Source organism: Apium graveolens, chromosome 8, assembly GCF_009905375.1.
Source record: "Apium graveolens cultivar Ventura chromosome 8, ASM990537v1, whole genome shotgun sequence".
Taxonomy (NCBI): domain Eukaryota; kingdom Viridiplantae; phylum Streptophyta; class Magnoliopsida; order Apiales; family Apiaceae; genus Apium; species Apium graveolens.
The window spans coordinates 245,955,457-246,027,545 of record NC_133654.1 but is presented as its reverse complement, the minus strand read 5'-3'; the positions used below and the strand labels follow the sequence as shown (position 1 = coordinate 246,027,545).

At 34.9% G+C, this 72,089-nt stretch overlaps 4 protein-coding genes and 2 long non-coding RNA genes across 8 annotated transcripts; 3 read left to right on the top strand and 3 right to left on the bottom strand.

The window, feature by feature from the left end:
* The first annotated feature begins 3,995 nt into the window (after positions 1-3,995).
* LOC141680546 (uncharacterized) lies at positions 3,996-4,556 on the top strand. Its single transcript, XM_074486742.1, has one exon. The coding sequence runs from the start codon at positions 3,996-3,998 to the stop codon at positions 4,554-4,556; it is 561 nt and encodes a 186-aa protein (XP_074342843.1).
* A 772-nt stretch (positions 4,557-5,328) lies between these two features.
* On the bottom strand, positions 5,329-7,670 carry LOC141678891 (putative pectinesterase/pectinesterase inhibitor 13). Its single transcript, XM_074485314.1, has 2 exons — positions 6,602-7,670; positions 5,329-6,170 (listed from the first exon to the last, which is right to left on the bottom strand). Exons 1-2 carry the CDS (start codon positions 7,590-7,592, stop codon positions 5,473-5,475), a joined length of 1,689 nt encoding a protein of 562 aa, XP_074341415.1. The 5' UTR covers positions 7,593-7,670; the 3' UTR covers positions 5,329-5,472.
* Positions 7,671-8,205: 535 nt separating this feature from the next.
* On the top strand, positions 8,206-10,279 carry LOC141679092 (pentatricopeptide repeat-containing protein At5g66520-like). The gene has a single exon (XM_074485577.1). It carries the CDS (start codon positions 8,252-8,254, stop codon positions 10,127-10,129), a length of 1,878 nt encoding a protein of 625 aa, XP_074341678.1. The 5' UTR covers positions 8,206-8,251; the 3' UTR covers positions 10,130-10,279.
* Positions 10,280-13,156: 2,877 nt separating this feature from the next.
* On the top strand, positions 13,157-14,989 carry LOC141678717 (uncharacterized). Its single transcript, XR_012557875.1, has 3 exons — positions 13,157-13,508; positions 13,963-14,015; positions 14,111-14,989. It is a non-coding gene; the product is annotated as an uncharacterized LOC141678717 (long non-coding RNA).
* Positions 14,990-22,629: 7,640 nt separating this feature from the next.
* LOC141676894 (uncharacterized) lies at positions 22,630-28,009 on the bottom strand. 3 transcript variants are annotated; one of them, XR_012557207.1, is made up of 7 exons: positions 26,472-28,009; positions 26,314-26,379; positions 25,262-25,360; positions 24,545-24,698; positions 24,379-24,447; positions 23,843-24,269; positions 22,634-22,956 (listed from the first exon to the last, which is right to left on the bottom strand). It is a non-coding gene; the product is annotated as an uncharacterized LOC141676894 (long non-coding RNA). The 3 variants fall into 3 exon arrangements; XR_012557205.1 differs by having other exon boundaries at positions 22,630-24,269; XR_012557206.1 differs by having other exon boundaries at positions 22,630-24,269; positions 24,390-24,447.
* A 6,631-nt stretch (positions 28,010-34,640) lies between these two features.
* Positions 34,641-35,490, bottom strand: LOC141680544 (uncharacterized). Its single transcript, XM_074486741.1, has 2 exons — positions 35,218-35,490; positions 34,641-35,069 (listed from the first exon to the last, which is right to left on the bottom strand). The coding sequence occupies exons 1-2, from the start codon at positions 35,488-35,490 to the stop codon at positions 34,641-34,643; spliced, it is 702 nt and encodes a 233-aa protein (XP_074342842.1).
* Positions 35,491-72,089: the final 36,599 nt, after the last annotated feature.

Sequence of the window (72,089 nt, the reverse complement as noted above, 5' to 3'; positions counted from 1 at the left end):
TAACACCTCAAAATAAGATCCATCTATCCCATAAGTCAATCAACCACTCAAATTCAACGCCTCAAAGACCTTCTATCTAAAACCATATCTCCCGAAGGTTTAAAAAACACAAATTTAGTGAAACTAGGTTATCTCAAGTTCTTCTCGATCTTCATTTCCTTCTCGCACCCGACAACACTAAACCTTTCACTCTCCATATTAGAGCCGATATACGTCTCCTCCGTACATGTCCGCGGTCTACCTTACTTTCTTTTATAATAAATACAACTCGTAATTGCCTTCTGAAAAATCCAATCGACAATCTATCTAACATGGTGGGGCTGCAAATACAATGCAACATCCTCATTTCCGCTACCTCTAGTCGTTGCCCTTGGGCCTTCTTCACCGCCCAACACACTCAGCCCTATACAACAAAGCTGGTCCAATCTTCATTCGATAAAATCTTCCTTCTAGTTTTGAAGGGAGCTTTTTATTACACGATACTCCTGAAACATCCCTCCACTTTAACCATCCAGATTGAATACGATAAGTAATATTGACATCTATCTTACCATCTTTATGTATCATAGATCCCAAATACTTGAAACTCTTCTTGGAAACTAATAAATGCTTCCTAATTCTAACATCAACCCCCTCTTCATATAATTCGTTACTAAAATTACACTACAAGTATTTAATTTTCAAATGGCTAACACGCAAGCCTGAAATCTCAAATGTGACTCTCTATTGTTCAAATTTCTCATTAATCACCAACTTTGTCTCTTTAATAATAATTGTGTCATTCGCAAAAAGCAGACACCACTGTACATCATCCTAGTTACCTTTAGTGAGACATCTATAAATATTACGAATAAAAATAGATTTAATAATGATCCTTGGTGAAATCCTATCTTCACCAAAAAATATTGAGTATCATCAACAAGAGTCTTGACACAAGTCATCGCTTGAAAATACATTTCTTGAATTAACCTTGAAAGAGATATGTCCTAAGTCCAATCATGTATGAGGATTTAGGAATAACTTTTATATAATCTGTTTTGATTTCATTGATATTAATAAAAGACTTGTTTTGTTTTTATTGCGGGCTCTATCTATTTAAATGTTTAAATAAGATATACCACAGTTTAGAGTAAAGCTTTTAATGGATTGTGATGAGATCATAATAATGAGACCTAAATGATGATAAATCTAAACTTAGATAGTTCCTGGTCATAGGATTACTAACTGGTAATTAATAATCCGCAAAGATCGGTACATACTATGTTTGCTTCATTATGAAGGATGTCTGTTCTCATAGACATTTGTGTGGTGACACTATAGCTAGTATGTAGGTGCTTATTATAGAATAAGTTCACTGAACATGACTCACAGAGCTGAACAACTGATGGAGTTCACTCACGTGTCAGCAGTTGTTCACATAGTGATAGTTGTACAAGTATCCTTAGACTTGAGGTCATCATAGTCATCTTGTGTACACTGAACTATGCTTTGGTTTAGTTCTTAGTCTCAAGGGATAATTATAAGGGCTCTACTGGGTATAGGAATTTATACACGAAGATAGTGTATGATCAATAAAGAATCTACCCCTTCCAGTGAAGGAAGAGAATGTTCAATGCTGATCCACTTATGCTAGTTCAGGAATCTCTGGCCAAAGTGAATGAAATTAGAAAGGAGTTTCTAATTTACATTAAATAGAACTAAGCATAGTGAATGGGAAAGCAAGTGATTAAATAAAATAGGCTTGACACAAGTTTCATGCCTTATATTTAATCGTAACATTGCAGGGTAGAATGAGTTGATTGTACGGTAACTACTCACTGGATAGGTTCTTGGTATTCTAAGCAGTGAATTCGTATTATCCGGATAGTCGCGATATGCTGAGAAGTATCTCTCACGATGTAGAATAAATATGATTAATTAATTAATCATATTTAATGAATTGGAGAATTTATATAAATAATGATAAAATAGTTTTATTATTATTTATTTCTACTACCGGCTTAATATTGAACCTACAGGGTCACACCATAAAAGAGAATGATTTAATGGTGGAGGAATTAATTAATAATGGCTGATAATTATTTATTTATGAAATAAATAATTAATTGGCAAATTTCATAATTGATTAAATGAGATTTAATTGATTATAAATTTATTAAGAAAAGGTTCTTAATATTATTAATTAAGAATTTAATTTTTGGAAATTAAATCAAGTGAGAGAATTATTTCTAAAGAGTTTAGAAAAAGGATTAATAATTAAAAGGTGTTTTAATTATTAGTGAGAATAATAAAGGGTTAATAATAATAATATTTTATGGGAAAATTTTTAGCTGAAAAATTTGCCTATAAATATACTATTATAGACCATATTTTTGCCTCAACCAAAAAGATTTACAAAACCCTAATTCTCTCCATCTCCTCCTCCTTCATTACATCGTTTTCTTGGTGGATACCGGTGGAGTGCTTCACACTTGAGGAGCAGCTGCTAAGGATCTCCGTTCATCGTTTTTGGATCGCCATTAAAGACTTCCATCTTTCCATTAACGTAAAGTTTCTTAAGGTAAACATACTGAAATACAAATTAAATATTATTTTTTGCATGGATCCTGCAAAGGGTTTCAGTTTTTTAAGATTTAAATTTACGTTTTCACTGCGGTCGCCCCTCCAACAAGAAAAGGTATAAATATGGAAACATGAATTGAGACGAAAGCTTTATAAAGCCTTTTTTTTGTACGCTCAATCGAAAGAAAGAGCAATCTACTAGATTCTTAACTCATGCCCCAGGAATCCCTAGACACAGGGGATACGAGCGAATCTTTTACTGGAGGAAAAGCTGGGGAAAAGCATAGAGCGTGCGGGCTCAGCTCTCGCCCTCCTCCCATCCGCGAAGCGTAGAATGTCAGAAAAATTCAAATGAAAAACGCGTGCCCAAATCTAATTTCCTAATCCGCCTTACACCGTTTATGTGCTAAAAACCCTTCAAACCTCACATTTATCTAGGACACACCTTTACTTTTCAAACTTATCCAAATTACGCTGCGCGGAACACTATTATAAGATTTTTCTAAATCTATAAACACCATATGCAGGTCCCTATTACGTTCCCTATATTTTTCCATTAAAAGTATAAGGCGATGTATCGCCTCTGTTGTCGACCTACCAGGCACGAAACTAAATTGATTTTCAGACAATGTAACTTGTCTTCTAAGCCTAATTTCAGTTGTTCCCACCCATAATTTCATATTATAACTTAAAAGTTCAATACCCCAGTAATTACTACAATTCTGAGCATCACATTTATCCTTATAAATTAGAATAACCATGCCTCCATTCATGTGGTACTTACCCGTCCGAAAAATGAGATTAAATAGTCGTAAAAATAAGATTGTAAATTTAAAACTATCTTTTATTTTAATATTTTGATGATGATATTTTTAATTGTAATATTATGTTACGAGGGTTGAAAATTCGACAAATTTGAAATTTAAATGACTATTGAAGCCATTTACTTAAATTTTAATATTTATCTAACGTTTAATTAACGAACCAATATGGTACACATGAAAATTTAAAGCACACAAAGATATCGCTCATAAATTATAAATAATAAAAGTAATATTTGAAAAAGTTAAAAGTAGAAAGATGATATTGAGATTTAGCAAAAAAATTAAACAAATATGCTATTGAAAATTTCCTAATTTTTAAATTTTGAATCACCATTTTATGGATAGTAACATTTTTGTAAATTTTATAAATATATTCATAATCTAAAAGATCATTTAATAATAACAATTTTCTAGACAATTATTATCCACTGAAAATATCTTAAATATGCTATAGAATTTAGATACTCTTTTTTTTCTCTCTTTTTGTACTCATTTGCCCCCAAAACAAATAAATAAGCATCCCCACTCTCCAATCCCAAATTCAAAATAAACCCTAATTTCACCCCCAAAATTTCCAATTGAACCTCTAATTTGACCTCACCGATCCCAATGCAACACCACCATTTCCCTCGCTGCACCAGCTGCCACGGCAGCGCGTCACCTCACTCGCCTTCAAACAATCTCTCCGCTGTCACTTTCTCCGTCCGTCACCGCGGCCAATTCCGGCGACTCTGCACCTCCTGTGTCCTCAAATACCATCCCGGTCACTTCTGTCCCATCTGTTTCGCCGTCTACGACGTCGATTCGCCGGCTCCGACGGTCAACCACCGCGTGATGTGCATATCGTGTCCGTCGGTTCTGCATTCCGACTGCGTTGTTCCGGCGATTAACTGTAAGTCGCCGCCGTACCAGTGTCCGCCGTGTCGGAACCCTAGATTTGAGTTTTTTAGGGCGGAGAGTGAGGGAGTTGATGAGAATTTGGCGAGGCAGTTTTTAGCGGCGGCGAAGATTGCGGTGGTGTCGGTGAAGGCGGCGGCGAAGGAAGCGAGAGCGGTTGCGGAAGGGAGAGCGAGAGAGGCGATTAGAGCGAGGAGGATTGCGATGGAAGCTGTGGAACAACATTATTTAGACGATCATGATCATAATAATGATTGTAATGGAATGAATTGAATTTAGTTAGATACAGATTGTGTATGTATGATTCGATTTTTCGATGTTTATATTGTAGCGGTATCTGTTGTAGTCCGTTGTGGATTCTGGAATTGAAATCTTTGGATGTTTCGCCATTTTTGGAGCTCTGTTTTGCATGTTGTTTTCGAGGTAATTTTATTGGCTGTGTTTCTCGAAGATTGTTTACTATATGTAAGTAAGATCGAATGTGGAAAGAATCTGGTTAGGCGTATGAATGACTATATCTAAGATCCAAGCTTGATAGGCCTATGAATGGCTAAGTTTGGAGTAAAGAAGGCTTGGAATAGAAATGTGAAGGTTTTAACATTTATATTTGGCGGAGTTTAGGCATTGTTGCTATAGATGATCGAAGCTGAGATTTGGAAGTACACTGCATTTTTGTTATAGTCTCTTACGAAATGCTGGTAAAACCTTAGCTAAGGCTACACTGATAAAAGCTTTAGCGTAAAAGGCCTTCTGGTTCTTGGTTTATCGGATATCAGAACCCTAATCCTATGTGATGACCTATGTGTTATGTTTCGGTCTACATGTTTAATTGGTTACAATGGAGAACTCATTTACATCATCAACATTATCTCATTTTTGGATTTTACATCGTTTTCATTCTGATTTCATTCTTATATTGTTCATTCCCATTCTCCATTTATGTGCAGCAGTTTAGATGACAATGCCTGTGATAACCTTCTTTCTTTTAGTTTTGTTTTTTTCAAGGTCTGTTGATCAAATAGTTGGTAAAATTGTTGCTGTGATCTATATAAACCACTTAAAAGGGTCAGCTGTATCATATATGACACCACCAATGCATATAAAGTATCAAAACATTTGCATGACTCTGCTTATACAACCTTTGGGATCCATTACCTAAATGGACACAATCAAAACAAATTGTAGAAATTTATCTGGTCAAACCAAGAACAAATGGGGCACCAGTTTTTGGAATCCACTGATCTCCTTGTAAAAAGGGTCCAGCAGTAAATGGAGTAGCTTCATTTCTGTTTGTCATAACTTTATAACCCCTCCACTTAACTCTCTGGGCAGTGTTTGCACCAGGTCCTCTGTTGTTGAACTCCCTGTAAAACAATGTGTCCAATGCAAAAGTACCCTGCCACGGCATCCATCCAACGGGCTGAATGAAGTCACCCATCATAGATTCCATAATAACTGTTGTAGAGAATTCCTTCCACGGTCGTCCCAGGAATGTTGGGGTCTGGAATCTGGTGGGGTATAGTTTCTGTTCAGGTACTATGCGGCAGTTTTGGATAACAATGCCCGTGGTTTCAAAACGGTTAGTTTTGCCTTGGGCGGTGATTGTGTTTTGTTGATTTGGCATTGGTTGTCTGACGATGATCAAGGAGTTTTGGATGACCACAGTGGCGTCACCAAAGATGAAGTCAACTGTACCAGAGATGACACAGTTGCGGTAGAATTGACGATGCGTTTGTGTGTACAAGGAGTCTTGGTATCCGTCAATCCTGACATTGTAAAATGCTGACATGTCCGACTGGCTTCGGAGTGCCACCGCTTGGTGTCCCTGTGGTCCAGCTGTGTTTTGGAATCCCATGGATTTTGCTATGAATCCGGTTCCAACGGCAGCTGCCAAGAGATATTCAAATTTAATAATTAAATTTAAACACTAGTTTTTTATTTCCAGGACAAAAGAAGAATGAAAAGACAAAACTGTTCCCTTCAGGGTAATTTGGTCAATTTATGTTTGTTTGCCCCAGAAATTAAAAAAAAAATCTCTTTGTAAATAACATTTCCCTTGCGCAATTTGTTAAGTTAGACTGTGAGAGCCTTGTTGGTTTCAAAGGCAGAACCACTGTCAAAATCTTTTATGCCTTTTAAATTTAAGGACATAAATAAAGTTTATAGTAACAAGATGATTAGCTTGTTGGAAAACTAGTAAAGATGAGAAATACTATTCCTAACAGTAATTTATGTAACACTATGAACTCATCTTTGTATTTAGTAAATTAAAATTCAAGTGAATTAACTAATTTAGAATAAAGGTTTTGTGCACATACCAAAGGATGCAGTTTGCATGGTTGGAACTCCCTGGGTATTGCACTTTCTGCCAGTCACAATGGTTTTTCTTGGTCCATCTCCGTACATGAAAACATTAACTTGATCTTTGGTAACAGTGATGTACTCATCATAAATCCCAGCTTTCACATATATGGTATATCTCCCTGGTTTGTTCTTAGGGTAAGCAGCAAGAGCAGCAGCAATAGTCTTAAACTGTCCGCTACCATCTTTAGCAACGACAGCATCGGGCCTAATTTGTGCATTCTTAGCAGCCAACAACTTCCTGTCACCATTGGAAAGCCACTCAGGGTAGCCATTATTAGTGTTGAGAAGGCGTCTAGAAGTCACATTCTTGTCTTCAGGAATGTCAAAAGACTTGAGAATGTCAGACATTGTGGAGACAATGGCAAGGGCATTGCTCGTTAGCTGAGTGGCATTCATAAGGTCATTCGACATAGATTCCTTAAGATCAGGATTAACTTCACAAGCATCCAAACAAGTGTCTTGGTATGAAACAACAGCGCTGAGCCAGTTCATGAGTTCAGCTTTTCTGTCAGACATGGTGTGCAGATCGCTATCTCCAACCGTGGATAAAGAAGCTTGGAGCTCATCAACAGCAAATTTCAACAAATCTTTGCACTCCTCAACAGCCAATTTTTGGCTCTTTTCGGTCACACTTTTGCCAATTGTTGCTGATTTCTCCAAAGCTGTTTTCACTTCTTGAAGAGTGCTTTGAAGGGCTGCTAGATAATAATCCTTAGGTGTGGCACTTTGATTATTAGCCAAGCTGTTAAGGCTGTTTACACATGCTTCCTTATAATCGGTGGGTCCACAAATGGTTGCGACGGGCTTGGTGGTTGTGGCCAAGGGATCCTTTTCGCCATCCTCCGGGTATAATTTGTGATGGACAACATCAGTACCGACTAGTCCAATGACGGCTGCCACTACGCAAATACCGGCAACGGCGAAAAGGATTAACTTGTTCTTCATGCTGGATCCTCTTCTCTGAGAATCTTATGTAATTCTCAAAGAAATGATCCTTGCATTTGCAAGAGAAAGGCAAATTGAAAGAACTATGGTTAAAATAATTTATAGACATGCATGCATGCATGATTGTATCTCCAATTATTTAGGAGGAAAGCTCTATATTTTATCAATTTGACCGCTAAATTCACTTAGAGTTCATTGATTTCCAGGGGTTAAGCTAAATTTGGATTATTAATCTTTACATTGCTAAATTTAAAATTACAGTTGAGTTCCTGAATACCTTATATATATTGGATACTATTTTATCATAATTTCTTAAGAGTTTTGTGCAGAAATACAACCTGCACTTCATAGTACTCTATTTAGTTCTTGCATAACCGATACAATAACAACATTTTTGTAATCGGTAAAATCAGAAATTTTGTATAAGTGGTCAACTTATAACCATACATTTCGTTTTTATTCAAATATATTTTCGACCTCTATAGTTGAATATACTAAATTTAGTCCAAAAAACCAAGAAAGAATAGAATGATCAAGATTTAAAAAAAAAAAAAAACAAATTGCAGGGGCATTCTTGTCATATTGACTACAAATTAACTAACTCAACTACCTAGTCTGTTTAATACACACCCGCCAAAAAAATAGATAATTGTCAAGAAATGACCACAATTCAACTCTTTCATGGGACCCCGCCACCTAAAACATCTACTCACAAAACCCATTTTACTACACATTACACTGTTGAATCATGTTCATCTATGTCTGAACTGAAGCAGTTTCATGCCCAATTCATTAAACTTGGTCTCTCCTATGACAATGATGCCATGGGTAGAGTAATTAAAATCAGTGCTATTTCACATTTTGGTGATTTTCATTATGCCCTTAAGGTGTTTGATTTAATTCCTCTACCAGATGCTTTTATTTATAATACTGTTATTAGAGGGTGTCTTCAATGTCATTATGTTAAAGATTGTATTTTGATGTACTGTGATATGTTGAATGAAGGGGTTTGGCCTAATAAGTTTACGTTTCCTCCGGTGATACGGGGTTGTTCGGTTGGGAATGGTGTGGAAGAGGGGAGGCAAATACATGGCCAGGTTTTGAAGTTTGGGTTTGGGGATGATGGGTTTTGTCAGAATAATTTGATTCATATGTATGTGAGTTTTTGTTGTTTGGAGGAAGCGAGGAGGGTTTTTGATACGATGGGTAGGCGGGATTCTGTGTCGATGACAACTTTGATTAGTGGGCTTGCCAAGTCGGGGTGTGTTGATGAAGCTCGTGAAGTATTTGAGTTGGTTACGGAGAAAAGTTCTGTTCTTTGGAATGCGATGATTGCTGGTTATGTTCAGAGTGATCGGTTTCATGAGGCGTTTGTGCTTTTTGATAGGATGAGAAAGCAGGAGGTGGAGTTGGATAAATATGTGGCTGCGAGTATGTTGTCAGCTTGTACAGGTTTAGGAGCTCTTGAACAAGGAGAGTGGATACATGAGTACATTAAGAGGAGTGGGATTGATGTTGATCCAAAACTTGCAACGACGATTATTGATATGTATTGTAAATGTGGTTGCTTGGATAAGGCTTTTGAAGTTTTTAATGGGCTTTCTGTAAAAGGAATCTCATCATGGAATTGCATGATTGGGGGCTTAGCTACGCATGGGAAAGGGGAAGCTGCTATTGAGCTTCTGAAGTTGATGGAAATAGAAAAAGTAGAACCTGATTACATCACATTTGTGAGTATATTGAGTGCATGTGCTCATTCTGGTCTGGTTGAAGAAGGCCAGTATTATTTTCGGTACATGACTGAATTTTATGGTATTGAGCCTGGAAAAGAGCATTTTGGATGCATGGTTGACCTGTTAGGTAGAGCTGGAAAGCTGGAGGAAGCAAAAAAGATTGTGAATGAAATGCCTGTGGCTCCAGATGTGGGTGTATTGGGAGCCCTTCTTGGAGCTTGTAGAATACATGGGAATATCGAGCTTGGAGAGGAAATAGGTAGGAAAGTGATTGAGCTAGAGCCTCAAAATAGTGGGCGTTATGTTCTGTTAGCTAATCTATATGCCAATGCTGGAAGATGGGAAGATGTTGCTAATGTAAGGAAGCTGATGAATGACAGGGGAGTGAAGAAGGCTCCTGGGTTTTCCTTGATTGAATTGGAAGGTGTTGTTAATGAGTTCATTGCAGGAGGAAGGGCTCATCCTGAAACTAGAGAGATATACGCTAAAGTTGATGAAATGTTGAACTGTATCAGAACTATAGGCTATGTTCCTGATACTGATGCAGTATTGCATGACATGAATGAAGAAGAGAAAGAGAACCCTTTGTTCTATCACAGTGAAAAACTCGCTATTGCATTTGGTTTGTTAAAGAGCAAACCCGGGGAAATAATTCGTATCACAAAAAATTTGAGAGTATGCAAGGACTGTCACCAAGCAAGTAAGCTGATCTCGAAGTTATTCGAACGGGAGATAATTGTAAGGGATCGAAGCAGGTTCCACCATTTCCAAGGGGGAGAATGTTCCTGTAATGACTACTGGTAATGTTAGATGCTGAGTACTAATAAATGTTTGGTTCTTTTGTATTTATTTGTACATCTTAACTGTCCATGTACTCTGATTCCCCGACTTGTACTAAATATTCTGCAGTAAATGGTTGAGATAAATTGGTCCTATATTTTTGCTTGTTCTTTATTTCCGGCATCCTTTCAAGATTTCAGCAGTAATAACTTTGTATTTTCAAAATTAATTATGTATTCAACTGTTTTCTTAAATAATTAAAATAAAAATAAAAATACCCGTTAGGGAAACCAGAACTTCGTAGATTGAGTTGATTGTGAAAAGGTAGTTAGTGGTGGAATCTACAGATTAAAGCAACATTTAGCTCGTGTTTTTAGAGAAGTTACATTTGCGATGAGGCACCAGAGGACGCACCCGAAAATGCGAGAAATTCATATGGTTCTTTGTTCAGTGAAAGAGAAAATAAAAATAAATATGATTAGGAGGGGGTGAAGGACAAATTTAGCCTATTTTTACATAAAATTGATAAAAATAACCAATTTCTGAAAAATTGGCCAACTTTGGCCAAAGGGATACCCAACTGTCAGTGGAGTATCCACTTTATATAAGATACCCAACTGGCAGTGGAGTATCCCATATATGAAATACCCAACTACCAGTGGAGTATCTTATACAAATTGGGATACCCAACTGACAGTTGAGTATTCAACCTGTCAAAATTGGTCACTTCAGAATGACTATTTTTGTTAAATTTTTTCAAAAATCGGCTATTTTTTGTCATTTTTTCTTAGGGGATGCATAAGTTTCCTCAATGATGATGCGTACAAGGATGAGCAAGAGCCTCTTACGGACAAGATTAGGCCGGGATTCAAGAAGTACTGAGGCACAGTTTTTATGATATTGAGGCTGAAGTGCTGAACAATAGTTACAAAATTGGCTAACTGCTAAAAATATAGCGAGGGCGTACCAGGGGTTTAGTTATAGAAATCGACCCGAAATTTCAGAAATCTCTAATAAATTATTAATAAATCTGTAAAAAATTCTGTAAATCATTGGTAAATTATTCACGTCAAATCACTTGATAAAATCACAAATGGCTATCTTAATCAAATAATTTCGATTTTTGAAATCTGTAACACGCTGCTGTAATATATTTAAGAAAAATAATTATTTATCAAAATAATTAAAAATTTAAATTTTATTTTAATGTAATGAAGCACTGTTCTATATAAAGACATTGATATCCCCTTCATCATCTAATAACTTCATATATATATATATATATATATATATATATTAATTTCCTTTAACTTTTCAAAATTTGTTTTTTATGATTTTCAAAGTGATCTTTTCACATCATTATTTTATAATTGGATATAATATGTATATAGGAATGTTAATAAATAAATTCATGAGTACATGGAATTAAATTTAGACTTGATTGCACTTTTTATACCTGAATAATAATATTTTGCAAGAATATGGCTAATTTTTTTTCATGTAAATTAGATGGCTAAATTTTTATTTTTTTTATAACGTAAAGGCTCCGCACTTTATCCGCTAAATTTTTAGTTAAATATTAATAAATCCAGGAGTATATTTGTCAAAAACCATTTATATAATTATAATATGTATATATATTCGTCTTTTAATGATTTTATTAAATTGAAAATATCTCAAATAAATCTCAAATTTTTACTAGTACTTTCCGGTACACAGGTCAAAAAATTAGTTTAAGCATAAAAATGATTTTTTTATTACGTAAGCTTTTTGTTTAATTTTAATAAATTAAATATTTCTTATATAAATCCAAAATACTTACTAGTGCTTACTAGGATGTTGAATAAAGTATTATAAAAATTCCAAATCAAGAAAAAATTGTTCATCATAAAAAATGAATTAAAGAATGATTTTATATATACATTTTTCTATTACATAAGCTATTCCGAAATATTTTTAATAAATTGAATTTTTTTTAAATAAATTCCAACTTTTTACTAGTGCTTAGCACGAGTCCGATTAAGCTACCATAAAAAATTTGAGTCTAAATAATATGTTTAGCATAAAAAAACAAAAAAAATACGAATATATGTGTACTTTATAATAATTTAAACATATTTTGACAATTTTACCCCTGCGTCTATTAATATTTAAAATTTTTAAAATTTAGCCATCGCATTGACATGGATAAAATTTTAACCATTTCCGTGTAAAAATTAACATTATTCGGGTATATAAAATATAATTAAGTCTTAAATTTAACCGACTTGAAATTTTAAGCTCAATTTATTTCTTTTTTGCATGTGCCCCACTAACTAATTGTTACCATTTTGTTAGTTGTCCAATTTATAACGATGATTAAATATTAGTAGCAGCAAAAATTAGTCTCCAATTTATAATGATTAATGTTAAATATTACTTCTTCTATTATTTAATATAAGACGACTTTTGGCACATGTTTTTTTCAAAAGAAAAATTTGTGAATAAAAGTTTTAATCTCATAATTTTATTCAAAAAAAAGAATTTTTAAAAAATAATAATTCTATGTGGTCAACCTCCTAAATATGTGTGTCAAAAAGTCATATATTAAAAAAAAAGGAGCAATAGCAGTTAAAATTAATCTCATCTTATTTTAGTAGATTTTTTGGCGTAGGTTTTAACAAATTTAAATTACGTAGTAGATTTTTTGGAATAGGTTTAACAAATTACGTGTTCGCTACCAATATTTTTTTTGTCAGGTCGCTGCCAATAATTTAAATTTGATGTAAACTTGTAGATTAAAGGTGGTAACTTGAATAATGACAACTAGTAATACAGCTGGGAATTCCATAATGTAGAAAATAATTACTAGTTAAATTTTATAATAAGTAGCTAAATGTTGTTAAATTAGCAAAGTGTGTGGGAGTGTGTGCATGCATGTTTATAGTAAAGAAAGAGAAAGCATGCATGTATGCATTTTTAGGGTACTCAAAGATGAACATGCCCGTCAATGTCATTTTCTACTAATGCCATGGTGCTCAACTTTGAGCAAAGAAGAGTTGGAGTGTCAAATACAGTTTAGATTAACTGCTCTCTTTTCAGATCACCTTTCCGATCAAAATCAGCATCGAGTTAAACTCTCTATAATACTGCAGAGGAAATTAAACGAAGTACTCCAGATACCCAGGACCTACTTCCCGATCGAAAGCAGCTAAAACGCTTGTCTTTCGACCCCCCCCCCCCCCCCAACTCTCTCTCTCTCGCTCTCTCCCTCCCTCCCCCGCCACCTCTCTCTCTCTCTCTCTCTCTCTCTCTCTCTCTCTCTCCCTCTCTCTCTCTCCCCCCTCCGATCCGTCCCTGGTATTCGAAGAACTCTTGCTACGTGCAGGCTACTACTAAATCCAGAGAGACACCAGGCTTAAAGGTAACTGTTAACTTGTTCAAACTTTATCAGTTGCTACTAGTCTTGCGCTTTAACGCTACACACGTATATACTACTACAATTTAGAATGGACAAACAAATTAATCTGGCACTGGAAGAAAAGATAAACTGAAAAAATGCCGATAAAGTAATTGCTACTTAAGATTCTACAATGTAATTAATTCCCTTTGCATATCTGAAAATATTACTGTATTGGTGGAATTATGTGTCCGTGTGGTTTTAGTCCAGCCAAGCTTACTGTATTGGTGTGTTCTGTCATGTTGCTACATAATGGTTATTTCAGAGATATGGTGGAATTTTGCAGAGAACTTTAGTTGCTTTGATCTTTGTTATTTTGGAATTTCTTTGAATCGTCTAATTATTGATCGCTCAAATTTAAGTTTAATATTGACTGTAACTAGATATCAGTTGAACTAATAGTTTGTTAAATTGTCAGATGTTGCCAGAGATGTGCGAGTTCCTTGCATATCTCATAGTCTACCTGTCCAGGTATTTGCAGTCATAATGTTTAATCGTTTGTAAGATTACATCTATACGTGCATTTCATTATTTTTGTTTCTAATTTTGTTATATTATTATGGCAGTATATTTGGACTGAGGACACTTAGTGCAGACCCTGCAGACGAGGTCCCTGCAGTGGAGATCACCCCCACTGCAGTAAACCAAGAAATTCGTCCTAATCAGCACCAACAGCGGGAAGAACAACCACCAAATGCTAGGAATAATGTAACTTCTGATCACATTTTCTTATCTCGACTGTTTCATTTGCTCCTTGCGCATATCATATTCCCACCTCTCTCCTTTACATATACACTCCTCACTGCTGTATTTTACTTTATTGCTAACCACCGCAAGGCGGTAGCAGTTATTTTTATTTCTTTTCTTGCATTGATTCCCAGTCTCGCGATATACCTTGCACTACATCACCATCATAAATCGAGTCCTGTAAAAACTCAACCGTCAGATTTTAGTATTTACAAATTTGATATTCGAGATGATAATCTGTCCTGTAATATCAGCTTGGCTCTCTATATATTCAACTCTTACGAAAGTAATCGAGTTGATATTAGATCGCATGTTAGCCTCTCATTCGCCAAAAACACAATCGATTCTATATACTTACCTCTTTTCTCTTTAAATATTTATGAATCCCAACATTTCCCCATTCGTATTTCAAAAAAATCCCGCTTCAACAAAAAAACGTTAATTTTAATAAAAACATATTTTTATATCTACTTATCGAGTCTAGTATCACAACCTATTCTATCCTGGATCCACAAAAAGTTGCTACTTATCAACTTCGGACAGGATGCAATATCCTAGCTTTCCGCACCTTAAGTGGATATACTTTGACACGAGATCGATGCAGGGATTTGTAGAGTTGTGGCATATGTAATAAAAAAAATATTGTAAATAGTGAATTTATAATTTGGTACATGTAATAAATGAAATTTCTTGTACAATATGTTTCCGTTATTGAATTCCAGTTATGTTGATTTCAGAAATCATTGGTCTGATTCTGCTGATTTGAAAGCAGTTGATATGTTCATTATTTGCAAAAGCTTTATATCATTTAACGTTCCTGTACTGCATATGTATATGTTTTAATATGATGGGTGAGTGTGTGCGCAAAACAGCAGTATGTGTGAGTAGGGGCGAGAGTGAATAATCTCAAAACTCTATATGATATTGACACGGCAGCTTGAATGATGAGATATGAATGAGGAAGTAAGTATGACATACCTCCATGATCAAGGTAACTCCGGGATTTGGTAATGAGAAACATCGAACATAAGCACTTCATTATTAGGTTCATTTTAACATGAGAAAATGTTAGTGTACCCTTGAAACAATTTGATCAAGAGGACTGAATGAAATGGAAGGAAATTAAAATAGAAAAAAAAAATAAGTGAACCGTCTTAAATCCAAAGACACACAAAAAACAATAAATTTGTTTATGTACTTATTAACAATATTTGTTCATCAAGTCCAGCTCATTCAAAACAATCTAGTCCAGGCAAACAATCCGGTCCAGGCAAACCAGTCCAGCAACATGATGATCAGGCCCATAGTTAATATGCAAGATCAGTCCATTAGCAGTAGTATAAGGCTTAATCTATTAGAGTTAGTCATATAAGTTATAGTTTATTGTCAGCTCAGCGTAACTAACTTTTCAGTTAGTTATTCTCAATGATGTATATAGACAAAATAGGCTAGCTGGACTTAGTACTGAAACTTCTTCTTCTTCTTTTTCTTCTTCATTCTTCTGCATTTTTTTTACTCTGTAAAAACAAGTTTGTTAGCTTAATGATAAAATGGAGATTACTCCACCAAACGAATGATTTTACTTTTCATTTCTGTAAGGTTAGCTGTGCAATTTACATAGTATCAGAGCTACGCTTGATATTTTAGACTTGCAATTTCTTCGTACAATCATCAGGTGATCTTGTTTCTTCTCCGAATCGATTCTTGATTGATTTCTTCAGAAACTGTACGTATCATACATTGTTATACGTATTGATTAATGCATTACTTCATGATGATTAGTTTTTTTTTGTATAAGATCGTGAATTTTTCTTCGTGATTCTATACAATTTGTGTTGTTCTTCATTCCGATCTTCATCTTCTTCGTTTGTGATTACTCCTTCGTTATTGTTAATTCATCAAACATTGTAATTTTTTTTTTGTCATTCGATTATGGCTAGTACAAACACTACTAATTCCACCATAACCACAAATCATGATCCGTCGAATGCTTATTACATACATCCGTCTGATTCGTCAAATTCTCAATTAGTTTCTGTTAAGTTCAATGGAAATGGCTTCACAAACTGGAAAAGATCTATGATGTTAGCATTATCTGCTAAAAATAAGTTCGGTTTTGTTAATGGAACAATAACGAAACCAGAAATTACATCTGTGGATTATGTTGCGTGGGAGAGATGCAACAACCTGGTGATTTCTTGATTATTGTTCAATATTGATGAGAATATTGCAAGGAGTGTTCTGTTTCTTGATACTACAAGTGCGATCTGGAATGATTTAGAGGAGCGTTTTGGTTTCACATCTATCACACAAGTATATACTCTTGAGCAGAAACTGATTGAGATCACTCAAGGAAATTAGAGTATTTCTGAATTTTACACACAGATTAAGTCAGTTTGGGATAATATTGATGAGGTGAATCCTATGGTATATTGTAATTGTGGCAGCTGTACTTGTCAAGTAAATGCTAAGTTGTTGCAGAAGCAACAAGAACAGAGACTACTTCAATTTCTCATGAAGTTGAATGATCAGTTTTCAATTGTTAGAGGGCACATTTTGTTGATGCATCCACTTCCATCTGTTTCTCAAGCTTTCAGAATTATTGTTCAAGAAGAGAATCACAAAGAGTTTTCTAACTCAGGACAATCTGATGCAATGGCTTTTGCTGCTATTAAAAGGTCATTTGGATCTGGTAACTCTGGAAATACTAATTTTCAGTACTCTAAACCTAATTCTGGGAGCAATGGAAATAACAATTTCTCTGGCAACTTCAACAAGAAGAAATCAGGTTCCAACTATTTTTGCACCAATTGCAAAATTTCAGGCCACAGTATTGACAGATGCTTTAAGATTCATGGTTTTCCTGCTGGATTTAAACAGAACAACAAGTATAAGAAAGTAGCTGATGTGTCACAATCTAATCCTGAAGGTGTTATCCCTGATTCTGCTGAGGTTTCAAATGCTAGTATCTCTAATTCTGTTAATTCTATTTCAGAGGAACAGTACAATCACCTTATTGAGTTGCTTAACAATCAAAAAATTCAAAGCCCTGCTACAGATTCTCATGCTGCTTTAGCAGGTAAAACTTGTTTAATGACAGCATCATTCAATTCTATTTGGTTGTTAGGTAGTGGGGCTACAGATCATATTTGTCCAAATCTTAATGATTTCTCTGAATATAAGGCCATCACTACCTCTGATAACAAAATCACCATCCCTGATGGAAAGCAAATAACAGCTTTGCATATTGGCAAAGTTCAACTGAATTCTGATTTTCATCTACAAGATGTCTTACATGTGCCTGACTTCCAGTTCAAACTTTTATCAGTTCACAAGTTGTGTGAAGATTTGCATTGCCAATTGATATTTTCTGATAATAAATATTTTGTACAGGGCCATTCTCAGAAAGGACAGCCAATTCTTCTTGGTAATCTGAGAAATGGGCTTTACATCATTGAACATAGTAATCTTGTTTCTGCTGCTGCAACTCATGCTAAATGCTGCTTTACTGCTGTTGAAGACACCAAGCTCTGGCATATTAGATTAGGGCACCTTCCAATTTCTCAAATGAAATATTTGTCAAAATTTATATCTGTCAAGGATACTTCAGATATTATCTGTCAAGTTTGTCCACTTGCTAAGCAAGCAAGAAATTCCTTTCCTCATAGCAGTATTAAGACAAAAGCTGTATTTGAATTGATTCATGTTAATATCTGGGGTCCTTATAGGACAAAAACTCATTATGGTTGTAATCAATTTGTCACTATTGTTAATGATTTTAGTAGATTTACTTGGATACATATGATCAAGTTTAAGTCTTAGGCTGCTGATGTTTTAACCAATTTCATCAAATATTCTGAAACTCAGTTCAATGCAAAAGTATTGTGTGTCAGGTCTGATAATGCCTTAGAATTCTGTGAAGGGAAGCTTAAATCTGTTTATGCACAAAAGGGAATTGTGCACCAGACAAGTTGTTCTCACACTCCCCAACATAATGGGGTAGTGGAGAGAAAACACAGGCACTTGCTAGATACTGCCAGGGCTTTGTTATTTCAGTCCAAGGTTCCAGATAAGTATTTGGGGGGAATGTATACTATGTGCATGTTATTTGATTAACAAGATGCCATTAGTTAGTATTAATAATGTTACTCCGTTCAGCATTTTGTATAAGGATTCCCCAGATTTACAGAATCTCAGGCCATTTGGATGCTTATGTTTTGCTGCTACTGTTAAGGTTCATAGGACAAAATTTCAACCAAGAGCTACAGCTTGTGTGTTTTTTAGGCTATCCTACATCACAAAAAGGATATAAGGTACTTGACTTGAACACTCACCAATTATTTGTTTCCAGAGATGTAAAGTTTCATGAAATGCACTTTCCTTTCCATCTTATTTCTGGAAATCAATCTGATTTCTACAACTCTGCTGTTTTTCTACCAAAATTCACTTCTTTATCTGATGATCCCTACATTGCACCAATTCATGCTCATTATGATGGTCATTCTGATGTTGATGATAATTCTCATTTTGAAAATACTGGATCTTTTGATAATACTGTAGACATTAGTATTCCTGTCAGATCATCCACTAGACATAAAACCACACCTCATTATCTCAAGGATTATATTTGTGCAACTGCTCAAAATAATCATTGGTGTAATGTGGTTTCTTCCTCATCATATTCTGCCCCTCATAAAGCTTTTCTCACACAAGTCAATACTATATCTGAGCCTGCAAACTATAATGAAGCTTCTAAACATACATTGTGGATAGAGGCAATGCAGAAAGAATTAAAAGCATTAGCAGACAATAATACTTGGAGTATTATAGATTTACCAGCTGGCAAGAAAGCAATAGGTTGTAAATGGGTTTACAAGGTTAAATTGAAATCTGATGGTAGTCTGGAAAGATGCAAAGCCAGGTTGGTTGCTAAAGGGTTCAATCAAAGATATGGTGTTGATTTTGAAGAGACTTATTCTCCTGTTATTAAAATGAATACTGTCAGGTGTATAATTGCTTTAGCAGCTAGTAAAAAATGGCATATTCATCAACTAGATGTGAATAATGCATTTTTACATGGGGATTTACATGAAGAGGTGTACATGAAGATTTCTGAAGGATTGTCTCATATCTATCCTTCTAATAAGGTCTGCAGGTTAATAAAGTCATTGTATGGTCTTAGACAATCCTCTAGAAATTGGTCAGAAAAATTGGTTGCAGAATTGATTGATCAGGGTTATAAGCAATCAAAAAATGATTATAGTCTTTTCATAAAGAAATCAGATCAGCATATGACTATCATAGCTGTTTATGTAGATGATATTATCATCACTGGTTCTGATGATCAGACCATTTCTAATTTGAAGACTCATCTTGACAATGCTTTTAGTATAAAGGATCTTGGTTACTTGAATTACTTTCTGGGAATAGAAGTTGGTTATGAACCTGGTGGCATTATTCTTAGTCAAAATAAGTTTACTAGAGATTTGATTGCTGCTTGTCAATTTGACCTATCTGTTAAGGCTGTTACTCCATTGCCAATGAGTTTGAAACTACAATCTGACAGTGGTGAGCTCATGTCTGATCCTGAATTATATAGATCATTGGTTGGCAAGCTCAATTACTTGACCAACACAAGACCAGATTTGTGTTATGCTGTACAAGTATTGAGTCAATATATGCAAAAACCCAGAGTGCCTCATCTTCAAGTTTTAATTCATACCTTGAGATATGTTTCACATACAGTTGGCCAAGGCATTATGTTACAGGCTACAGACCAGTTAACTCTTCAAGCCTATTCTGATTCAGACTGGGCTTCTTGTCCAGAATCTAGACGTTCTATTACTGGCTATGTATTGTTGTTTGGAAATTCTCCAGTTGCTTGGAAGTCAAAGAAACAAGGGACAGTTTCAAGGTCATCATCAGAGTCTGAATATAGAGCAATGGCTGCAGCAACATCTGAAATCACTTGGACAGTCCGTTTATTAGAAGAACTTGGTGTTACTAATCTAAACCTATCACACTGCATTGTGACAATCAGTCAGCATTGCACATAGCCAAGAATCCTGTTTTCCATGAGAGGACTAAACATATAGAAATAGACTGCCATTTTACTAGAGACAAAGTACTTGAAGGTCTTATCCAGCTTATTTATTTGCCAACTAAAAGTCAGGTAGCCGATGTTTTTACCAAGATCATTCCTTCAGCTCAGTTTAACAATTTGTTATCCAAGTTAGGAATGTACTCTGTCCATTCCACCTTGAGTGGGGATATTAACAATATTTGTTCATCAAGTCCAGCTCATTCAAAACAATCTAGTCCAGGCAAACAATCCAGTCCAGGCAAACCAGTCCAGCAACATGATGATCAGGCCCATAGTCAATATGCAAGATCAGTCCATTAGCAGTAGTATAAGGCTTAGTCTATTAGAGTTAGTGATATAAGTTATAGTTTATTGCCAGCTCAGCGTAACTAACTTTTCAGTTAGTTATTCTCAATGATGTATATAGACAAAATAGGCTAGCTGGACTTAGTACTGAAACTTCTTCTTCTTCTTCATTCTTCTGCGTTTTTTTTTACTCTATAAAAACAAGTTTGTTAGCTTAATGATAAAATGGAGATTACTCCACCAAACGAATGATTTTACTTTTCATTTCTGTAAGGTTAGCTGTGCAATTTACAGTACTTAAAATGTGAAAGGATACACTTGGCTTCTGATCATCAGAACTGAAGACATATATGAAGCTACAAAGGACAGATATGTCCATCACCAAGTCAAAGAACTAAAAGTTTAAACTACTGCTTTTACTTCTCTTTTGCACTCTAACTTCTATCTTTTTGAAGAAGTATCTTACAATTGCAGAGGAGAGGGAAAAACCATCATTGCTGCCACCATTTTTAGCCAGCAATCCATGCAATATCTTTATACCAGCTTGTCATGAAAACATCTTCGATCTGCGAAACATTTGAGAGGCTACAATGAATGAACCTACAACTTCATTTACCCCATTCTTTATGAATAAAGCATGAGAATGTAAGTAGAAGGCATAATATTAAAGATAGATGACAAAAATTACTTCTAAACAGATGGAAATATAGGCGTGACCAGTTAAGCCTGTGCTTAACACAACTTTTTTTTTTCAGGAAATTTTTCCTTCGATATTCCGCTGGAAGTAAGATCCAGTGCCAACATAAATACACTTTTGAGCACAAGTTATTGCAGGAGTAAAATCAATCTGTAAATATGCATAAGCACTTCGCAATAGTTCATAATTTTTTAAACATAGAGAGAATATATAAATCATAGCAGCAAGAAAGCCGTATAGCATTGTATTTAGTCATAAGGGAGTTACGTGGCTCAATATTCACGTGAACCCCATCTAAGAAAGGACAACAAAGGCAACACTAAGGGATACATTATTTACCTACCATAAGCCACAAGCTTTCAGCGTCTGAAACTGATATCCTTGTGAGAATGCATGTAAAGTGTTAGAAATAACTGTCATGCCAATTTTGCTTAGAGAAGCAAATTTTATTGTAATACACCTAATCGTATTGATAGCCGCGAATCCCATTAATGCATTGCATCTAAGAATTGACAGCTGCAAATCCCATTAACACACTGCATCTAAGAATTTTCTGCCCCCAAAGCCTTTCTGCTAGTTTCGCAGGTCTGTCAGATCTCTCCAGTTCCATTAGGAATGTTAAATGCTGGAAACGATTATTGCGCCCTTTTCTTTACTTTTCTTTAAGCAGGATCTTTTAAGACAGCCCGGTCTCTCAGCTTTTTTATATATACCGTTATGATGTGCAAGCCGGTGACAAATAAGCGGCTGCTTAGGGCCCAAAGTATCCAAGGCGTCAAAAATCTCAGTCGGACATATAGATTATTATGGATATTCATGTTTAGTATATTTATGTTTATAAAAAGAAAAAATTAGGAGACTATTTCTTTAAAATATGTATTAGAAAATTTTCACAAAAATAAATGACTTTTTACTTGAAATTGATAAGAAATTAGAACAATTAAATGATCTTTATATTTTCGATGTTATGCATGTAACATCTAGCACATTGGCCAGAATTAATATATTGTGTTTTTATTCTTGTTTCTTTACATTTTTATATTATTATGTGATACGAAATTCATGTTTTTTCCTGTTAAAGTTATTTTTTAAAAATTAACCTAATATAAATGTACCATTAAGAACAAATATTTTGTGGAATATTTAATAAAATACAAACTATTTATTAATGTTACCATATATACTGAACAAATATATAGTCATATTTCAACAATCTTTAAATATAAACTATTTAACCTGTATATAAAAATAAATTATTATAATTCTTCCGAAATTTAAATAATGTGTAAATATGTAGTATAATTATTTAATGAATAAAAAGTAAAGACCTATTGTTCGAGATTTGCTTATGGCCTCGAGTTTGGTTGAGAAGGTCCTAATGATGTGCAGATATATAGAATCTATACCATAAGCTAAAGCAGAGCTACCAATTTTTCCATCATGTTGAACGAATCGCATCCATCACAAATTTTGTATAATGTTTATAATTACATCAGGAAGCATGCTTTTGCAGCTTCTTCATAAATTTGGATTTCATTAAACATAAAGGCAGTCAGATGGTAAGTGCGCAAAAGGTATATCTGTGAGATGAACAAAGTAGCTATCGCGGTAAATAAAGCAAGTGCAGAAAAAATAAGATTAAGGGAGAAATTTCCTGAATTTTATTGTAAGTAAATCGTATTTCTGCGATGCACACTACACAAAAATGTAATCAGGGTCTCAATAGAGAATATTGCCAAAAGCTGTCTAAAAAGTAACATTCGGAAGTAACATTCAGGACATTTATATGTAAATGAGAGATCCTTGAGACCATGTCTCGTGCACGTCATAAAAGATGCACTCTAGTTTAATTTCTAATTCAGACTCTACAAAAGTGTTAACTCCCTTCTAAATCATACATAACTTATTTCAAGTATTTAGGGGCTATTACCATAATGCAGTTGTAGGATCAATACAGAATGCAGTTAATCTGTTCAAAACAACTCTCTATATAACATAGAGTATCTTGATCAACACACACACACACACACATATGTGTATGCACTGGTCATTAAAACATAAAAAGAAAAATATTAATTTAAAATCAGTTTTCCTTCTTATTCAGTGTACTTAATAGAATTTTTTTAGGTTTACTGTTAAAAACAATTAATTAGGGGGACATTTAGAACGCTAATGGCAGTTAATGTCGGTGAGGTCATGGAAAACAAAGTAGAGACTGATAATGAAAGTGGTTTAGAAAACCAGAAAGGGACTTATGCTTGTGTGCTGGAGATTGTCCATTAATGTTTAGTCCTAACCATCTAATGTGATCCTTAGAATTTCTTAAAGGGTTGTTATGGGTATATTGGTCATATAGAGAGGTGAAAATTAAACAGAACATTATAAATATATCAGTGACATTGAAATATTGTAAATTACAAAATCTGAAACTTTTTAGGAGAATATAGATTTTATGAATAACATTACTTTTGACAAAATAGACTTAGTAAGAAATACTAGCCATAACATTATTTTTTCTGCCACATTTGACCTTTTTCCAGAGGCCATAACTCGACACCTTGCCAATTACATCTGATAATAAATAGAATTAGGTAGAAAATTAAATTGGCAAAGTGAAATATAACGTATGTGTGCAGTACATTTCACCCAACAAACACAGGTCAACCAACTTCTTGACATTGCCAAACGACTGCATTTCAAACTAAATAAGTGGATAAGTTAATATGGCTTCAGGGAAATAGCAATAATTTTGGATAATGCTGCTGGTTAACATAATTATATCATACAAGGGAGCATGTATGAATAAAAAAAAACCTGTTACAGTTGCTCCACCATCTACGGTACCAAATCCATGATATTCGCTTGTGTTGGTTTCAATGTCATTAAAATAGACCTGATGGAGGACCCCCCCCCCCCGAAATTAAAGTAGAAGAAGCACAGAATAAAGCTTTAGAAAGATCCAAGTGGAAGATTAACAAGGTAAGCAAGGGAAAAGTATATACCTAGTTATTACCTCTTTGCTTGTTCAGGTGCTGAAGTATCGACTTCTTGGGACTTAATTAGGAGTATGTCTAGCAAAAAAGGCAATACATTTACTTTAGCGACAAAGGTAAATGCAGTACAAAGGACGAAATTAACTGGACATAAAATGCAAATTCATGCGAGTACCACTACGCTTCTTCTACAATCTATGTCTTTCCACAGCATCCTTCTTAATTGGCAAGGTATACCGTGGGATGGCCTCCTTTGTAGGGTGTCTGGTCCATTACACAAACTTCGTTGCGGAGATTCTGGACTGCTGTACCTTAATGAATTATTCTTCCTGAATGACCAGAAAAAGTAAATAAATATGCATCGCAAATAACCTGGTGAATTGAACATTGCAAGGAACACTAAAAATGACTTAGCTAAATACTGCAGTTAAAAGAGATAGGACAACACAATTCACTAACAGTCACAGAAGATGAGTATTGTTTTTAGAACACTAATGATTATCAAAATCCACATGGATACAAGTTTCAAAAGAAGAATAAATTTCGTACAGCAGCTACATGGCTCGTAACTCTTGTTTGTAAGAAAAACATAAGAATGCATGCAAGAAAGACGTTCTTACGAAGAGCACATGAACAATATACAAGATTAGAACCAAGCAATGTCAGCCTAAGCACTAAATGCCATAAATGGTATACAGATGTTTGGATCCTTAATAGCACTTATAACAAACCTAGTACCCGAAAAAAGGTTCACCTACCACATAATCTTGGCACCTAAAGTTTCAGTATATATATAATATAATCTCCTTATATCCTATTTCAGAAGTATTGCATCACTAATTCACCTATAGCTGTTGCAGGCTAAACTATGTCATATAAGATTTTAACTTACTTTAAAATGCTTGAAGGTTTACATTAAAAATATCTTCTAGACAAATAGACGTTAAACTTGTGCTCGCTTTGTCACATTCCGTCCCAATAAGTATATGTTCTGCAAAGGAAAGGGGAAAATATGTATTCTGAAATTAGAGGTAGAACTAACCTTTATGAGTAATTTCAACATCATGATTTTAATTCTCTACAAAATTCTGAAACTTTGGCAAACACATAATACTGCAACTGAAGCATGTCGAGCATACATTCACAAAATTGAGTTTTATAAGTTCGCAGATGCACATATTTACCACAGAAACTTAGATGAAGTAATGAAGATTATTAGCGGAGCTTTTAACCATTGGCTCATACAAATTAAGAAGAGACATCGAGAGGAAGGCACCTTACTTCAGCTTGTGTAAATAGCTTCTGTATGTCGAGTGTAGGGAAATGTATTGGTCCGAGATATTTTAGGTGCTGTAAAAAGCGTAAATTCATGAAAAACAGGGGTATTATAGGTAACTTCACAGGGGGTTTTCTTGGCTCAAAATGGCCTTGTGTTTGGGGTTTCCTATTATATATTGAAGAGCTAACTTCTCACAACTATTTTAGAAAATATATTATAATACTTTCGTTTCAAACTTTAAATTGTCACTTTCTTTTCCTTGAGATTTTCTGAATATTCTCGTACCCCCATCCTCCAAACCACAGTTACCTAACCAATAATATTTCAATATTTTTCTTAAATTAAGATTCTCTAAAAGTTTTTGAGTTTTAACCCTTTACAGCTACAATCTATTTTAGAGCTAAAATCTGTAGAGCACAAGCTTGTTTGTAATATTTTACAGATGGAAGGGGTCACCTATTCTGATAGAAAAGTGTAATAAAAAGAGAACATGTGCGAGGTAAGGTGCAAAGGCATGCCGAATAAGAAAGTAGGCCTGAAGGACGAGCTGCTAGGTAAACTCGAAAAAAATCAAAGATACAAGGACAAGCTGAGTATGTGCCTAGGTGTATGTGAAAGCCTAAAGCTACTTGATATATCTTCGACCAAGAATTGGTAAGCCTTACCATCAGCATTGTAAGCTAATAGAGTCCAATACGGCATATGCTACGTGTGGAATGTCGGGAAGAATCCTATAAATGATACACCGGAAAGGAAATTTAGGATATACAAAGGTTGCAACAATTGTTCTGTTACTAATCATTGATTAGAAAATTATTATTACCTTGCAACCTTTCCGCACACGCTAAAATAACTTATAACCAAATGCAAAGTGAGGCAACGATCATAGAACCCATAAAACCAACCATTGTGCATGAAAATCATTGAGAAACAATTCAAATTGTTGCTACAAAATTTATATGAAAGCTTAAAAAAAAGGGTAAAAATCGATCCAAAATATTATAACAAAATCCATTCACCCTTTTTTTAGTACAAAAACACATGTAAGATATTACAAAGACATGATATAAAAATCAGATAGATTTGAAAATTTGCAGCAACATTCATAAAATTCATATGTGCTGCACATTGCCTACAAGCATTTGTAAACTAATAAGAAATTAGTAAGCAGGAAACTTACACAATACAAATGGACAAATGCGAGGTGCACAAATGGTTGCTAATTTAAAACAACCCTTTACAGCTGATTCATAAGCTATTCTAAAACTATATAAGCTACATAATCAACGGTAATACTTTATACGGAGTATGTTTCATACTATTGAAGATATGACACATGAGGTTAAATGGAGGAGACATACAAAGGAAGTAGAAGACGAATAGCTCGCAAATCGCAGGTATACATAATACATGTACAGTATAACATGGCATTTTTGTCATTCTAAGCCAAATAGGGATAAATTGGTTATTTTACGGCTATTTTTTTTGGGCAAACTTCACAAAGGAGGGTCACTGTTGGTCGAGTTCTTATAAGGAGGGTCTGTCTCTAGTGTTAAACAGGTTATTGTTTCTTGGCGAGATTGTTGTCTTACGGAAGCAGAGGGGGATTTGAGTATTGGGGACTTGCGAGATTGGACTAGGCTACTTTTATTAATCATATTTGGAGAATTTTACAACCTGGGAGTCATCCTCTTTGGATTGCCTAATTAAATGCTACATTCATAAGAATAGACCGTTTCAGTCTATGAATGTCCCAAAGAATGCTTCCTGGTCTGTTCGCCAAATTCTCAATGTAAGACACGATGCAGTTTAGGACAGGACTCTATATCTTGGAATGGTCAAAATCACGTCTCTATCTCAACTATCTGGCAAGATATAAGGGTGACTGACAATGTTCCGGCCTAGACAAAAGCAGTTTGGCATTAACTTGCGGTTCCAAAGTGCTCTTTTACACTGTGGCTAGCCCTCAAATATAGACTCCCTACTCAGGTAAGAATGAACAGATTCAATATGAGTACAGACCTGAGATGTATGATGTGAATAATGCCACTGATTCAAATGATCATCTGTTTAGCTCATGTAATTTTTCTTTATAGGTTTTGACAGACACGGGATTCTCTTTTACTCGAAATTGGCAGAGTCCCACCATAGTCACTTGAAGATACTTCTCTCGTATTTATGTCTCTCAGCAGCTCTATGACCATCTACCAGTCCATCTAAAATTAACTAAGGATGATGATATGACCAAAGAATCAATAACAGCTTGCTAGAATTAAAAATAAAACAAAAGAGGAAAAATAGTTGATTTGAAATATGTAGGAAAAATACTATAAACAATAATGTATACTTCAATGTGTATAATTGATAGTTCGAGTACACAAAGTGCATCAAGAGCATAGTTTGAGTACACAAACTACAATTAACTCTTATTTACAACCAAGGTAAAATAATTTCTTATATAAAAATTGCAAAAAAAAAGACACAAGTTGAAAAATCATAGTACGTTGCAATCCACTTAAATCTTGACAACCAAAACCTTAAACTACAAAACTCCCAAAGCAAAATCAGTGCTAGCTCTATACAAACGAGACGACAATGATTCACAATTTAATAGTCTTGTAATAATTACATAAAATGCCATGATCACAAATGGATAAACTCACATAAAACAGAATTCTGGGTATGACTGCTCTTCTGGGCCTCATGAGCTGCTGCTGATGAGCTATGTAACCTATACATTCTGTGGAATAAAACAACCCAATTTGATTATTATGAAATAAAGTATATGACCGGAATATTTCAAGTACAACTAAAGCCCAATGGGCAGAGTCGGGACTCAACTAACTCAAAAACATACAAACACTTTGTTCCTTACCAAATTTCGATATGGGCTTGTTTAAGTAATTTGGGTTTGGTTTATTTTCTCAAGTGATCCCATCTAAAACATAAAAATTTGCTCCGTTAATTTAGCAAAAAAATTGAAAATTTGCGGGTGGTGGCTTTATTTATCACTTTGGTGTAAATAATGGTCCAAATTGTCATCTCTGAAAATTAAGGCTCTATATGTCACCTCATAACAGAAGTTCGTCTAGCGTTTTGATTTTTTTTTTAAACATAAAACGGAACTTCGTGAACCGTTAAGCGTACAATAAAAATTATAAAACGTGGGATCGTAAATCGTTTCACTTTTTTTAAAAAAATTATAAATACGTAAAACGACACTTAATAAACCGTTATGCTGATGATTTTATTAAAATAAAATAAAAAACATAAACGGCACATTTAAGTTAAAACGGAGGTTAATAAGTTGTTTTTCTGTTTTTTAAAAAGTAAAACGCTGTATAAAGAATCGTTTACAGGGTAAATGTTGATGATTATTTAAATAAAATAAACAAAATAAACGGCACATTATGAAACGTTTTTCTGTTTTTTAAAATAAACAAAAAAGTAAAATTGGGGTTAAAGAAACGTTTAGAGCCAAAACGTAAGATGAACTGTTGTTTTGTGCTAAACGCCATTTAAAGAGTAGTTTTGCACGATGAACATCAGTGGCTACTGTTCTTTTCACTACACACTGGAAATTTTTAATTTTCTGCTAAAATAAATAAAAACACTAAAAAAAATTTGCTATTTCACGGAATTAAAGTATACGATTATATTAACAATAACAAAACACACAAATACATCAAAATGATCAATAAAAAAACTCCCAATTCAATACATTTTTTTAGCAAACATTATTACTAAACAAATATCTAAAACAACTCATTTTTTCCCCTTGGGTGCTTCAGAATTTATCGCATTTTGATACCTCGTCGACTTCCTTCTTCCCTTCTTTTTCTCAACATCTTTGTCATGAAACACGTTTGGAAAGTTAATACCCGTCGGCCAACAAGAATCTCCTTTGCTCGGAATGGGTTCGGAAACACCATTGTAAACCATCGATACATTCTCTAACCTATAGATTTCATCAACCAACGATTCATGGCTCAATTTCAAATGCGCACAACATGCTATAACATGAGAACAAGGAATACGATACGTTTGTCATTTCCCACAAGAACACAAGTACTCGGGAATCTTAACGGTATGCATATCCCCCCCCCCCTTTTGGTCAACTTTCCTAGTGACTACTTCAAACAACAAAGAATTTCGATCATAAACTTTAACACTATGACCCCTAGTGTAACGACCGAGAAATTACGTTTGTATTATATGTTAATAAAGATGATGTATGTGTTTTATTATGCCATTAAGTGTATTGAGTCATAAAACCCTAGCTGTTATGTGCTGCGTGTACTCTGTTTTGGTCAGATTGTATTCTGGATAGTTATCGGGTGTTTTATTATGAGTCAAATGTTTTTATATCAAAAGTTGTAAGGCCCAAACAGTGTTGTAGTAGCCGATAATTCAAAAAAAATTATTGGCCTTATTTTGCCTAGTATGGCTTATACCATATCGATATTTTGAACATCCAGTCGTTTTACAAATTTTCTTGTTTCGCGAAAAACAACTTTTCCGGGCCCCTTTGGGTGTCAAAAGCCCCACAAAAATCATATTTTTATTTTTATAGGATCATGAAATTATCAAGTATTATTTTTCTTTGCATTTTTGTATAATTTGCAATTTTTGAGAATTTTTGACATATATTTTGTATTTATTAGATATTTAAAAATTTAAAGTTAATACCCAAAAATTATAAAATTAGGGGTCAATTAATTTTAATAGATATATAATTAGGGCCTTAATTTTAATTAGGGGTATTTTATTGCTACTATAAATAGCTAATTAATTATTAAAAAAGTAATTAAATCTGAAAAATAGGTTTAGGGTGAGGTTTATATTCTTACTTTTGCTTGAAAATCAAACTGTGATTGTGGGAGATTCACTGAACCACGGATTTTGCTCGAGTAACCAATTTAATCCTCTCAAAGAGACGGATCTTTTGACACCAACATCATTAATCGAGGTTGGATATTTGTTAAAATCAAATTTTTGTGTTCTTGACTTTGGTTTCGATTTTTGAGTTCAAGGAATCGTTTGGTTGTTTTGATGATTCATATAGCTATATCTTGATCTGAGAAATAATTTTATGTGTTTATATTGATTATATAACCCCTGGATTGTTATGACCATGTTCTTGGTTTTTCCGATTTTTGATTTCGTTTTTTTTATTCATAGATGTTTGTGATGGATTTTGCTTATAGGAGATGATTGTAGACACTTAGGGCTTTAATTTAGTACCAGAATCGTGTTGTTTGGTTTCGAATTAACCAAAAATGACTTCGCCGGACTTTGGTTTGAAGGTCGTCGGATTATTCACCGTTGTTGCCGGAAATCACGATCCAGGCATCGTGTAACACTGTTGTGGGATGATTTGAGGTGCTGGGATTAGGGGTGAGCGCGGTGCGGTTTTTTCCTCAAACCGCAAACCGAACTGCACATGCGGTTTGATCAAATTTCCAAACCGCACATGCACCGCATACCCTTAAAAACCGCATAAACCATACCACGAAAATGTGATGCGGTTTGGTGCGGTTCAATGCGGTTTACACTTTAAAAGTTCGAAAGATTTAAATAAAATACAAAACTTAAATTTAATCAAATTTTCGAATAATATAACATAAATTTGCTAATATTCTTCAATAATACAAGTTAGAAATTACACACCGGGCCCGCAAGGGTTGGCTTAGCTGGTTAAAGAGAGGATAACTCTCCTCTTGGTCACAGGTTCGAATCCCATGGGAGGAGAATTTATGATTATGCCTCCTGAGTCAGGGTTTGTCGCTTAAATGCGGTTTATCTTGGTTCACGTGGTTTACAGGCTATTGCGTGAGCCCGTAGGGTTTACCCAGTGCGCACCCGAAGGGTAGCGGCTGCGGGTTACCTACGATTTAAAAAAAGAAAAAGAAAAAGAAATTACACACCGGAAAGTTTAACTTTTTAGGAATTCTATTACAAAACAAAAATAACTTAAAAGTGCAAATCAAAAGGCATAAATAGCAGCTCCAAAATTTGATCATGAATTATTATTAAGTTTGAAAAAATAAATTTGTAAACATTGATCATGAATTGAGTTCAAGGCTAACTATTCTAATCACATAAGAAACAATAGGATGTAATGTAATCTTGGTACTTGAGGGAAGTGCTTGTGCGGCCAACTGAAGAGAAAACAATAACCTAATTAAGTATTGGGCTGTAAATATTGAGTGGGATGATCCGATAGGAATATAAGTATATTATATATTTATTTATAACATATTAAATATTGTGGTGCGGTGCGGTTTGAACCGTATTTCAGAAATTTAAAACCACAACTCACACCGCACCATGCGGTTTATTAAAAATTCAAACTACAACCGCACCATGAAAATTAAAAATCGCATTTTGCGGTGCGAATTGGTGCGGTGCGGACGGTTTTTGCGGTTTGTGCAGTTTTCTGCTCACCCCTAGCTGGGATGATATAGAATGAATTTGGGCTCGAGTTTTCCTGAAACAATAACGTTTTGGTGGTGTTTAGGAATGGCCGGAATCCCGCCGGAAACGGGGCTCACCGGCCGATTTCTGGAAAACCCATATTCCGGCGGTGTTCAACCCGGATCTGGGTAGGATTCTTGGCGACTCGGTTGGATTTAATTCCAACCCGGTTTTGATCTTGTTTTACTGAATTGATTTCTAAAAATGTGTTTTGGAATATTCTATTTTACTTTTAAATTTATAAATTCGGAAAATCAATTTCTTTTTATTTAGTAAATCAAATAATTATTTGATTAATTATTTGATTTATTTTGTAAATAAATCTAAACTGTTTTCTTATTTTAGAAAATTCGAAAATTATTTATTTATTTATTCATTTAATTATATCTTATTTATTTATTTATTATTTATTCATATTGATTAATTATTTTATAATTAATCAATTTATTTGAATAATTTGTAATAAATCTTATTTAATTCCAAAAATTAGGGAAAAATTATTTTTAAATCTGATTTTTCCTAGAAAATTATTTAAAAATATATTTGAGGATTAATTATTTGTGAATAATTGATTATATTAAATACTAATTAATTTATTCTTATTTATTGCGTAATAATTGAACCGTTTATCCCATTTAATCGAAACGAAAGCCCTTAGACTCAGAAAAATGACCTGAATCCATTAAAAATAGTTATAAATGTTAATTTCTTTCGAGAGCGAGTCGGCTTACGATATTTATTTAATTAAAGACCTTTTTATTTTTAGAAACGAGTCGAATAAATTCCATAAAATTAGGAAACGAGTCAGATATTTTCTGTTAATGCGAATAAAGATCCGATTTCGATTCTAAAAATATTTGTAAGTTCAAATCAACTATGTGACTTATGTGTTACGTGATTTATGTGATTACTTGAGTCTTATTTGCTAGATAATTTATATACGAGTCAGATAGAGTCGTGCGGGTAGATTATAAGGGCTACGTGGTCTCAGTCTGATATACGATTACGATATAAGTCAACTAAACGAGTATCTTTCTTTGATAGATTCAACACCAGCAAGGCGGATCAAGCCAGAGTTAGGGAACTGTGAACTACCCGAAGTAGACCGTATACCAGGCAAGTTTTTCCCCTATTCTAAGTTCAGAATAGTGAAGTGCTTCCTGATTTTGATGGCAGCTACACAATGATAATTCATGTTCAAAAACAATGATACACAACTAATGTTCCTTTATTCATATTTCAATTCGATTCATGATTTCTCCTAAGACATCGAATCCTCTATTCATATTCCAATAGTTATATATACATATATATATATATATATTCTGATATATTTTGATATTGGAATACATCAAAGCACACCGATTGTTCCGGATGCTGATCCATGGACTGGATGGTTACAATATGGGTCGGGTATGAACCAGACCCTTGATTATTAGGCCATAATGCCTGGGTACCCTATATGTTGGTGGGTCTATGCAGATGGGTACAGATCCACGCTATATCCTGACTGATTAGGAGGTTATAGTGCATATGTTGGTTTTTGTGTCTAGTATAATTCATTTGGTACTCGCCGATAGTGGCCTTAATTATTCCTTGCGGAAACATGTGGTTACACGAACAATCAGATTACCGATTTACTTAATCTTCTCTCTTTACACTATATATATATATATATGTTGCAAGCTGGTTGAGCAATTATGGCTCACTCCTATTATTGTTATTCACCTTGTTTTTCAGTTAAGGCCGAGAATGAAACCCATCCTACTCGAGTGGTCAAGAAGTGGGTCAGACGGCGGGACCCTCTGACACCAAGGGTGCTAATTCCAATCCCAGAAGAGGGTTTTGAGATGCCCGTGCAGGTGTAGTGGAAGTAGATGTAGATGTTGCTTGAATAAAAGAAGTTTAGTTTAAAAATATGTAGACAACTGGTTTGTGTTAAAGAAGGCATGTAAGACTGTTTATTTGGGTTGTTTGTAATAAAGATAGTAAGTTGTTCTTGCTTTCACACCTTAACCTTAAAAGATCCTGAGTAGTAGTAGAAAATGGGTTGTTATATGTATATTATTATTATTGTACAGGTTTAATAATGTAATTAGTGGCAAGTAATACCCCAGATCTATACCCCGGATTTGGAGGGTGTTACACCTAGCACGCACAATTGACCGACTTAACCTCTTGCTTGCATAATTAGTAAACAATCGACCTTTAGATAATTCGGTTGTAATTTCCAAACGCCCTTCATCAAAATACTCAACCGTCTTCAAAAATAGTGCTCTAACCAATGAATTAATCGGGAGCTTTCTAGCATCAAGGATCGCGTTATTCCAACTTTCCGCATGGTTGGTGGTCATCATGCCAAAAAGTTTCCCTCCATCATATGCTAAAGACCATTTACTTAATGGTTTATCCTCAAACCATTCCGTCGTCCTAGGCTCCATAATCAACAATTGTTCCCATAAAAAATCAAACTTCTTCTCTTACACCTGAGAAGCCAACTCAACTAACCTATTTTTCAATCCCTTTCTCCTATGTGTAGTAGAAAAATTTGTAGCCAAGTGCTAATGCAAAATCTATGATGGTCAAGGGGCTCGCACCATCCTATCTGTCGCATAGCAGCAATAATCCCAACATGTCTATCAGAAATGACACAAATCCCATTTTTCCTACCTACCACAAATCTCCTCAATCTATCCATGAACCACCCCCAACTAGAAACATTCTCGGATTCAACAATAGCAAATGCAAGTGGAAGAATATGACTAAAGCCATCTACGGCCACAGCACTCAATAGTACACCCGAATATGGACCGTATAGGTGAATCCCATCTATATGTATGATAGGCATACATTGCTCAAATCCATCAATGCATGGTTTGAAAGCCCAGAAGAGTCTCTTGAATGTCATTTCATGTTCCAAATAAAGACATAATATACTCATTAACTACAAAACATTACATAAATATGAAAAAGCATTTAAAAATCTATACGATACTAGTATAAAAAGATAGAATGCCTCTAAGCTCCCACGATCTTACATCTCATCCTCCTTAAAAACCCAATAAACCTTGGTTCCCACATTAAAACATTACAACACTTCCATTAAAAAAAGGGAGGTCTTCATATGATCCTTTCCAAGATCCATGTTCTTCATCAATTGCTAGCTTTTTGGCATCTCTAATCTTCTTTCTTCCCGGTTGGTAACCAAAAATACTTTTCACCGTGGCCATCAACACTTTTTCCTTAACCGTGGGATCAACTATGATTTGATCCTTAACTAGTTCAAGAATATCATGAGATGTCAAATTAGGATGGTCTTGAGTAATGGTGGTGCGTAAACATGTGTGTAGTCCCGAAGTTTCCATAATATGAAATTTCCCAAGTGATTTTCGCAACCTAGATTTTAAACTCTATTCACAACCAGTATCCTTATTCTTATAAACCACAATCCAATACACATCACTTGATCTAACCACCTTAATCTCTTGATGATTCCGGATATGAAAATCTCTAACCGTATGTATCAACACTTTTTTTGAGTCGAATATCATCCCCTCCCTCAACTCTATTGGCTCCAATGTCTCATCCCGTGTAATCAAATCTGACTCAATAACATAATAAGCATCCAAACCTCTACTACTAACCATATCACCACCCATATACATACTACTAGTAGTTTGACAATCAAAACCCCTACTACCACTCCTCTCGGAAACTCTCGAACTAGTTTCCACAACTCTCGAACTTGTTTCAATCAATGCACAAGTTAAAATTTTTTGTAGATAAATTTCAACAAAGAAAGGAGGTCCATTCGAAACAATAATTCCAAACATCATCTCAACATCATCAACCAGAATAATACCAAACTTCATATCATTGAAATTTTTTCATCGATAGCACAACTTAAAATCATACAAACTCCTATCAATTTTCAATTTCAAAAATAATACATCGCCCAAATTATTAAAATTCATACTAGAATCGAGTCTTACTTGCTTAGAAACCGGTTTATCATATACGTAACCCTCTAATTGAGTTTGTCGCACATTACCATCGGTATATATCCACGCAATCACCGTAACCGATTGTGCTCTAGATCCCGAACCCGAAGCCAATAACAAATCTGTAATAATTTTAATAAATATTTATGTAAAAAATTTATCTTGATATTTGTATTTTTAGGTTTGTAAAGTGAGAAGCAGGAGACTGAGTTTTGTGTGTTTGCTGGGAGTTACAAAGAAGCCGGTAAAACGTTACTTCGTCCTTTATTTTGTCATTTTATAATTTTTGAATTTAAAACCAAAACGTGACATGAAGGAACGTTAAAAGGCTTATTTTTAAAAAAAAATGTAAAACTGCACACGATAGCCCGTTAGGGTATAAATTTTTATATTTTTTTAATTTAAAACAAAAATGGGAAACAAAGGAGCGTTAAGTTTATAATTTTTAAATATGTAAAACAGGACACGATAGCCCGTTAGGTTTTATTTTTTTAAAACACTGAAAACGGAAGATGAAATATCATTTTGGAAGTTATTTTTTTTATGAAACAAGTAAAACTGAATATGAAGAAGTGTTTTTGGCAAAACATTTGTTCATCTGCCGATTTGCTTCAGTTGCTTTGAATTGTTCCATTTCAACAGTTTTGTAATCCCCTGTTTTGTTAAAATTAAATTTCTAATACTAAATTTCTTAAACTGTAAATCATCCCCAAATAAAAAAAATTGATACAACCAACAAATACGAATAAACACCAACAAAATATAATACAACGAAATACAAAACGAATTAAAATAATTAAAAAGTTTGCATCCTAATAAACAACACAATATCTCCAAGACTTTTTTTTCTACAAGATTTCAAAAGTAAAATCCTAAAAATAGAGAAAGTAAGCACAAGCGACTCCATCATCTGCATTTTCCGATATTTGCATAGTGCCTATAATCCACAATCCACTCCATCATCTGCATAAAAAATTAATTTTTTAAATATATATTATAAATTAGGAATTACATTTGACAAGTCACACACACTTAAACAGTTAAAGTTACAATTAAGATGCATGAACATACAAAATTAAACACACACACTTAAAAACTTAATAAGCTTACTCTCATTTCTTCGCGCACTTCTATCCATCTGTTGCACAGTTTGGAGGATTACAAGTTCTCTTTGAACGTCGTTTATCCCGAGAAGTGTAGAAATGTCCATACTTCCCGGGACGATCCTGGGAACTCTGGCCATGGATACTCTTTGAAGAAGTGACGTCCGTACCGACATCAGGATCAACAGGAGGTGTAGGTGTAACATGGAGACTAAAGGATAGAATAGAGAAATCCATAGCTACCCGCTCAGTAGGCCGGTGAGAATGATGTAGAGGAGGAGGTTGCTCAGTGGAAGGATCCTCGGTATGAGGCTGCTTAGTGGAAGGGTCCTGGTACAAGGCTGCTCGGGAGTAGGAGTCAAGCCAAGATCAAAAGGGGGAACATATCCATACCTATCCAGAATCTGAGGATCACGACTAGATGATCCCAGAAGATGAACAGAAATAGTATGAGCAACAGAATCACATACAGGAGGATCCTGATCATCCCCAAGATCTGTAGCCATAGGATCAGTACGAGCATGAGTAGATGATTAGGGCATATCATGAGAATCAGCATGTAATAGAATACCATCATCTCCAAGATCTGCAGCAACAGGATCATCGTCAACCAAAACTCTAGCTCGCCTACCAGCAGCAGCTCGTACATCACCACGTCTACCTCGACGGGTCGGTTGCTGCCTCTCCTCCAACTGCCTAGCTCGACGAACCTCCACAGACATCTCATCAAAACCATGTAATATGTACTCTCTGACAAAATCACGATAGTGGTCAGCAAAATGAGACACATCAGGAAGAACATCTTGTGTCCTGTTAGGTCACACACACTGTAGAAGGGGGTTGAATACAATGTATAGCACAATCAAATCGAATTTAAAGAACACAAGTAACAGAAAACAAACTTTATTAAACTCTGTTATAATGTAGAACTGTCCTCTCTCAGTGATGAACAAATATCACGAGAGCTGCTAGGGTTACAATAAATAATATTCTCGATAATGATAACACTTATAGTGTAAACCCTATGTCTGTGTTTATATATCACACAGTTACAAGATAATAACTAATTGATGTGGAATATAATTCTACTTCCTAAAATATATCAATCAGATATCTTTTCTTCCAAGTATTCTTTTCTTCATAGAATTCCTTCTACATGCATATCTCTTCTTATGTTTGTCTTGATCTTCTTTCCTTTCAATCAGCCGCCTTCCTTATCTGAAAGTTTCCTTTAAGTCCTGATATTATCTCCTGATAATTGTAACGACCGAGGAATTACGCTTGTATTATATTATAATAATAATAAATTATGTGTATTATTATGTGATTAAATGTGTTAAGTCGTTGAACCCTGACTGCTATGTGTTATGTGTTGGTTGTTTTGATCCAAACGTGTTTTGGATATTTATTGAACGTTTTATCGTCAGTTATATATATTATATTAAAACCTGTACAGCTCAAAACTATGTTTTAAAAGCCCGTATTTCAAACAAAATCATTGGCCCTATTTTGCCAAAAATGCCCTATACCGTATCGCTATTCTGAACCCCTAGACGTTTTACAAATTGACCTTTTTCGCGAAAAACGACTTTTCCGGACCCCTTCGGGTACCAAAAACCCCACAAAAATCACATTTTTATTTTTATATGATCATGAAATTATCATATATCATTTTTCTTTGTATTTTTGTATTTTTCACAATTTTTGGGAATTTTTAGTATTTATTTTGTATTTATTGGATATTTAAAAATTCATTATTAATACCCAAAAATTATAAAAATTGGGGCCAAATATTTTTATTAGGAGTGTAATTAGACCCTTAATTTTACTTAGGGGTATTATTTTCATAAATATAAATACCTGAATTATTATTAATTAAATCAGTTAATTACAATTAAAAATCAGAAAAAAATAAAAAGAAAAAGAAAGGGAATTAGGGTTAGGGTTTGGTGAAGAACAGGGCAGCAGAATCAATCGGACTTTTGAACGTGATTCCGGTGTCAGAAATCGAAGTGTAAGTAGCCGTTTTGAAGCTTATAATCTCTACTTTTCGATTGTGTAACTATTTTTGTTGTTCGATTAATCGATTTTAAAATTGTTATTTTCGGGTTTATTTTTTTAATTCGGGTTTTGTGATTGAGTAGTTGTTTGATGATTCTGTTAGCATAGTTGTTTAGATCGTTGAAATTACAGTCGAACGGTACCAGTTTCGTCGAGTTTGGTGTTGATTTCGAGCTCGCCGGATTTTGCCGCCGCCGCCGTGTTCGTTGAGTTTCTGGCCGTTGTGGACGACGAGGACGAAGGAGGAACAGGAAGGGAGCGTCGTGGTGTTGCTGTGCGTCGAAAACGAAGAAGAACGAGTATGAAATCGAGCGTTTTGGCTCCGTTTGGTTTGCCGGAATCAGTCCGCCGGCGTCGGATTCTGGGGAAGGGACCGGTGTTCTTCGTGACCCGATTGGGTCGGGGTCGACCCGGTTTCCAACCCGGTTTCGACCCGGGTTTGATCCTAAAAGTCCAACCCCTGTTCCTGTTTTTGTGTTTCTGATTAAATTAATAATTTATTTATATTTTAGTAATTAAAAATCAGTTTTAATAATTCTAAGAATTAATTAAAAATTAGTTTTAAATTCTGAAAAATAGTATTATTAATTTCTAAATTATTTTATTAATTTACAAATTCTAATTTAATTATTTAATTATTTATCTAATTATTTATTAGTTATCTAATTAATTAATAATTAGGTAATTAATTAATAATTAGGTAATTAATTAATAAATAAGAATTAGAAATAATTAAGTGATATGATTAATAATCTAATAATTAGTTAATAATGCGAATAGTAATTCGATAATTAGAATTATTATTCGACCGATAATTGTTCGAAGAATATCGTAATAATTATTCGTATCTAATAATTAAATATAAATAATCAAGTGATTAATTAATCGTATAAGTATAGTAATAATAGCGATTCGATAGTTATTCGAGAATTGCGAGTAGCTCGTAGTTATACGAATGATTAATCGTTAAGTGATTTATAATTCGAGTAATTTGTAATTATTCGATAAATAGCGTATCGGCTAATTAAGTTGATTGATTATTTGTAAATAATCGATCTAATCGAATAAATATCGATAAGTTATAAACATTATAATAAATTGTGATTAATCCTGATAATTAGAGATTTATTATTTTAGATTATTAAATAAGCAATTATTAATTATTTATTAGTTATTTATTTATTCAATATTTAAAAAGTGATTAATTATTTCGATAATTAATCACATAATTTTCAATAAATCGTAACTTCTTCATTTTAACTCCAAAAATTATAAAAAAATTATTTTTGACTTTGATTTTTCTTAAATAATTATGTAAAAATTATTTTAGGATTTAAAAGGTTGTAATAATTATTTATATTGAATAATAAATTAAATCATCCGTATTTACTTCATAACAATTCAACCGTTAGTCCGATTTGAGTGAAACGAAGACCTCTAGACTCAGAAAAATGAGACGAATCCAATAAAAATGGTTGTAAGTTATAATTTCTTCTGAAAAAGAGTGGTTTGGTGATAATTGATAGTTCGTAGGTCCTAGTAGGGATATAATTGAGCCGAATAAATCCCCAAAAATTATAATAAAATCAGATACGACTAGTAATGCAGGTATAAGCCCAGAATTGATTCTAAAAATAATTATAAATTTAGAAATTAATTATGTGCTTTACGTGCTACGTGCTTTATGTGATTATGTGAATAGATGTGTTGTATAAATGTATGTATATATATATGCGAGTCAGATAGAAACGCATGGGTAGACTGATAAGGTTGCGTGATATCAATTCAAGATACACGTATGTAGTAAATTATCTAAACACCTATCTTTCCATAATTTGTTCAGTGTTAGCAAGGCAGAGCAAGCTAGGGTCAGAAGGCAGTGAGTTAAACCAGGTTAAGTACGCGCAAGGCAAGTTTTTCCCCTATTCTAAATTCAGAATAGTGATTTATATTTCTTTTCTATCATATCAATTCTCTTTGATAATCATTGTTCATATACACTGTTATCCATTTATTATTACTTGTTCCAGTTTCATTTCAATTCTTGATTTACCCAATTTATTGAATTTCCTGTTCATATTTCAATTCTTTTACCCTATATATATTCTGGTATATCCTGGTGTTGGGATATATCAATAGTATACCGATTGTTCCGGATGCTCAGCCTTGGACTGGATGGTTACTATAAAGGCTGGGTTTTTCCCAGACCATTAATTAATAGGCCATAGTTGCCTGAGTACTCCTTATGTTGGTTGGGTCTATGCAGTTGGGTATAGATCCGCACTATATTCTGACTGATCAGCAGATTATAGTGCATATGTTGGTTCTTGTTTCCAGTCTTGTTCATTTGGCACTCGCCATCATTGGCAAATTATTATCATATACAGATACAGATGGTTGTTCAAACCAGCAGCTTATTGGTTCATTTATTTCTCTCTCTTTATAATATATATATATATATTGTTGCAGGCTTGTTGAGCAATTTTGGCTCATTTCTTTTATTGTCACTCCTATTGTTTTACAGTTAAGGTAGAGAATGAAACCCATCAGGACCCGCATAGTCAAGAAGCGAGTCAAGCAGCGGGACCCTCTTATACCAAGAGTGTTCCTTCCTATTCCCGAAGAGAGCTTTGAATTGCCAGATCAGGTGTAGCAGGATAAGTAGTAATGTTGGGTTGAATAAAAGTCTTGTGTAGTTTGAATAAAAGATTGCGTAGTGAAACTGTAGATAGAATAAAGTTTTGTAATAAAGAGAGTTCTTGAGTCAGGTTTTATTTAGTTGGGTTTGTAATAAAGTGTAGTGTATGATTCTTGTTTCCAAACTCAAACCTTAAAAGATCCTGAGTAGTGATAGTTCGGGGTAATTATTATATTTATATTTCGCTTGTGCAGGTATAGTTGGTAATTGTTGTTAATAATACCCCAAATCTATACCCCGGATTTGGAGGATGTTATAGTTGGCATCAGAGCCTAGGTTTGACCTTTGAAAACAAGAACGTTAGGGCTAAGATAAGATAGGAAAATGAGATAGGATGAGATTAAGAGTGTTAGGATTGTTTGTCTATGTGATTAGAAGTTATGAGTTTAGGATTGTGATTTGATTGTTTTTGTGTTATTATTTTTATGTATATTAGATGGCTTCTTTATCATCATCTACGGAGAGGACCGAGATAGATCCAGTGGATGCACAGGTAGTAGCCCCAGTGTCAGAGCATATCTTACCTCCATTGCCACCTGAGCCAGCACCAGAGATACCACTTCCCCCAGAGGTACCAGGTTTTGCAGATTATTTTCCATATTTTGAGCCAGAGATACCAGATTTTCCACCATTAGAGTTCCCGAGGTTCGATATTCCTGATATGGTTGATCTTCCGCAGTGGGAGGATTTAGAGCCTCAGATTCCTATGCCACCAGTCGAGATTCCAGAGATGCCACCGATGGAGCCAGAGGCAGAGCCGCCCGTGTATGCGCCTATGGAGCAGCCTGTCTTATTTCCTGCCCCATTAGCCATTTATGCACCTGTTCCAGGAGTTTATCAGTTTCCTCAGCCGGAGTTTATAGATGAGATCGTGGTAGATGGACCATTACCTTCTCGAGGTTCCAGCACTGATCTTCATGAGCATCATACCGTGACTTACCAGCGCTTTCAGGCAGAGAGGGAGGAGATGATTAGATGGCAGAACCAGTGTAGGGAGATCCTTGGGTTGTATGAGACACAGACGGATGGTCCTGTCAGAGCATTACGACCGGATTATATACTGAGAGAGAGACTACATCATATTCACCGGGTTAGTTCGCAGCAGCTTACTGATTTGAGACAGCAGGATCTTAGTGCGGAGACAGCATATCGCAGAGCATTGGGACTTACCGAGGCAGTGCTAGAGGCAGTGCAGGAGGAGTTGAGCCATGTACCACCAGGATTTTGAGATTAGCAGATCGATGAGTGCTGTATTATGTATATTTTGTAGATAGAGGCAGTATAGTATTGTATGAGTGTAGCTACTGACTCTGACTGATAGTAGTAGCAGTACGACTGTTATATCATAGGGTTTTGTATCAAGCATTGACACCTGTAGCTGGTGTTCTACCTATATATATATATATATGAGATAATCTTTTGCACGTTTTCTTTATTTTATTCCCAATCATTTAAGCATTTACATTTATTTCAGTACCATTGCATATTTACAAATGTAGTTTTATTCACGATCATGTTAAAAAAAAAATAAAATTAATTAAATTTAAAACATATCATACTGTTTTATCTATTCTTTTATTTAATAAGTTATTTTATTTCTCGAATCGACTGTTTTAATATATGTTTAATATACTGTTATTAAATAAGATCCATTATTTATTTACCAGAAAAATGGCACCTAAGAGAAAAGCGCAGCCCGACTCATCGAATGGAAACACCGATGGCCAAAACAATAATAAACAGATGGATCAGATGTTTAATCTCATGCAACAGCAGATGTTGATGATGCAACAACAAATGCAGCAGCAGCAACAGCAGTTCCAGCAACAGATGTTACAGCAAGCCGCTCATCCAGGACATCAAATACCACCAGTAGCACCTACGACTACTTTCAAGCAATTTCAGTCGGTGAAGCCACCGGAATTTATGGGTTCCACAGATCCCACAAAAGCGAGAGCTTGGCTGAAAGAGATGGAAAAGGCTTTTTCGTTGGTAAAGGTTGAGGACGAGCAGAAGACAGATTTCGCTAGCTATTTTCTAAAAGGCGAAGCTAATTACTGGTGGGAATCAAAGAAAGCTTTGGAAGAAGGTGTGGTGACCTGGAACAGATTCACTGATCTTTTCTTGGAGAAATATTTTCCTCGTTTTATGAAGAACCAGATGGAGATCAAGTTCCTGGAGCTGAAACAAGACAACTTATCGGTTGCGGATTATGAAACCAAGTTTACTGAATTGGCAAGGTTTGTTCCAGAGCAGGTGGATACGGATGAGAAGCGGGCCAAGAGATTTCAACAAGGACTGAAACCATGGATTCGTAGCAGGGTAGCTGTGTTTGAATTGACAACTTATATGGCTGTTGTTCAGAAGGCTATGATTATTGAAGGAGAAAGCGAAGCAGCTCAGAAAGAGAAAGGACCAGGGAATTTTCAGAATCGTTTCAACAAAAGGCCGGGATTTCAAGCTCGGGGAAAAGTAAATTTCAAAAGGCCAGAGCAGAACCATCAGAGGATGGGAAATCGACTTCCAGCCCCAATTCAGCAGAGACTTATCCGACCGCTTATACCTGATTGCAGAACGTGTGGTAGAAAGCATACAGGAGTTTGCAATAAGCTAAATGTTACGTGTTTCAAGTGCAAGCAAAGGGGACACTATTCTGGAGAATGTCCAATGGGAAAGGCAGAAGTTACTTGTTTCCAATGTGGGAGAAAAGGACATATCGCCAAAGACTGCAGAGGAATTGCAATGGCTGCCAGTATTCCAAGAATTTTAGCATTACCTCCACCTCCACTACCACAGCAAAATCAGCCCAGAGCAAGGACTTTCAACATGTCAATGAAGGAAGCGGTACAGAGTCCGAATGTGGTTGCAGGTACACTCCCTGTAAATTCCGTAAATGCTTTGGTATTGATTGATTCAGGAGCTACTAGATCTTTTATTTCTGAAGCTTTTATCTCTAAGATAGATTGTGAGATTCAATGGTTGGAAGAAGTGTTAGTCATAAAATTAGCGAATAATGATCAGGTTGCAGTAGATCGAGTATGTCCGAGCTGTGATATTGAGATAGGGAGATGTCATTTTTCAGTTGATTTGATACCTTTTAGGTTAGGGGAGTTTGATATTATTTTAGGAATGGATTGGCTGTCTAGTAATAATGCTCAAATTGATTGTGCGAATAAGAGAGTGAAATTGCAAACTGAAGAAAATGAAACGGTAATATTTAAAGGTGAGAAGCAAAAGCAGAAATTCCTATCAATAATGCAGACGAGAAGATTGCTACGTCAAGGATGTCAAGCTTATTTAGCCTATGTACGGGATGTTGATAAGGGAGATTTGAAGATTGAAGATATTCCTGTAGTTTGTGAATTTCTTGATGTTTTTCCGAACGAATTACCAGGAATTCCACCAGATCGAGAAATCGAGTTCACTATTGACTTGACGCCAGGGACTGAACCAATTTCGAAAACTCCATATCGAATGGCACCTGTTGAAATGAGGGAATTAGCAAAGCAGTTGCAAGAACTTCTTGACAAAGGAATTATAAGGCCAAGTGTATCCCCATGGGGTGCGCCAGTATTGTTCGTGAAAAAGAAGGATGGTAGTATGCGACTGTGTATTGATTATCGTGAGCTGAACAAGTTAACTATCAAGAATAAATATCCTTTACCTCGCATTGATGATTTATTTGATCAACTAAAAGGAGCAGCATGGTTTTCGAAAATCGACTTACGATCAGGCTATCATCAGTTAAAGATCAAGGCCGAAGATATTCCAAAGACAGCGTTTAGAACAAGGTACGGACACTATGAATTTCTTGTAATGGCTTTTGGATTGACGAATGCACCTGCAGCGTTTATGGATTTGATGAATCGAATATTCAAGAAGTATTTGGATAAGTTTATCATTATATTTATTGATGACATCTTGATCTATTCAAAGACGGAAGAAGAGCATGCAGCGCATTTAAGAACGACATTGGAGATATTACGGAAGGAGCAGCTTTATGCAAAATTTTCCAAATGCGAATTTTGGTTGAAAGAAGTGCAGTTTCTAGGGCACATCATCAGCAGAGAAGGCATTCAAGTGGATCCAACAAAGATTGAAGCTGTATTGAATTGGGAAAGACCAAAGACATCGACAGAGGTTCGAAGTTTCTTAGGTTTGGCAGGATATTATCGAAGATTTGTTAAAGATTTTGTGAAAATAGCAACACCGCTGACCAAGTTAACTCGACAAAGTGAAAAGTTCGAATGAAATAGTAAGTGTGAAGAAAGTTTTCAAGAATTGAAGAATCGGTTGGTGACGGCACCAGTATTAGTACTGCCAGACGAGCAAGGAAATTTTGTTATTTACAGTGACGCTTCATATCGTGGTTTAGGATGTGTGTTGATGCAACATGGTAACGTCATTGCATATGCGTCGAGACAACTTAAACCTCATGAGCAGAAATATCCTACGCATGATCTGGAATTGGCAGCAATTGTATTTGCATTGAAGCTTTGGAGACATTATTTGTACGGTGAAAAATGTGAAATCTACACGGATCATAAAAGTCTGAAGTATATCTTCATGCAAAAGGAACTAAACATGCGACAACGTCGATGGCTGGAATTGATTAAAGATTACGATGTTACAATCAGTTATCATCCAGGAAAAGCAAATGTTGTAGCAGATGCGCTAAGCAGAAAAGAAAGATTGAATCGGTTAACTTCATGCGAAGAATTGGCCAGGGAATTCGACAAATTGGAAATCGAAATTCGTATTCCCAATGAATCTGCAGAAACTATCTACGCTATGACTTTCCAACCAGAATTGCTGGAAAAGATTCGCCGTTGTCAAGACGATAACTTAACAGGAGAAGAGATTACAACTCAGAAAGATAATGAAGGAATTTTACGTTTTGCGTCAAGAATCTGGATCCCTAACGTGGCAGAATTAAAAGAAGAAATTATGCGAGATGCGCACAATTCGAAGTATTCCATTCATCCAGGAAGCACGAAAATGTATCGCGATTTGAAGGAAAACTTTTGGTGGCCGAGTATGAAGAAGGAGATAGCAGAATGGGTGAGTAAATGCTACACATGCCAGCGAGTTAAAGCAGAACACCAACGTCCGAGTGGGTTATTGCAACCATTAGACATTCCAGAATGGAAATGGGAACATCTAGCGATGGATTTTGTGGTAGGACTACCGAGGACTAGGGCAAATCATGATGCGATATGGGTAATCATTGACAGACTTACGAAGTCGGCACATTTTCTACCAATTAATGAAAGATTTTCGCTCGACAAATTAGTGCACATGTATCTCAAAGAAATTGTGATGCGTCATGGAGTACCAGTATCAATTGTATCGGATCGAGATCCTCGTTTCAATTCAAGATTTTGGAGACAATTCCAAGAATGTCTAGGAACGAAGTTGAATATGAGTACAGCTTATCATCCGCAAACTGACGGCCAAAGTGAAAGGACAATTCAAACGATTGAAGACATGCTACGAGTTTGTGCGATCGATTTTGAAGGCAGTTGGGATGAACATTTACCCCTAGTGGAATTTTCTTATAATAATAGCTATCACGCCAGTATTGGAATGCCACTGTATGAAGCATTATATGGGAGGAAATGCAGATCACCCGTGCATTGGGATGAAGTTGGAGAACGCAAGATTTTGGGTCCAGAATTAATTCAGCAGACAAAAGAAAAGAGTAATCTTATTCGAAAACGAATCGAGGCAGCACAGAACAGACAAAGCAGATATGCAAATCAAGCCAGGAAGGATATGGACTATCAGGAAGGAGAACACGTATTGCTCAAAATATCGCTATGGAAAGGATTGACCAGATTTGGCAATAAAGGGAAATTGAAGCCACGATACGTTGGACCATTTGAGATTTTGAAGAAAATTGGGAAGGTTGCGTACGAGTTAGCTCTACCACCCTATATGCAGCACATTCACAACGTATTTCATGTATCTATGCTTAAGAGGTATAATCCTGATACAAGGCATGTAATAGAGTATGGACCAGTAGAACTTCATGCAGATTTGTCATATGTAGAACAGCCAATAAGAATTCTAGATAGGCAAGAGAGGGTATTAAGAAATAAGTCTGTGTCATTAGTGAGAGTTTTATGGAGAAATCCAGTGGTTGAAGAATCAACCTAGGAGCTTGAAAGTGAAATGCTAGAAAAGTATCCTCAGTTATTTGCATAATTAGATTCTGAGGACAGAATCTTGTTAAGGGGAGGAGAATGTAACGACCGAGGAATTACGCTTGTATTATATAATAATAATAATAAATTATGTGTATTATTATGTGATTAAATGTGTTAAGTCGTTGAACCCTGACTGCTATGTGTTATATGTTGGTTGTTTTGATCCAAACGTGTTTTGGATATTTATTGAACATTTTATCGTCAGTTATATATATTATATTAAAACCTGTACAGCTCAAAACTATGTTTTAAAAGCCCGTATTTCAAACAAAATCATTGGCCCTATTTTGCCAAAAATGCCCTATACCGTATCGCTATTCTGAACCCCTAGACGTTTTACAAATTGACCTTTTTCGCGAAAAACGACTTTTCCGGACCCCTTCGGGTACCAAAAACCCCACAAAAATCACATTTTTATTTTTATATGATCATGAAATTATCATATATCATTTTTCTTTGTATTTTTGTATTTTTCACAATTTTTGGGAATTTTTAGTATTTATTTTGTATTTATTGGATATTTAAAAATTCATTATTAATACCCAAAAATTATAAAAATTGGGGCCAAATATTTTTATTAGGAGTGTAATTAGACCCTTAATTTTACTTAGGGGTATTATTTTCATAAATATAAATACCTGAATTATTATTAATTAAATCAGTTAATTACAATTAAAAATCAGAAAAAAATAAAAAGAAAAAGAAAGGGAATTAGGGTTAGGGTTTGGTGAAGAACAGGGCAGCAGAATCAATCGGACTTTTGAACGTGATTCCGGTGTCAGAAATCGAAGTGTAAGTAGCCGTTTTGAAGCTTATAATCTCTACTTTTCGATTGTGTAACTATTTTTGTTGTTCGATTAATCGATTTTAAAATTGTTATTTTCGGGTTTATTTTTTTAATTCGGGTTTTGTGATTGAGTAGTTGTTTGATGATTCTGTTAGCATAGTTGTTTAGATCGTTGAAATTACAGTCGAACGGTACCAGTTTCGTCGAGTTTGGTGTTGATTTCGAGCTCGCCGGATTTTGCCGCCGCCGCCGTGTTCGTTGAGTTTCTGGCCGTTGTGGACGACGAGGACGAAGGAGGAACAGGAAGGGAGCGTCGTGGTGTTGCTGTGCGTCGAAAACGAAGAAGAACGAGTATGAAATCGAGCGTTTTGGCTCCGTTTGGTTCGCCGGAATCAGTCCGCCGGCGTCGGATTCTGGGGAAGGGACCGGTGTTCTTCGTGACCCGATTGGGTCGGGGTCGACCCGGTTTCCAACCCGGTTTCGACCCGGGTTTGATCCTAAAAGTCCAACCCCTGTTCCTGTTTTTGTGTTTCTGATTAAATTAATAATTTATTTATATTTTAGTAATTAAAAATCAGTTTTAATAATTCTAATAATTAATTAAAAATTAGTTTTAAATTCTGAAAAATAGTATTATTAATTTCTAAATTATTTTATTAATTTACAAATTCTAATTTAATTATTTAATTATTTATCTAATTATTTATTAGTTATCTAATTAATTAATAATTAGGTAATTAATTAATAATTAGGTAATTAATTAATAAATAAGAATTAGAAATAATTAAGTGATATGATTAATAATCTAATAATTAGTTAATAATGCGAATAGTAATTCGATAATTAGAATTATTATTCGACCGATAATTGTTCGAAGAATATCGTAATAATTATTCGTATCTAATAATTAAATATAGATAATCAAGTGATTAATTAATCGTATAGGTATAGTAATAATAGCGATTCGATAGTTATTCGAGAATTGCGAGTAGCTCGTAGTTATACGAATGATTAATCGTTAAGTGATTTATAATTCGAGTAATTTGTAATTATTCGATAAATAGCGTATCGGCTAATTAAGTTGATTGATTATTTGTAAATAATCGATCTAATCGAATAAATATCGATAAGTTATAAACATTATAATAAATTGTGATTAATCCTGATAATTAGAGATTTATTATTTTAGATTATTAAATAAGCAATTATTAATTATTTATTAGTTATTTATTTATTCAATATTTAAAAAGTGATTAATTATTTCGATAATTAATCACATAATTTTCAATAAATCGTAACTTCTTCATTTTAACTCCAAAAATTATAAAAAAATTATTTTTGACTTTGATTTTTCTTAAATAATTATGTAAAAATTATTTTAGGATTTAAAAGGTTGTAATAATTATTTATATTGAATAATAAATTAAATCATCCGTATTTACTTCATAACAATTCAACCGTTAGTCCGATTTGAGTGAAACGAAGACCTCTAGACTCAGAAAAATGAGACGAATCCAATAAAAATGGTTGTAAGTTATAATTTCTTCTGAAAAAGAGTGGTTTGGTGATAATTGATAGTTCGTAGGTCCTAGTAGGGATATAATTGAGCCGAATAAATCCCGAAAAATTATAATAAAATCAGATACGACTAGTAATGCAGGTATAAGCCCAGAATTGATTCTAAAAATAATTATAAATTTAGAAATTAATTATGTGCTTTACGTGCTACGTGCTTTATGTGATTATGTGAATAGATGTGCTGTATAAATGTATGTATATATATATATATATATATATATATATATATGCGAGTCATATAGAAACGCATGGGTAGACTGATAAGGTTGCGTGATATCAATTCAAGATACACGTATGTAGTAAATTATCTAAACACCTATCTTTCCATAATTTGTTCAGTGTTAGCAAGGCAGAACAAGCTAGGGTCAGAAGGCAGTGAGTTAAACCAGGTTAAGTACGCGCAAGGCAAGTTTTTCCCCTATTCTAAATTCAGAATAGTGATTTATATTTCTTTTCTATCATATCAATTCTCTTTGATAATCATTGTTCATATACACTGTTATCCATTTATTATTACTTGTTCCAGTTTCATTTCAATTCTTGATTTACCCAATTTATTGAATTCCCTGTTCATATTTCAATTCTTTTACCCTACATATATTCTGGTATATCCTGGTGTTGGGATATATCAATAGCATACCGATTGTTCCGGATGCTCAGCCTTGGACTGGATGGTTACTATAAAGGCTGGGTTTTTCCCAGACCATTAATTAATAGGCCATAGTTGCCTGAGTACTCCTTATGTTGGTTGGGTCTATGCAGTTGGGTATAGATCCGCACTATATTCTGACTGATCAGCAGATTATAGTTCATATGTTGGTTCTTGTTTCCAGTTTTGTTCATTTGGCACTCGCCATCATTGGCAAATTATTATCATATACAGATACAGATGGTTGTTCAAACCAGCAGCTTATTGGTTCATTTATTTCTCTCTCTTTATAATATATATATATATTGTTGCAGGCTTGTTGAGCAATTTTGGCTCATTTCTTTTATTGTCACTCCTATTGTTTTACAATTAAGGTAGAGAATGAAACCCATCAGGACCCGCATAGTCAAGAAGCGAGTCAAGCAGCGGGACCCTCTTATACCAAGAGTGTTCCTTCCTATTCCCGAAGAGAGCTTTGAATTGCCAGATCAGGTGTAGCAGGATAAGTAGTAATGTTGGGTTGAATAAAAGTCTTGTGTAGTTTGAATAAAAGATTGCGTAGTGAAACTGTAGATAGAATAAAGTTTTGTAATAAAGAGAGTTCTTGAGACAGGTTTTATTTAGTTGGGTTTGTAATAAAGTGTAGTGCATGATTCTTGTTTCCAAACTCAAACCTTAAAAGATCCTGAGTAGTGATAGTTCGGGGTAATTATTATATTTATATTCCGCTTGTGCAGGTATAGTTGGTAATTGTTGTTAATAATGCCCCAAATCTATACCCCGGATTTGGAGGGTGTTATAATAATTATCTCCTGAACCTTAAGTACTGATAACTTAAGTTCTGACTTCAGTATAAGTGCTGATTTCAGTTAAGTACTGATTTGTCCTGTTTAAGTAAGATCTGAAAACTAAACACAAATCATATTAGACATGACATTATCAAATATATCTAACAATCTCCCCCAACTTGTAAATTAGCATAATATACAAGTTCAACAGATATTTGATGATGTCAAAAACATTAAGTACAAATGCATGAGAATTTGACTAGATAACTACAACTTACAGTCCTTAAAGCTTTACCAACTTTAACTTCTGATAACAACTTCAGTCTGTATACATATCAGAATTCGAGCAGTTGTAGATCTTGACTTGGCTTCACTTTCTGATCTTTTCGATGTCAGGAGTTGTTCCGAGATAGTTCTTTAACAAACATCTCTCAGCATATCTGAGTTCATCAATCATCCTCCTTTTAGCATCTTTAAGCTCTGCAGTATCTTCACCAGTTTGGAAGATAGCATATCTAAGATCATTAATTTTTTCTTTTCTCAACTCCTGATCTAGTCTTATGATATAGGCTTTGTCAGACTCTAGATTGAATTCAAGTCCCTTAATACCAAGATATGTTCTGATCTTTGCAGTATTAGGCTTCATATCAACAATATCACCCTTGTGATCTTTGTACTTGGGACAATATGTGTTGTCAGACTTCACAGAATAAAGCTTCTTCTGTCTCTGAATTTGAGTCTTCAAATAATTTGCAGCACTTTCTGTTAATCTGTCCTTCACTTGAAGTAAGAATAAAACATGTTCTAATTCCTCAAAATACTTCAGTGGTATAGTATTTTCCCTTATATGGTAAACCCTTCCATCTGTCATGAAATATAACAAGATGTGTTCTTTCAAGAAGGTATGGTAGACCATCTGTACATATTCTAGTTGATTCAATCTTTCAGGAGTTGCTCCAATACCTGGTTCACTTAAGGAAGTTGGATCATTGGTTGTGTTCAGCACTCTTCTTTCATCAGCACTACCCAATCCAGATTTATCTCTTGCTTCCTTTCCAGTAACCACTCTTGCTTCAAAACCACTTGCTGCAGTCTTCAAAGGTTGAGTCTGTTTGGTTTTAGTGAATCCTGGTAGGAGTAACTTTGAGGATTTAACATGAGCAATGTCAAAGGTTTCCTTTGACTTATCTTCTGATATCAAGCCAACTTGAGCTATGTCAGAGGTTGCTTGCTTCATTGTTATATCAGAACTAACTATATCTTGACACTGAACAGCTTGAGCCATGTCAGAGGTTGTCTTAGAAATCTTCCTCGAAGTCAGAGTAAGATTAACATCTTCATCAAAAATTTCTTTATCAAGTTCCAAAAATTCATCAGAACTTATCCTTTTACCAGTATCAAAAGTTATTTTTCTCCCAATATCAGAACTTGTTCTATGACTTGTAGTTCCATCTCTACTAGATGAGAGACCTCCACCTTGACCACGACCTCCACCCATTCCAGAGTTTCCCGGGTCATTACCATCATCCTTTTTCTTCAGCGTCTTATCAGATTTGCATTTGGACTTAATTACTTTCTCCCCCTTTTTGGCATCAGCAGGTAAAAGAAGAGAGAGAAGCAATTCCATTGAGGATTGGATCTCATTGAGTTGAGATTGCTGATAAGCTTGATTTTTCAAAATTTCATCAATCTGAGAATGCTGCTTCTCTTTGGTTTTCTCAATGTTGGTAATTTTGTCAAATGAAGGTTTGAAAAACCTTTTCTTGTCCAACTTGACAACTGTATCTTGCTGCATTAAGGTTTCTTGAATCTTGTCCACCTTGGCCTGAGTTATAGAATGTTGACCTTGAAGGTGCCTTGTACTAAGGGCAGTAACTCTTAGCTGTGTCTTGAAATCATCATTGACTATCATCTCATCAGCTTTTGCCAAGTGAGCAGTAAGAATCTTTTCAGTAGAGATAAAGGTAACTGTGTTCCACTCCTTAGTCCACTCCTGTCCTCGAGGAGTTTCACTCCAAGGTACTGGTGCTTCCCCTGTAACAAACTTTTTGACTATCTCAGCTTCTGAAGGAGCTTGTAGAGGTGCATGTCCAGAAGGACCAGTTACATTAGCATCTAAATTTGTAGCAACATTACCAGTAGCATCAATATTTGCAGCATCAGAACTTACAGAGTCAACATCTTCAGCATCCTCTGATAAAAGAACAGTATGAGAAGCTATGGAGGCTTCAACATCATCCTGTAAGGGCTGATCTCCAACTAAGTTCTGATCAACATCCATATTCTGATGCTCACCTAAAATCTGATCTTCAGAATCTAGATGCAGAGAAGGTGTTGTAGGCAATTCTGGATTAAAATCAGCATCAGGAATTGGTGTTGTTGTTGGTGGAGTGACTTGAGTTGGTGGATCTTCTAGATACAAAACCGGAGGCACTTCCAAGTTATGAATGTCAATTTCATCACTTGGCCCCTGGGTATCAGCATTTACTGGAGATACTGGAGGTGTAGGAATGTGAGTAATTTCTGGCTCATGTAGTGGAGAGTGATGAGTGGCATGATGGTCTAGATCAACACTAGGAGAAGTGTGAGCTTCAACAGGGTCTTGTGAGATCAGAGATTCCTGATCCCCTTCCTTAGCTGCTGCTTCCATTCCTTTACCAGAATCTTCAGGCCTTTTTGCCAATGTTTTGAATCTTTTAGCTTTTAAGGAGACTTTAGGAGCTGTATCATCAGAATTACGCTTTCTAAGCCTTTTTAGGGGCCTAGAACTCCCAATATCAACATCCTCCTGAGAAGAGACCTTCTCAGCTTCTCGAACAACATGTTCTGATATAGGAACCTGTTCCTCAGCATCTGATTCATCTCGCAGAATGAATCTCCTTCTCTTCTGTTATGTTTGAGGTACTTTCTTAGTCCTCTTAGGTTTGGAAGATGAAGGCTGCACTGTAGGATCTGAAGGTTGAGGTTGAGAAGTTTGTGGTGGTTGAGTTGAGGTGGTAGGTGCTGATGGATGAGGTTCAGATGGTTGAACATCAGGATATAGTGCAGTGTACTTAATAGGATCATAGGTTATTAAGGCTTGTTTGACAGATAAAGGAATTAAGAGGGGTCTTAACACAGCCTTCTTATTATCAATAGATAATAAGTCAGTAAAAGCTCTTTTAGCTATTCTGAATGATGAAATTAATTCATCAGCATTTTGGGGCTTATTATCACAACAGAAACTATAGATAAGCTGACAGAATCTAGCAAAATAGATAGTAGATCTATCTTCATTCATTATGTCCCCAATAAAACCTAAGACAACACTTGCATAGTCAAAATCAGTTCGATTTATGACAGCATACCCGATTTGTTGGCTGAATATGGGAATTGCATCAAAATTGGAACATTTGTTTACAAAAGCTTTAGTTATGCAATCAAAGAAGAAACTCCATTCCCTCCTTATGAAAGATCTCTTCAACTGGCCCAGCTTTGTCAATGTCCTCTCATATCCCAGACTGGCCATCATGTTTTGAAGAACTGGCTCGTCAATAGTAGAATAGACACAGTTCTCAGGTAGCTACAGTGCTTGTCAAACCGTAGACAATGTCACAACATACTTATCCTCCCCTGATAAAAAAATAATACTTGGGGACCCTTGAGCACCACCATCATCATATACACCGCTTCTCCAGAACTCCAGGACTTGAGTACCAGAGACTGCTTCGGGTTCGGTCAGAGCATACCCTATATCAGAACTAGTAAGAAAGTCCTGAATAAAGTGAAGTTCAGAGGCTTCTGACTTGCTAAAAATAGCAGAGAAGTTATTAGGAACAAACGTATCTCCATCAAAAATTATGTCCTTGGGTGCCAGGAGAATTCGTGAGAAAGAAAATTGCCTGTAAGGTGTTTGATAGAATGTCTGTATAAAAAATCATCAGTAGATGAGAGAAACTAAAAGTAAGAAGAGAGAGATAAAATATGAAAGTAAATAAAAGATTTTACAATCTTTTCTCTCTTTTACTTATACATGGTAGAAAAAGTAACCGTTGAGACACCTGTCAGACATGCAGCAGTAAAAGATAATTAATGGGCACGGGTATTCAGTAATCATTACTTATCACATGTAGTTTTTCAAGGAAAAACCGTTCCACTTACCAAGTAATCCCATTAATCAAGGTAGTTCAGTTTTATTTTAAATTTTAAAAACTATTCCCACTTAATAAACATTTATCACTGCTTGACCAATATTCTGTAAAATTATGACCAATAAAAGAATGACCATTAATAAACCAAGTAAACAAATACTGCCATGTCAGAATCAGAACTTGATTTGTATCAGAGCTAAAAAGGTCATCAGAATATGGTTAGTGACAGGATTAAAAATGTTATCAGAATATCAAACGACTCAGAGACAAAATCTTGCATAAAAATAAAATTTCATTGATATATTGAGCAAATACATTTCATGAAATTTAAATTACATGCTTAAAATTACAAGATTGTCCTAAGCTACAAATCTTAACACCAACAGCTTTAGTCCTAAGCTAAGAAGCCAGACAAAGCTGACGGTGAAGAGAAATAGATAGCTGCAATTATTTCTTCTTCTTACTCTCAACAAAAAGAACAGCGAGACGAATGATTCGCTCCTGCTGTCGGAGAGCTTCTCTACGTTCCTCTTCCAGACGCTCAAGATGGCGATGATAGTCCATGTAGAAGAACAAGAGGTCTGTGAGGACCTCTTGGGGAACCGAGTCCCAGATTTCATCAGGAATGGCAGTGACATGCCATTCCTGCTGCCATTCAGGACACCTCAAATTGATAGTGAAAGTGTCATAGTTCAGAACTAAGTTGTAATGAACCATGTTTGTGATGAGAGAAAAAAAATTGAGTTTGAGAGAAAATGAGAGATGTGTTGGCTGGAATGAGGTGTTGGTTTATATAGCCAATAGAATACCAAGAAACACAAGGAAAATTGAATGGTTATAGGTAGAAATAATTCTACCTCGTCTCCCTAGACTGATGAGAATAATAACAGCCATTAGAAGTTTAAAACAGGATTTAATGCACAAACGAAACAAGTAAAAATTATTGTGCAAAGACGTGTACCACTAACCCAAATTATGTTGACTGATAATATCTCACCCAAACATATTCTGATTTTAAATAAGACTGTTTCAGATTTTAACCATAAATAAGTCAAGTAAAGAATCAGAGTTTAATATCAGAACTTAGACTTATATAAGAACTTAATAGTAATCTGAACATGATTTCTTAACTCGAAAGGTGAATGCCTATTTCTGTAATTTTTCACACAAATTCTGATTTCGTTTCTTCAGAACTTAATCATCAGAACTTCCATCATTACTTGTCCTCAGAATTTATGCAACTGACACCGAAACGTTCATCTAAAACAATATTTATCACCACAGTAATTTTCATCATTCATATGGAGTGTATGTGTGTGCAGTAAGCTAAATATCAGATAAAGATTAAAGTCTGATTCACTTCAGTATATCTTAGAAATAAGGCATAACTAAGAACTTTGCTCAAAATCTGTCATGATTCTGAAGTCTACTTTAGAATGAGTTCATGCATGAATCCACCTCAACTATGTTGTGCTCATTTTATGCATCTTTTGAAATTCCATTTTACAGTGGCTTCTCAGTGTAAGTGAGTCACGACTGCTTATCAGAATTTATGCTATTATTAGAGTATTTCTGCAGTAATCATAGAGTGTGAAAAGTCACCAAGAAAAATATTTATTTTGCTTTTCTGATGCATATTACTTAATACCAGCAACGCACTTGGGTCTTCATTTCCACAATTTTTGTTTTTACTCTAGATCTCAAAGGAGTACCTGATATGTAATTTCTTTTTCTTTTTCTTTTGATAAGTGAGATTTATCAGCACTTAGTACATCCATCAGATTTACTGACATCAGAACTTAACAGATAAGAAGCACTATTCCATTTTATGACTTAGTAATGAGATACACAAAGTAAACTTCAATTAAGCTCAGTATCAGAATTTGCTTGTGTTGAGAGATTTCCACATAAACAATTACTTCAAACATGGGATCTTTAGTATATTAAAGACTACTAGGTCAGCATCTAGCATAGTTATCCTCATTGGATTGAATAATCATAGAAACATTCATATCACTATCAGAGTTTAGAAATTCACATCAGACAACAATCAGTACTTAAGCAATTTTCAATTAAGCACAGAATACACAAAGATAGTAATATCTGTAAATACTGATCATAAAATCTGATGCATCAGAACAAAAACTAACCAGATTTAGAGAAAGAACCTGAAACCATGCCAAGTTCATTTACCAATCTTGTAAAAGTAGCTTTACACAGTGGTTTTGTGAAGATATCTGCTAGTTGTTGATCTGTTGGAACAAAGTGCAATTCCACTGTACCTTCATCCATATGTTCCCATATGAAGTGGTACCTAATGCTGATGTGCTTTGTCATTGAGTGTTGAACTGGATTACCTGTCATAGCAATAGCACTTTGATTATCACAGTAAATAGGGATTTTAAAATATGTTAACCCATAATCCAGTAACTGATTCTTCATCCAAAGAATATGTGCACAACAGCTTCCTGCAGCAATGTACTCTGCTTCTGCAGTTGATGTGGAAATTGACTTTTATTTCTTGCTGAACCAAGAAACCAATCTGCCTCCAAGAAATTGGCAGCTTCCACTTGTGCTTTTCCTGTCAATTTTGCATCCTGCAAAATCTGCATATGAGTAACCTATTAGTTTAAAATCTGATTCTCTGGGATACCACAATCCCAGATCAGTTGTTCCCTTAAGATACTTGAAAATTCTTTTCACAGCTGTTAAGTGAGGTTCTCTTGGATCTGCTTGAAATCTTGCACAAAGACAGGTAGCATACATGATATCAGGTCTACTAACAGTTAGATAGAGTAGAGAGCCAATCATACCTCTGTAATCAGTAATATCTACTGATTTACCAGTATCCTTATCCAATTTTGTTGCAGTGGCCATGGGAGTGGATGCACTTGAACAATCTTGCATTCCAAATTTCTTCAGCAAATTTCTGGTGTACTTGGTTTGACAAATAAAAGTGCCTTCTTCATTCTGCTTGACTTGAAGGCCCAGAAAATAGCTAAGTTCCCCCATCATACTCATTTGATATCTTGACTGCATCAGTTTGGGAAACTTCTTGCAAAGTCTGTCATTTGTAGAACCAAATATGATATCATCAACATATATCTGTACCAAAAGTAAGTCCTTTCCATTGTTGAGGTAGAACAGTGTTTTGTCAATAGTTCCTCTGTTAAATCCACTTTCCAGAAGAAACTGAGCTAAAGTCTCATACTATGCTCTTGGAGCTTGCTTAAGGCCATAAAGTGCTTTATCAAGCCTGTAAACATGATTTGGAAATTTGGAATCTACAAAGCCTGGAGGTTGTTCAACATATACTTCCTCTTCCAATTCTCCATTGAGAAAAACACTTTTCACATCCATTTGAAAGACAGTAAACTTTTTGTGAGCAGCATAAGCCAAAAATATCCTTATGGCTTCCAATCTAGCAACTGGTGCAAATGTTTCTTCATAATCAATTCCCTTCTGTTGAGAATATCCTTTTGCAACCAACCTTGCTTTATTCCTTGTAATTATGCCATCACTATCAGTTTTGTTTCTAAACACCCACTTTGTACCAACAACAGATCTGTTCTTTGGTCTTGGCACTAGGGTCCAGACTTTGTTTCTTTCAAATTCATTTAACTCTTCCTGCATTGCTTGCACCCAATCAGCATCTTGAAGAGCTTCTTCCACTTTCTTTGGTTCAGTCTGAGAAAGAAAAGAATTATAAAGACATTCACTTGAAGTAGTTGTTCTAGTTCTGACACCTGCATCAGGATTTCCAATAATTAAGTCAAGTGTATGTGATTTAGTCCACTTCCTTGCAGATGGAAGATTGTTTCTAGAACTGGATGCTCCCCCATGATCCATGCTGTCTTTATCAACATTTTTTGATGCTCCCCCTGAAATTATGCTCTCTGAGTTGGATCCTTCAGAATTTGAGTTTTCAGAATTATCAGAACTTGGCTTATCAGAACTTGATGAATCAGAACTTGAAGAGCCAGTTGTATGTTCTGATGCTTCTTGAGATGTGGTTGTATCTTTAGTATGCTCCCCCTGCACAGGTGCATCTTCCTTTGGTGTAGTCACCACAGTTTCAATAACATCAGAGTTTAATCCATCAGAGTTTGCAGTATCCGGATTTAGATTGTCAGGATTTTCAGTATCAGAATTTAAGTCTTCATTTTCAAATCCCAGCTGATCATGATCATTGAAATCTTCAAGTCCAGTAATCTTCTTATCATCAAAGGAGACATTGATAGATTCCATGACAACTCTTGTTCTTAAATTGTAGACTCTGAAGGCTTTTGTGGAAAGTGGATATCCAACAAAAATTCCTTCATCAACTTTTAAATCAAATTTGGATAGCTGTTCAGGGTGAGTCTTAAGAACAAAACACTTGCATCCAAATACATGAAAATACTTCAGATTTGGCTTCTTTTTCTTCACCATCTCATATGGTGTCTTTCCATGCTTGTTAATGAGTGTTGCATTCTGAGTAAAACAAGCAGTCTGCACAGCTTCAGCCCAAAAATAGGTTGGTAGCTTTGCTTCATCAAGCATGGTTCGTGCAGCTTCAATAAGAGTTCTATTCTTTCTTTCAACAACTCCATTTTGCTGTGGAGTTCCAGGAGCAGAAAATTCCTGCTTGATTCCATGGTCTTTGCAGAACTCTTCCATGATCAAATTTTTAAACTCAGTGCCATTATCACTTCTTATGATCTTCACAGAATCTTTGACCAATTTATCCAGTTGCTTGACATGATCAATCAAGATAGATGCAGTTTCATTTTTTGTATGCAAGAAATACACCCATGTGTATTTGGTGAACTCATCCACTATGACCATATCATATTTCTTCTTTGCAATAGACATGACATTCACTGGACCAAATAGATCTACATGTAGTAGGTGATAAGGCTCAAGAATTGATGATTCAGTCTTGCTCTTGAATGAAGATTTTCTTTGTTTAGCCTTCTGACATGAATCACAAAGGCCATCAGGAGCAAATACTGATTTTGGCAGTCCTCTCACAAGATCTTTCTTGACTAGTTCATTTATATTGTTGAAATTTAAATGAGAGAGTTTCTTGTGCCATTTCCAGCATATATAAAGATATATATTAAAATAGTTTTAATTATTATTAAAGCATTTTATAAAGATAAAATGCGGGGGTTAATATATATATATAAAGATATATTTTATAACCCTAGAAGAGCCCTATAAATAGAATGAGATGGCTCATTCTATTAACACAATTTTGGTTTTGTGAAAACCCTAGCCTCCATCTTCTTCCTCTCTCTCTCTCTCCCCCCAAAACTCCATTTTATAAAAGCTCGGTTTTATAAAAAGTTTCATCGAAGAGGATCGTTCTTGGTGGATACCGGTAGAGTGCTTCACACACCGAGGAGCAACTGCTAGCACTCCATTTTTATAAAGCTTCGATTCACAAGGTATGGTTATGATTCCTCAGTTTTTCCCTTTTATACGTTTTTCTATATGTGCGGTATATGGTTTTTACGGAATAAATGTTATATCACGCTTCCGCTCATCCGTAAATTCCTTCACCTACAACCTGCGACCATAGAGTGTTGTATTTGCCTTGGTGTATTTTCTCTGTCTCCAATAGCTGTAACAAAGAGCCATTTCTTTTGTGTTACTGAATTAAATCTTTTCTGGAATGTTGATGTTTGGTGTACTGGTCTAGTTTACAAACAACTAACATGAACTGATTTAATTCAATTCCTTTTGCACTGCCAAGCTGATACATCTTGGATGGTTATTTCTAGCTTCAAACACTGAACCCTTGATCTTTAATACTCCAGATCAAACCATGTAACTGATACTGGAAGTCCTTTGATATCTTATTCTTTATGGATGCTTGAACATGTTAATGAACTTCTTCCCATGAATTGATTATGGACTTAGAGAGTCATTGGCATCTTTTGATTCTTTGTATATATCATATCTTCATCTTTAGGGTTCCTGTGCATCAAATTTAATATTGTTTATCTATTTTTGTTTCATGTTGAGTTATAATTCATCGATTACAAGTTACATTACATTTTGCTTTACATATGTTTACACGCCTAGGTCCCATAATTCTTTCAGCTCCACAATAAGAGGCTGCATATAAACATCGATGTTATTCTTCGGAGACTCTGGACCGGGGTTGATGGTTGGAAGTATCAAATTTTCCGTCTTCATGCATAACCAAGGCGGAAGGTTGTAGGTCACTAATATAATTTCCCATGTACTATGAAGTGTACTCATTGTACAAAATGGACTAAATCTGTCAGCCGTTATACCTAATCTGATATTTCTATATTCATATGAAAAGTTTAGATACGTAGCATACATCACCTTCTACGCCTTGGCATCAGTTGGCTGTTTGAGATTTCCATCATTTTTTCATGTTGTTGCATACCATCTCATAAATTTTGAGTAGTCCTCAGACATAAACATCTTCTGCAACCTCGATTTTAGTGGAAAATAACGTATTCCTTTTGCTGGTACTTTGCGAATCCGCTTCCCCGAATCATCGTCATTGTTAGGTCACACAACACTGTAGAAGGGGGTTGAATACAGTGTTTATACAATCAAATTGATTTAACACAAGTATGTAACAAAGATCAAGTATATTGAATAAAATCTATTACAATAAGAACTATTGTTCTCTCTCAGTGATGAACAAATATCACTAAGAGCTGCTAGGTTACAATGTATAATCTTCTCGATAATGATAACACATATAGTGTAAACCCTAAGTCTGTGTTTATATAGTACACAGTTACAAGATAACTTCTAATTGATATGGAATATAATTCTGTCTCCTAAAATATATCAATCAGATATCTTCTACAAGTCTTCCAGTCTTCTAACTCTTTCCATGCATATCTTCTTTTATTTTAGTCTCGATCTTCTACTGTAAATCAGCTTCCTTCCTTATATGAAAGTCTTCCCGCACTTAAGTTCTGATATGACCTTAAGTTCTGATATTAAGTTCTGACTTCCAGTAAGTCCTGATTTCAATAAGTCCTGATATGTTCTGTTTGTTAAGATCTGAAAACTAAACATGAATCATATTAGACATGACATCTCAAATATATCTAACAATCTCCCCCAACTTGTAAATTATGCAAAATATACAAGTTAATAGATTTGATGATGTCAAAAACATTTAAGTACAAATGCAAATAAGAGTTTAACTAGATAACTAACTACTACTTACAGTCCTTGTAGTTTTTACCAATCTCACTAAGTCAATCTGAATCCATAATGATTCTTTACAAAGCTTGATATCAGCTTTTCTTCTTTACTCCTCAGGACTTGAGATATTGTAGGTTTAACTTGCTTCATCTCTTCATCTTGACTCCCAATCTGGTAGATTGCAGTCCTTAAAGCATAGATATTGTTTCTTTCTAAACCATCATTCAGTCTTATTACCCTAGGATGAGAAGAATATTCATTGTAGCACAGACATTTCTCATTCAGTAACACTTCAAGCTTAGCAGAATCCTTCTTTTTTGGAGTTTCACTTCCATCATCTTCAACAATATTAGGACTGAATTCTGTAACCCTTGAAACTGAAATTCTTGCTTTATCTCTGATGGTCTTCAATATGAAATTTGACCATCTCCTCGTAATATCAGACTTTACCTCTAAAAGGTAATGAAAGAATTGAAGTTCTTTCAATGATTTGTTTAGCACATCTGATTCTGACATCTGATATTTCCTTCCATCTTCAAGAAATAGAATCAGATTTTCCTTGACATTGTACTTGTCATGAGCATCCAGTACCACTTGAACAGAGATAACATTATCAAGGTATTTCTGTGTAACATCTTCAAGAGGTCTGTTAGTTAATAGAAATGGATCTCTAGTAGCAACTTCAACCCCTGTCTTGATCTTTGCTTCATCAGAACCTAGTCCAGCCCTGTCTCTTGGTTCTCTAGCATTTAACCCAATAGTCATGAAAGTAGACAGCAATTGGCTTTTCTTTGGATCTGATGGTTTAACATTTTTCCACAGAAGTTTCTTTTTATCAGCTACTTCCATCTTGTCTAAATCAACTTGAGCACTATCAGAGGTTGATGTCTTGATGATTTTATCAGAACTTGCTATTTTTGTTGTAGCTTATTATTCTTCACTCTGAACAACTTGAGCCTCGTCAGAGGTTGTCTTGAATTCTTCAGTAATCTTCTTTCTTTGTAGAGTTTGAACATCTTCATCTTCAGCAAGAGTATCATCAGTAACTTGAACCATTTTGCACACTGGTTTTATTAGAATTTGAGGAATTTTCATCTTCATTGGCTTGATTGGTTCATCAACTTTTCCCTTCCCTTTGTCTTTGGGATCAATCTCAGATTGTGATCTTGTTTTGGGCTTTGATGCCTCAGTATGTGACTTCTCCTTGATCACAATGCCTTTTACCTTAGGCCTTGGAGGTTTCTTTGCAACGAAAGCTTTTGGCTTTATATTTATCTTTTCAGCTTTAAATTTAGCTTCTTCCTCCTTGGGATTTTCTAAGTCCATTCCTGGAATTATGCTTCAGAAATAATCTTCTAGCAATTTCCTCATCAAGTGTCTGAATCTTGGGATCTTTATAGTAGACTGTAGTCTGCTTCCCCTTTAGCTTCAGAGTTTGTATAAACTTTTGAGAGTCTTGACTTCCACCTTGTATCAGAACAACAGGCTTTGTCATCAGACTTTGCTCATCAGAACTTGATATCAGAATTTGAGTATCAGCACTTACTATCAGATTTTGAGTTTTAGCAGCTTCAGAACTTGTCTTCTTTTAAAGAGAAGATCTGCTTGCATCAGTAATTAGTTTCCTAGAAGAAACCTTGATGCTCTGCCCTTTACTTTGAACTTGACCTCTACCCTTGTTAGAGTTTCCCTGGTCATCAGCTTCATTATCTTTCTTCTTCAGTATTTGATCATTAGAGCATTTGGACTTAACTATCTTCTCCCCCTGATGCTCCACCTGAAATTATGCTCTCTGAGTTGGATCCTTCAGAATTTGAGTTTTCAAAATTATCAGAACTTGATGAATCAGAACTTGAAGAGCCAGTTGTATGTTCTGATGCTTCTTGAGATGTGGTTGTATCTTCAGTATGCTCCCCTGCACAGGTGCATCTTCCTTTGGCGTAGTCACCACAGTTTCAATAACATCAGAGTTTAATCCATCAGAGTTTGCAGTATCAGGATTTAGACTGTCAGGATTTTCAGTATCAGAATTTAAGTCTTCATTTTCAAATCCCAGCTGATCATGATCATTGAAATCTTCAAGTCCAGTAATCTTCTTATCATCAAAGGAGACATTGATAGATTCGATGACAACTCTTGCTCTTAAATTGTAGACTCTGAAGGCTTTTGTGGAAAGTGGATATCCAACAAAAATTCCTTCATCAGCTTTTAAATCAAATTTGGATAGCTGTTCAGGGTGAGTCTTAAGAACAAAACACTTGCATCCAAATACATGAAAATACTTCAGATTTGGCTTCTTTTTCTTCACCATCTCATATGGTGTCTTTCCATGCTTGTTAATGAGTGTTGCATTCTGAGTAAAACAAGCAGTCTGCACAGCTTCAGCCCAAAAATAGGTTGGTAGCTTTCCTTCATCAAGCATGGTTCGTGCAGCTTCAATAAGAGTTCTATTCTTTCTTTCAACAACTCCATTTTGCTGTGGAGTTCCAGGAGCAGAAAATTCCTGCTTGATTCCATGGTCTTTGCAGAACTCTTCCATGATCAAATTCTTGAACTCAGTGCCATTATCACTTCTTATGATCTTCACAGAATCTTTGACCAATTTATCCAGTTGCTTGACATGATCAATCAAGATAGATGCAGTTTCACTTTTTGTGTGTAAGAAATACACCCATGTGTATTTGGTGAACTCATCCACTATGACCATAGCATATTTCTTCTTTGCAATAGACATGACATTCACTGGACCAAATAAATCTACATGTAGTAGATGATAAGGCTCAAGAATTGATGATTCAGTCTTGCTCTTGAATGAAGATTTTCTTTGTTTAGCCTTCTGACATGAATCACAAAGGCCATCAGGAGCAAATACTGATTTTGGCAGTCCTCTCACAAGATCTTTCTTGACTAGTTCATTTATATTGTTGAAATTTAAATGAGAGAGTTTCTTGTGCCATTTCCAGCATATATAAAGATATATATTAAAATAGTTTTAATTATTATTAAAGCATTTTATAAAGATAAAATGTGGGGGTTAATATATATATAAAGATATATTTTATAACCCTAGGAGAGCCCTATAAATAGAATGAGATGGCTCATTCTATTAACACAATTTTGGTTTTGTGAAAACCCTAGCCTCCATCTTCTTCCTCTCTCTCTCTCTCTCTCCCCCAAAAACTCCATTTTATAAAAGCTCGGTTTTATAAAAAGGTTCATCGAAGAGGATCGTTCTTGGTGGATACCGGTAGAGTGCTTCACACACTGAGGAGCAACTGCTAGCACTCCATTTTTATAAAGCTTCGATTCACAAGGTATGGTTACGATTCCTCAGTTTTTCCCTTTTATACGTTTTTCTATATGTGCGGTATATGGTTTTTACGGAATAAATGTTATATCACGCTTCTGCTCATCCGTAAATTCCTTCACCTACAACCTGCGACCATAGAGTGTTGTATTTGCCTTGGTGTATTTTCTCTGTCTCCAATAGCTGTAACAAAGAGCCATTTCTTTTGTGTTACTGAATTAAATCTTTTATGGAATGTTGATGTTTGGTGTACTGTTCTGTTTTACAAATAACTAACATGAACTGATTTAATTCAATTCCTTTTGCACTGCCAAGCTGATACATCTTGGATGGTTATTTCTAGCTTGAAACACTGAACCCTTGATCTTTAATACTCCAGATCAAACCATGTAACTGATACTGGAAGTCCTTTGATGTCTTATCAGAACATTTGACATTTGTGTAATCTCCCTTGTCAGACTTCCCTCCTTTGCCTTCAGATTTTCTAAAATTCTTCTTATCAGAACTTGCACCTTTCCTGGAAAACTTCTTTCCCTTCCTGAACTTTCTGTATGCAATCCTTGTGATTTCTTTCACCATAAGAGCATACAGCTTCATCATCTCTTCATCAGCATCCATCTCAGGCAAGCTTTCAGTTTCTGAGTCATCATCACTATCAGAACTTGATGACTCAGTATCAGACTTTGTGATGAGCGCCTTTCCCTTGCCTTTCCTTGAGGTAGCTGCCTTGGGGGATTCTTCCTCAGCCTTAAGAGCAACTGTCCTTGACTTTCCTCCTTTCCTCTTGCTTCTTTGTTCCATCTCAAGTTCATGAGTCTTGAGCATCCCATAAATTTCATCAAGAGTTGTTTTTTCAAGATTATAGTTGTCTCTTATAATTGTGGCCTTTAAATCCCAACTTTCAGGAAGAGCTAACAGGAATTTAAGATTTGAATCTTCAAGATCATACTCCTTATCAACTAGTGACAAATCATTCAAGAGTTTGACAAATATTTTATATAAATCTGTCAATGACTCATTAGACTTTGAGTCAAAGTATTCATACTCTTGAGTGAGTATAATCTTCCTGTTCTTCTTAATCGAATTAGTTCCCTGGCATCTTATCTCCAAGGCATCCCATATCTTCTTTGCAGTTTTGCAGTCAATTACCCTGTTTGACATTACATTATCAATGGCACTATGTAGCAAGTGTTGTACCTTAGCATCCTTAGCAATTGATGCGATATCTTCAGCAGTGTAATCACTCTTCTCCTTTGGTACAGACTTTGCTGCTCCACCTGCAACTACAACAACGAGTTTTGTTGGCTTGTGAGGTCCTTCATTGATTCTGTCAAGATATTCTAGATCTGTAGCTTCCAGAAACATAGTCATCCTCACCTTCCATATGGTATATTCAGATGGTTTCAGTATGGGAACTCTAATAGCCTCATATCGACTATAAATTTGAGTCTTTGGAGGTTCTTCAGTTTTGGTGGGCTTGGTTGGAGTTTCTACTTCAGACATGATTGTTTTTGGATCTTAAACTGTTTGTGTGTTAACAGATAGGCTATGATACCACTTGTTAGGTCACACACACTGTAGAAGGGGGTTGAATACAGTGTATAGCACAATCAAATCGAATTTAAAGAACACAAGTAATAGAAAACAAACTTTATTAAACTCTGTTAGAATGTAGAACTGTCCTCTCTCAGTGATGAACAAATATCATGAGAGCTGCTAGGGTTACAATAAATAATATTCTCGATAATGATAACACTTATAGTGTAAACCCTATGTCTGTGTTTATATATTACACAATTACAAGATAATCGCTAATTGATGTGGAATATAATTCTGCTTCCTAAAATATATCAATCAGATATCTTTTCTTCCAAGTATTCTTTTCTTCATAGAATTCCTTCTTCATGCATATCTCTTCTTACGTTTGTCTTGATCTTCTTTCCTTTCAATAAACCGCCTTCATTATCTGAAAGTTTCCTTTAAGTCCTGATATTATCTCCTGATAATTATCTCCTGAACCTTATGTTAGTGTAGGTGCCCTAGAGGCAATACATTATTCTTTTATAATCTTTATGTCAGTTGATCATTCAATAAATGTATTTATTATGACCTTAATTACTGCGATATTTTGTTAGCATAATAAATGTCCTTAGAATCATGATACAAATTGTATAGTTTAAGTACATGACTTGAACTTGAGATTATATAATATATCATATTCTTAAAGGTCCCTAGTCGAGTGAGATTATAAAAAGGACAATAATAATACATAGATAGACTAGTATGTTGTTTGACAAGATAATCACATCTCATTGGTTATAAGTATGGGGATACTAAAGTCAATACATAGGTACATATGAGAGTACATGGTACTGGACAGACCCACAGTGAGATTCTTCATGTTTAATAAAGTCATAAGAAAGACTCACAGTGATAATGGTGTAACGATCCTTTGACTTGAAATCATTATATTTCTATACGAGGATTAATATACTTTGACTACATTAAAAGTTACTTTTGATCAAGTGATGATAAAAGTGGACATCGGGTATATCATGAGACGTATGAGAAATATGAATGATAGATAAAGGATTTAACCCTCCTATAATTAGGAGAGATATTATTGGCCTATTGATTGAGTGGGATTATAAAAGCATGGCCATGCTCAAATAATGATTTGTCTCGATAATCTACTCATGGATCAAGTAAACCCGGATTAAATGTTGAAGAGGATGACTAAATACATGCCTCGAGTTTAATCTATAATATGTATGGTTAAAGGGATTATATTACATGAAAAATATTAATCACGAAAGGTTTTATCTAATCACGATTTAATTATTGTTTAATTGGGTAACAATGATGTATTACTAGATACCGCTCATTGTTTATAATTTTATTAGAGAATAAAATTATTGTCAATTAAATAATAGCCTATAGGGTCGCACAAATAGAGCACTTAATGGAATAGTTAATTTAAATTATAGATTTAAATTAATTGATGATTATTTGAATTTTATTATAATTAAGTAAGACTTAATTGAGATAATATAAATTCGAATTAAAAGGAATGTTTTTGCCCATAATAATTAAGTATGACTTAGTTATTAATTAAATAATAGAAATTCGTTTTTATTATTTAATCCAATACCTACTAGGGTTGGGCTTTGCTATTATAGGACTTTTTAATCAGCCATTATAAATAGATAATGATAGGTTAAAGAGGCTTGTACGTTTTTAAGAAAAAAACCCTAGCAGCAAAGAGAGGCAGAGACAATTCAGATCGTCAAGAAGGAGGCTAGTACATCCATTCCGTAGTCAAGTTCGTGAGACGTTCTTGAAGGTGCTCGTGTGGATACCATAGAGGTGTTTCTCCGAGAGGTAGACACAAAGCGTGATAGCTAGGATCTCCGTTGAGTTCGTGAAAGTTAAGCTCTTGAAAGGTATGATTCGTTATCTCCATAATCTGCCCATAATTATACATGGATCCTGTTTTGGGTTTCAAAATTTTTGTTTTATTTACGTTTATCCGCTGCGTTTTATGCCTTCGGAACCAAACAATGGCATCAGAGCTACGTGTATAAGGGGCTGATTTGGTTACGTGTTTACTGTATTTTTACAAGTATGCATGTGTGATGAGTCTGCCATGATAACAGTTATGTTATATGAGTCTGCCATGATAACAGTTATGTTATATGAATGATATAATGAATCTGTTAATGATCTATATGATGATACTAGTATGTTTAAGATCTGCCATAACTCATATGTATGCGATCTCTTAAAATATGTATACTGATACATGTTTTTGGTAACTGGGATATGGATCGTGTGTATACTGATACATGCTTCTGGAATAGTATTCTGATACATGTTTTGCTAGTATTCTGATACTTGATTTTGCAAAAATTTCCGCCATCGGGGGGCTCGCTGCCCCCCCGAACCCCCCCAGCGACCTCACCGCGTGCTTAGGGTTTTGTTTTTAATTTGTGCTTATGACATATGCTTTACTTATTTATTATTCTTGATTGGATCATGATAAGTGATAAATAGTATGTCATCTTTATATGATCTATCATGTTCTTTAATGGTTACTTGAGCATGGTGCATAGTTATGGCCTTAAGACCTTAGTTGTAATGGTTTATTCTTTTGGTTTGTAATAAATACGACTTGCATGTCGTTTTCTATTTGTAGTTATTTTATCTCGAATGTAACTCGAGTTCTTTTGTAAGTTCATTAGTATAATTCTTAATGTAACATCCAAGAAGGATAAGGGAAAGAGGAGGCATCCTATGGAGGCCAAGGAGACAATGAAAGCAATAGAGAAGACATATGTAATAGTTATTTTTTACACCATAGACTGACCTTGATCTTTTCATTAGCCTGAAAAGATCACATAGGATTGGGCCATAACTATTGCACGTTTACTTTACGCACTTTTCATATGATGTATAAATAGTATGTGTAGAGTAGAAAATGCATGTTTTAATTAGATTAATGATGCATGTATGTATTAGATACATCACCCATGCCATGCCTTTAAACAAGATAAAATCTGTAACGACTCAAGATTTAAAATTAACAAACGAATATGAGATTCTCGTGTTTATGAAATACATAATAAAATACGAATTTTCTTTATTTCTGACATGGGGCGATTTTGTCAACAACGTGTTTATAGAACTTGTAAGGCTGTGGGTTTTAAGCGAGACCGATGTGACTCCTCCACTACCTGGAAATCAAACCATTGACGAGTATTGATTTGAAGTATTTTATTCAAGGAAAAATTGGGAATCTCTTTATGATGGGATCATGATCGTTCTAAATTAAAAATCCCTAAGTAAAAATATTAAGTTTTAATCAGATGCTTTCCAATGAATGAACACTCATTAAATCCTAGATCGATAAGGGGAAGGGCTGTCAGTGGCAGGGGACTCCTATCTATCATGGTGAAATGCGACGAATATAAACGGTTATATTCGGACGTTGTATCATTGGGTCTAACTTAAATGAGTCATCATAATAAGGTGAATATAAACGGTTATATTCAACTATTATGAACTTAGAAGCATAGAGTTTGGTTAAAAATCTATTAGATAGATAAGATCAATTGTTGTTCACCAAATTATCCAAGAATTATATATGATATAATTGACAACTGTTGTCTACCTAAATAATCATGTTTTAAGGATACCAGTGGTTGACTTAGAACATGACAAAATATGGATCTTGACTCACTACAAAGATTTATGGGATATACTTTCCGAATTAATAGTTAGGGCTATTAATTTGATAAAAAATAGTGGGAGATATATTATGAATATATCATAATCATATGAACATAAAATTTTAACTCAGACAATCTAATGTTTATTTTGCGCTTTTATTATTGTAGATACTGAGTAATGGCAAACAACACAATCACACTATCCGTACGTTCAGTCCTTGAGAAGGACAAGCTGAC

Coding starts and splice junctions, on each gene's coding strand:
- LOC141679092 (XM_074485577.1), top strand. CDS start 8,252: ATGACCACAATTCAACTCTTTCATGGGACCCCGCCACCTAAAACATCT.
- LOC141680546 (XM_074486742.1), top strand. CDS start 3,996: ATGCAACACCACCATTTCCCTCGCTGCACCAGCTGCCACGGCAGCGCG.
- LOC141680544 (XM_074486741.1), bottom strand. CDS start 35,490: ATGGAAACTTCGGGACTACACACATGTTTACGCACCACCATTACTCAA. Junction 35,070..35,217: donor CTTTTTTTAATGGAAGTGTT/GTAATGTTTTAA, acceptor AATGTTTTGTAG/TTAATGAGTATATTATGTCT.
- LOC141678891 (XM_074485314.1), bottom strand. CDS start 7,592: ATGAAGAACAAGTTAATCCTTTTCGCCGTTGCCGGTATTTGCGTAGTG. Junction 6,171..6,601: donor CATGCAAACTGCATCCTTTG/GTATGTGCACAA, acceptor ATCTCTTGGCAG/CTGCCGTTGGAACCGGATTC.